At 39.9% G+C, this 72,089-nt stretch overlaps 2 protein-coding genes and 1 non-coding gene across 4 annotated transcripts in view; 1 reads left to right on the top strand and 2 right to left on the bottom strand.

The window, feature by feature from the left end:
* Positions 1-14,934, bottom strand: part of eif4e.L (eukaryotic translation initiation factor 4E L homeolog) — a gene marked incomplete at both ends in the record, with an annotated part of 14,970 nt that extends 36 nt beyond the window's left edge. The window contains 7 exon segments of the mRNA NM_001095743.1: positions 1-581; positions 2,726-2,865; positions 5,358-5,471; positions 5,559-5,622; positions 6,774-6,869; positions 8,602-8,696; positions 14,811-14,934. The exon segment at positions 1-581 is cut by the window's left edge and continues 36 nt beyond it. Coding sequence (NP_001089212.1) covers positions 467-581; positions 2,726-2,865; positions 5,358-5,471; positions 5,559-5,622; positions 6,774-6,869; positions 8,602-8,696; positions 14,811-14,828 — 642 coding nt within the window.
* Positions 4,329-4,459, bottom strand: LOC121396244. Its single transcript, XR_005962903.1, has one exon.
* A 28,702-nt stretch (positions 14,935-43,636) lies between the features above and the next one.
* metap1.L (methionyl aminopeptidase 1 L homeolog) lies at positions 43,637-68,401 on the top strand. Of its 2 annotated transcripts, none has more exons than XM_018252062.2 (11): positions 43,637-43,946; positions 47,083-47,134; positions 49,168-49,277; positions 51,895-51,955; positions 52,103-52,194; positions 61,631-61,714; positions 62,156-62,294; positions 63,339-63,470; positions 63,807-63,950; positions 64,451-64,516; positions 64,845-68,401. In XM_018252062.2, the coding sequence occupies exons 1-11, from the start codon at positions 43,833-43,835 to the stop codon at positions 65,003-65,005; spliced, it is 1,155 nt and encodes a 384-aa protein (XP_018107551.1). In that variant the 5' UTR covers positions 43,637-43,832; the 3' UTR covers positions 65,006-68,401. The 2 variants fall into 2 exon arrangements, with proteins under 2 accessions (XP_018107551.1, XP_018107543.1); XM_018252054.2 differs by having other exon boundaries at positions 43,639-43,946; positions 49,165-49,277.
* Positions 68,402-72,089: the final 3,688 nt, after the last annotated feature.

Raw genomic sequence — 72,089 nt, 5'->3', positions numbered from 1 at the left:
CCATGAATCGCTAGAGAAGTTTGAATGCTTTTTAATCCTCCGCCTTGCAAATCACCAAACTATTGTACTGCATACAATGCAAATGTTGAGCTTCATTTTAACTGTGGGTGATGTAGGTGCACATTGTGGATAAATATTTCTGTAATAGCAGAGAGCTACAATTCTATTACAGAGATAACCTGGGCAACAATTATGGACACTGGAAGGAAGGGCATCTGCGCATTGAAATGTTTTGATTGGATAACTTTACTAAAAAAAAAAAAAAAAAAAAAAGTGGGGGTGGTGAGGAGATTTGAACATAGCACAAGACAAAAAGGCCAAAGACTTTTCACAAATCTTAGCAATATTTAGATGGAATTTTAATTTAAATGCAGTCCAATCTGCTTTTGTAGAGGCTTTGGTACAGCTCCCAAGTCGCGATTGCTTGACGCAGTCTCCAATGAAAGAATACTTTGATGGCGTCGTCTTAAACAACAAACCTATTTTTAGTGGTGGAGCCGCTCTTAGTAGCCGTGTCTGCATGGGACTGAAAACCAATCACTACCTTTGCAGGAAGTCCTAATCTTTCTTTGTAAACTCTCCTGTTAAGTTATAGACAAAATAAACACAATCAGTTATCACGAATATTTCATACAAAAATTGCATTTCTATCAAAATCCTAAACCTTTAATACATGCAGCTTAAATGGGTTGTTCACCTTTAAATTAACTTTAAGATTCACTAACTTCGAGTGAAGGATTCGAAGTTAAAAAACTTCGAATTTTTTGGGCTACTTCGACTACGACTATCGAAGGATTCGAAGTAAAAATCGTTCGACTATTCGATAGTCGAAGTACTGTCTCTTTAAAAAAAACTTCGACCCCCTAGTTCGCCATCTAAAAGCTACCGAAGTCAATGTTAGCCTATGGGGAAGGTCCCATAGGCTTGGCTAACTTTTTTTGATCGAAGGATATTCCTTCGATCGTTGGATTAAAATCGTTCGATTCGAAGTATTTAATTGTTCGATCGAAGGATTGATTGTTCGATCGAAGGATTGATCGTTCGATCGAAGGATTGATCGTTCGATCGAAGGATTGATCGTTCGATCGAACTATCTGCGCTAAATCCTTCGACTTCAATATTCGAAGTTGAAGGATTTTAGTTCCTAGTCGAATATCGAGGGTTAATTAACCCTCATATTCGACCCCTTAGTATGATGTAGAGAGTAATATTCTGAGATAATCTGCATTTGTTTTTAATTTTTTATTATTTGTGGTTTTTGAGTTATTTAGCTTTATATTCAGCAGCTCTCCAGTTTGCAATTTCAGCAACCCAGTTGCTAGGGTCCAAATTACCCTAACAACCATGCACTGATTTGAAAGGGAGACTGGAATATGAATAGGAAAGGGACTGAATAGAAAGAGGAGTACTAAAAATGAGCACTTACAATACGGGGCAGATTTATCAAGGGTCAAATTAAAATTCGAAGTTAAAAATTTGAATTTCGAGCTATTTTTGTGTACTTCGAATAGGGAATAGTCCAAATTCGAAGTTTACCATGTACGGTCTCTTTAAAAATTCAACCAATTGCCATCTATAACCTGCTGAATTGCTGTTTTAACCTATTGAAGTCAATTGGACTTATTTTTTTTTTTTTAAATACTTCGAATCGAATTCAGTCAAATACATTCTTACTTTAATTCGAAAATCGAATACAGCTATTCACCCGCAGGAAAAAAACAAAAACTTACATTTTTTAAATAAATTTCTGTTGGTATTTTATTATTTGAATTTCGAAGTTATGGAACTTAAATAAAAAAAATTCGACCTTTGATAAATCTGCCCCTAAATGTGTAGCCTTACAGAGCATTTGCTTTTAGATGTGGTCAGTGACTCCCATTTGAAAGCTGGAAACAGTCAATAGAAGAAGGTAAATAATTAAAAAACTATATATAAAAAAAATATTGAAAACCAATAGAAAAGTTGCTTAGAATTGGCCATTATATAATATATTGGCCATTGTATAATATATAAAAAATGATCTTGAAGGTGAACCACCCCTTGCTGAATTAGCAAGATTAGCAGAAGTACTATTGAACAGGTCACTGCTTAATATTACCATAGACATTAAAGTGGAAACATAGACGGACTTGCATTCTAACAAACATTAATAGGCCCACTGGATGCAATTGATCTTGGCAACAAACGTCTCCAATAAAAATTCCATACAATAAAATAATTGATAAAAATCTCATAAGCGGGGAAAAAAGCAATTCTTTCCTTGTGAAAAAAGTAATTTTTGATAAATTGTCCTTTTAGCGTATACAAGTAAGGGACCAGTTATCCAGAATGCTCGGGACATGGGGTTTTCTGGATAAGGGTACTTTATACCTCAAGTCTATTAGAAAATCATGTAAACATTAAATAAACCCAATAAGCTGATTTTGCTTCCAATAAGGATTAATTATATCTTAGTTTGGATCAAGTACAAGGTACTGTTTTATTATTACAGAGAAAAAGGACATAATTTGGATTACTTGGATAAAATAGAGTCTATGGTAGACTGCCATCTCATAATTCAGAGCTTTCATTTATAACTGGTTTCTGTATAACGGATTCCATACTTGTACAACTATAATGCACAGCATTTAACCCTTGACCACCTTAGTTATATGTTCCTACTTATAAGTTTCCCAACTTTTTTTCTAACAGTGATATAGATATATGGATAACTATATGGACTTACCCTATATGTGTAATAGCATCCCTGTTGTCACATTCAGTAGTCCAGATTGCTATTTTGTCTCCTTTTGCTCGAATATTTACTACTGCTCCACAGACATCGTCGCTATGTTCATCAAAGGACTCTCCAATAAGGCACATAAGCTGTAAGATGAACACACTTTGTAAGGTAACAGGCTACAGTCAAAATACCGGAGCAGAATGGTCTTGTAGTACACGGAAAAAACAGCCCGGATTTCTTTTTGTGCTCCAATACATCTGTCCTCTTACCAGAAGTGTGAGTCGTCTCTAAAAATTCTACGGATGATACAGTAAAATTAATTTAAAAACAGTACTGCTACCTAATCATTCAAACATAAATTTTGTATTCATTTCTAATTTTCTAATACAGAATTTCTCATCAGGATTCATAAGATGTTAAGCATCAGGAATCTATCTGCAACATAATTGCTACTTACATCAATGTTGCATTTTATTCAGTATTGCAATAAATCCCGCAGTTAGCCCAATTATCCTGCAGGGGTAGAGCAACACACTTTTGTGAAACATGCCTTGTAAATGGTCTCATCATAAGTTTGTAACCCTAGACTAGTAATGGCATATGCACTTATATACAGATGTCACTTACAGTACTCAAATATACACTAAAATCCAAACTTCTGGTTATCCTATATAAATGTAGATCATGTAACCTATTTATAAGTATACAGGTTTGGGACCAGTTACCCAGGATGCTTGGGACCTGGGGTTTTCCAGAAAATAGATCTTTCCATAATTTGGATCTTCATGCCTTAATTCTACTAGAAAATCGCATGCACATTAAATAAACCCAATAAATTGGTTTTGCTTCCAATAAGGATTAAATTATATCTTAGTTGGGATCAAGTACAAGGTACTGCTTTATTAATACAGAGAAGAAGGAAATAGTTTTTACAAATTTGGATTATTTGAGTAAAATGGAGTCTATGGGAGACAGCCTTTCCGCAATTCAAAGCTTTATGGAGAACGGGTTTCCAGATAACAGAACCCATACCTGTACAAACTTTTTTTTTTTTTACAGGAATAAAAAGAATACTAAGACATATCACCACAATCCAAAATTATTTTTGCTTTTGGGAAGTGATTTACAAAGTGTTGAAATGGTTTAATTCCTTAGTTCTGAGGTTCCCGGAAAAGTGTGTACATTACAGACCTGTTACCAGCACATACTGCAAATTTGGACATTAAAATGTCAGAATGATGAGATTAAAGGGATAATAAAAACCCAAAATATATTTACTTTTGCCTATCAAAAGTAAACATTTCCTGACCTGACATAATGGCAACCACCTGTGACAGTTTGTACAAGCAGTTGCCTTTCAGGCCTCACTGGCAGTAAGTGAGCCGCCTTCTCAACAGGAAAAAATTCTGACACCAAATGACGCTTATGTGACATTACTCCAATGTGTAATTTTTGATACTGCTCCATTGCAAATGGAGAATGCAGCATTTCGCACTGAGATTATAACGAACACTTTCATTTCCACTTAAGTAAATACAAACGTTTAAAAAAAATGGTGATGTAGAAGAATGAAAAAAAAAATAAAAAAATATATAGTAGCCTTTAAAAGTGTTGGCAGATTTAGTAGGTCCTGTGTACAAACTTGTAAACAGTCCTGTTCCTCTACCATTTTATGTAGGAGGAGTGTATCAGTAGAATACATAAAACTTTTAAAGATTTACTTTCTTAATCCTCCGTATTTAAAATAATGCAAGGTAGAGAGAGAGAGAGAGAGAGAGAAAGAAATGTTGTATGACAATGTGAGTTGTAAAACGATTATAAGGGCAGAGACACAAGTAGAGATTTGGGTAGATTTAGTCACCTGGCAACAAATCGCCTCTTCTTCGGGCGACTAATCTCCCAGAACTGCCTTCCTGCCGGCTAGAATCTAAATCGCCAGTGGGATGGCACTCGGAGCGATTCATTTTCCGAAGTTGCCTCACTAGTATCTTCAAGTATCAAATGTAAATATTAGACCAGACTGCTCCAATTAGAATAATACGGCTACCACCAGGTTGTAAACGAACAGTATACCATTTTTCGACACAAGTTCAATAAGTAGAGCTTGGACTAAACTAAAATATGTTTTGCCTGTTTTAATCTTTAAAAGAAAATATTAATTATATCTAAGTTGGTATCAAGTACTAGGTACTGTTTTATTATTACACAGAAAAAGGAAAAAAGTTTTAAAAATGTTGGGATTATTTGATTACAATGGAGTCTATGGGAGACAGCCTTTCGGTAATTCGGAGCTATCTGGATAACGGGTTTCTGGATAACAGATCGCATACCTGTAATAGTTTATGTATTTGAGGACTGCATACATTTATAAAGATGGAGATATATTTGCGGTGTAGTTGCTCCATAACCCTCCCAAGGTATAAAATGCTCCACAGTTAACAAGCATTTCCACCTTATATAAACATATTCCTTATATAAATACAACAAAAAAGCTGCAACTGAAACCTACCCACATTAATTGAACTAAACTCTCAGAAGAGATGAAAATCTAAAACATGTAGTAAAACAGAATCATTTTGGAACAGAAAATAGATTGTTTTATTAGGCATTTAAATAGGCCATCAACAAATCTTACCGTCTCTAGCCAAAATCGATCTAAATCATTTCTTCTCTGTTGTTTGTTAAGTGTGATTAGCCATCTACCTCCACGCTTGTTCTTTTCATCTTCCCACATAGGCTCAATCCCATCCTATTAAAAAAAAAATATATAAAATATGCCACTCAAGAGTCAACAAAAATAAGCATTTAATGTTCTGTAGAAGTTGCAAGAGCTTACCTTAAAGAGTGAGTAGTCACATCCTGACATTAAATTACTAGACAATTGGATATGATTGTAAAGCCTGGAGACAAAAAAAAAAAACACATAAATGAACCCCATATAAATTAATAAAAGTACTGTATTGCACACCCCCTTTCTTTGTGTCAGGTATTACATTTCTAAAGGTGTGCCAAGGCAGGCCAGTTAGTGGCAACTAATAATGATAAAGGAATGTGAATGACTAGATATGGGCACAGCTGTGGCTTTAAGCCTTAAAGGAAAACTATACCGCCAAAATGAACACTTAAGCAACATAGAGTTTACATCATATTAAGTGGCAAATTAAAGAATCTTACCAAACTGGAATATATATTTAAGTAAATCTTGCCTTGAACCACCATTTTGTGATGGTCTGTACGGTGCCTCAGAGATCACCTGACATGAAATACTACAACTCTTAACTGTAAAAGGAAGACGTGTTGAAGCAAGACAGAACTGTTTCTGTTAATTGGCTCATGTGACATAAGTATGGTTTGTTGGTATGTTTGTGTGCACAGTGAATCATACGATCCCAGGGGATGGCCCCTACTTTTTAAAATGGCAATTTTCAATTTATGATTACCCAAAGGCACATACTACTAGAAAAGTATATTGTTATGAAATTTATTTACATGAATCAGGTTTTTACATATGAGCTGTTTTATGCAATATCTTTTTATAGAGACCTACATTGTTATAGTTTTCCTTTAAGAATTACAATGCACTGTATGTAAAGCTTATCAGCTTTAAACATAGTGCTTTTGGTTTTGTTTCCATCATTCCTTATTATAGGTTTTAAAAAAATAGGGGGAATATTCAAAGCAAGCTCTATTATGCTCTTGTTAAACAAAGGTGCCTATAGGAGTAGAATGCTCCTTCAACATAAGCCTTTATACCAGTGTACAAAAATAAACATAGTTAAAGTGAATATATCAAAACCCAGGAGTTTGTCTTAACTTAAAAAAAAAAAAAAAAATATTATTTGCTTGCAAACACAAAAAATATCTACAGCGGTAGTCCACAGCAGGTTCATGCAGCTGGTCCTCTCCTGTGGTGTAGTGAACATATAAATATTCATCTATATGCAATCTGGAATGCTGCAGCATTTACTGTAGTTTGTATCAGGTTGCTTCAGTGGAGAGAAAACAGAAAATCTTTGCAACTACTTGCCAAAAAATAAATAAATAAACTTACGCCCAAAAATCTTCAACTGTATCAAATTTTGAAATGAGGCGAAGATTTGCCTGCCAAGTTTTGCTTTTATCGTTTTTGAAGAACCACAGGGCCCATCTAAAATAGCCAAAATTATACATGTTAATATATATGTAAACACTGTGCTTGAAATAAGTTTTGCTTTTTTTGCATTTAGGAAGAAAGCCCACATAGACCAGTTGCCATAAGCCCAACCAATAGCATTTTTATAGCTGACCCAGTTTATGTGCAGTTATCCCCACACAAGTACACAGAGATGCCATAGATATCCAGAATGTTTAATCTAAATGCAATTTTGGGAAAGGCACTTTCAAGAGGCTGTGATCTAATTTGTTAATTTAGGTATCAAGGCTTCAAAAAGGCCATGGTTTGAAGATATTCAATCTAAAAAAAAACCCATGTCAATTATATGCAGTCTTCTGTATTTAAAAAGTATATATATTATTGCTGAAAAATATACATACAATGCCAATATGCTATATCTGACTTTCTATTAAAGGGGACCCGTCACATAAAAATATTCAAAATCCTATTTTATCACATTAGTCAAGCGAAATTAACTTTAATTACACTATATAAATTATTTGACTCGTGTTTCCTTCAGTCTGGGAATTCATAATTATAGCAAGCCGGCAGGAGCCGTTTTGTGGACACTCCTATTAAGGCAAGCCTTGCATCATCTCAGAATCTTATTTGTGCACCAGAATGGGGGACCAGATGTCTATTCCAATGCCCTGGCTACACAATTAAATGGTGAAGAGAACAGGGGGAATGTGAGGAGAGCAGTGACATCTAGGAAGTGCTGAATGGAAAGTGAAAGAAATTGTCTACCCCGCCTCTATGCTTGAGCTTACAACAGCTATGAATTCTTTAATAAAAATTAAAAATTGGATTTCATGTTTAATTTGAAAAGGACTTTTATCATACAGATTTGTGTGTCTGGGTGACAAGTCCATTTTAAGGTATGGAACCATTTTTCAAATATCATTTATATGAGATGTAAACAGCAGACTGTGCACTACCAAAAGAGCAGACTGCATTGTGAAATCATAGAGGATTTCATTATATATATATAAATGGAAGGTGGCATCAGTCAGGTGCAGATACTGAAACCATTCTGGTCTTACTTACACCATTCTAGTTTCTTTCAATTAGAGAACATTGTGGCTGAACAGATGTTCACAACTAATCTGTACTAACAGGACATAGCACTGTGTTACTTTTAGGACGTGTAGTTTGATTAGAAAAGTTTTTATTGAAGAGAACAGGTTACAAAGCAAAGATAGATAAATTGTTGTTTAACATAATTATGCATGAGAACATTAATAACATTTACATTTCTTCTGAAAATTACCGTGTCCCGTTATTAAAGGGGAGGCAAGTAAGCCATCTTTTTAACAGGCTAGGTTAGAGACATACGCAAGTCATAATACATGTATCAGTATTCATGTAATTGCCTGAGTCATGTGCCGTGCTCTGTGACTTAGCACTTCTAAACAAAAATCATCCTGCCTCAATTCTACAGCAACTCCATGGAGATTACAGTTAGTAACTAGAATTTAATTATACAGCATATAAATCAATAATGGGATGTCTTTAAAGTTGCATTTCTCACGTGGTGCACTTTTATGTGTTTCACAACACACCAAGGGGCGGATTCCTCTATCCCATAGGAATAAATAGAAAGTTGTTGAATTTTCCTGTGGTGAGCTCTAACCTCACATTTTGAAGTGTATTTTTCCCTGTGGATTGGGCCCATGGCACAGGTCACCAACAATGTTTGCAAAGTGGAAAACAAGGATTGTTTTACCTGTTCTGTAGTGGATGCTTAATGTACTGATCAGGGCTTACAATCTCCTGACCAGTCTCTTTTTCCTCTTCTGTAGATTGAGGATTGGGGTTTTCCTTAGAAAAAAGAAAAAAAATGGTATATAAAATTGGTATATAAAAGACAGCTAAACATATTACTCTATATGGCACATAAATGTCAGGTATTTATAGTTATGCATGACTATGCATAACTCGCTTCCTTAAAGCGATACCGACACGTTACTTTAAAAATCATATGAACGGGTCAGTATCAAATATGTGTTGCACCCAGAATGGTTTCCCTCAAAACTGCCCCCAGCCCTGCGAACCTGCATTAACCCGACCTTCCGACACTGCTAGGGCAGAACACACGCATGGCTGTCTTACAGGCTATTAAAATTGGTATATAAAAGACAGCTAAACATATTACTCTATATGGCACATAAATGTCAGGTATTTATAGTAATGCATGACTAATTTTTAATAATATTCATGAGTTACCTGGACATACATGATTTGCAGCTTTTCTAAATTTAGTGAAGGGTGTGTGATGCTCAATTTTGCGAGATGCGTCTTAGCCCACAATGCTCTTAAGTGTGTTGCAATTGCATTTTTGATATATAATAATAGTACTTGATAATGTGTCTACTAGGTCCTTTTCTCAGACAATGGAATAAGACAAGATGGTGGTAAAATACAACAGTTATTTGTGTCATCTCCTTTGTGCAATTCAAACAAGTTTTGTGGCAGAAATCTCAAGTGACCATGAGAATTCAAAGTGCACCATCCAACAGAACACGGAGAAAATCTTCCTTAAAGTGGTACCGACACGTTCCTTTAAAATTCATATGAACGGGTCAATATCAAATATGTGTTGTACCCAGAATGGTTTCCCTCAAAGTTGCCCCCAGCCCTGCGAACCTGCATTAACCCGACCCTCCGACACTGCTAGGACAGAAAACACTCATGGCTGTCTTACAGGCTGTTACACAGTCATGTCAGAAAATCATCCCCTGTACCTGAATTTCCTGCAGAATACGCCACTTTTGTACCTAAAATAACTGATTGTCAATGGGACAGCCACATAAACTTTTATGCTTAACTCAAAACGTGTCACTGTTATATGAATCTACCACAAAAAAATACAAGATCGACACTTATGTTGTATCAGAGCACAGAATGTCTACGTCAGGAAGCACTGAGCTGACTATAGGAAAATAGGCCACATTTGTTTTCAGAACTGCAACTTGCAGACTGAGCATCCACCCAGAAACTTCTGCCCACAATAAAGTTGCTGAAAAGCCTGGCAGAAAAACCTTTTCACCAACATCCATGCAGTTAGGCGTTTTATCCTATTTAAAAATAAATGCAAAAATCTACACAATATTCACCGACACGATACAAATTCAATAGAATCAAGGTCTAAAAAAAACTATTAAATGCTTTTTAATCTTCTTAAAATATCACAATTTATATTTGCTTTTTCACGGACACAATTACTAGAGGGAGTGTCACACACATCTTCTAAATTGAATAATTCCCCTCAAGTTAATTTAATGAAGTTGTCCATCAGTGGCATATTATATTAGATTAAGGGCAACAATCCAGGAGATGATTTTGAGCATTTTGTAATGTTGAATGGGGTTCACCTGAAAGCTTCTGGTGTACTATTATGTCTTGAAAAGCCACCTCGTTACACCAGGCGATTCCATTCAAGTAAAAAAGGGGAGATTTCAAGTGTCGGTTCCTTGCCCAACCAGATAACATGCTCAAAAAATTTCACATGCGCTGGCCTTAAAAGTTTTATAAAAGACTACCAAAAGAAGCTTAAATTATACCTGAATGATCTAGACATCAAGTTTCCATCTATGACAATAACTTGTGGAAAAAGTATGTACACCCCTACATTGAATAAACAATGCACTTATGACTAACTCAAATTAAAATCAACTGCAAGCGACTGAACAACATTAGTGAGGGGCAATATTAGGTATTAGAGCCAAGGGTGGACTTTTCCCACATAAGGAAATAGCATTTCTGTTTTGCTGAAAAAATGCTCATTTTTTTTACAATTATAATCTTTGGGGATGCCTAAGAAATTGGCACACCCCAGGGGTTCAGCCTTTGCTACTTTAACATACCGAAGAAGCCGATTAGAATATTTACAATCATGGTTGTGGGCACCACTGATATGTGCTGTTGTGGGAGACCAAAGTTCAGCTATGGGGAGGTTCAATGAAATGTATTTCACTACTACCCTTTTTCATATAAATGGGCTGGATTATACGGAGTTGGCTTAAACAAACTATGATGTGCCATGAAATATTGACGGGTATTGCAAATACCTGCAATAAGTACTGTAAAATGAAAACGCTTACTATACACTTAAAGGGGTTGCGCACCTTTCTTTTAGTATGATGTAGACATATTCTGAGACAATTTGCAGATGGTTTTCATTTTTTATTATTTGCGGTTTGAGATATTTCTCTTTTTATTCAGCAGCTTTTCAGTTATCTGCATGCAAGGGTCCAAAGTCCCCTAGCAACCCTGCATTGATTTGAATTAGGGATGCACCGAATCCAGGATTCGGCCTTTTTCAGCAGGATTCGGATTCGGCCGAATCCCTCTGCCCGGCCGAACCGAATCCTAATTTGCATATGCAAATTAGGGGCAGGGAGGGAAATTGCGTGACTTTTGGTCAGAAAACAAGGAAGTAAAAAATGTTTTCCCCTTCCCACCCCTAATGTGCATATGCAAATTAGGGTTCGGTTCGGTATTCGGCCGAATCCTTCGTGAAGGATTCGGGGGTTCGGCCGAATCCAAAAAAGTGGATTCGGTGCATCCCTAATTTGAATAAAAGACTGAAATATGAATAGGAATCTGAGTCATCAAAAGTAGCAATAATACATTTGTAGCCTTACAGAGTATTTTTTTAGTATGGGGTCGGTGACCCCCTTTTGAAAGCAGGAAAGTGTTAGAAGAAAGTGGCAAATAATTAAAACACTAACAAATAAATAAACTATTACTTTACACTGCGTCGGAGTTGGTGTAATTCATTAGTCAATATTGGCTGAGGAGAAGGATAAATTGAAGAGTAAAAAGTGGTGTTATTTATAAAGGTGTGAATGTGCCAGTTTCTAACACTTTTTTTTTTAAACACAGCTTGATAAATATGCTCTTAAAACACTCCTGTGTGGCTTAATCATAGAAACTGGTGAAGATGGCGTTCCAGAAGAGCGAGCATCGTCACAATATATACCTAGTGAAGGGAGGCAAAGTCTATTACCCACTTGCTTCACTTGATGAATTCGATTAAGTCCCACAGCATTACCAGAGAGTAGAAGAGTATATACACTGACAAAATGGACATTTGCTATTGCCTGGGAAACACTGAAAATGTACTGCACTTGAAAGTCCAATTCTTGACTGCATGTACTGAAGACTAAGATTCATGGCAACTAAGTAAAGTGATTAAAATGGATTTACATGAAAGATCTATACCCCCCCAACAGCATTCACTGCATCCGATATATTTTATATGGGTGACGTAATCATTCACAGCACTCGAAAAAGCTCGTACAAATCAAATTCCACGTGATGAGTTGGACCAATGAATAGTGTGCACCTATGTAAACCTGTGAAAAGCTACTTTTTCATTCTTCTGTGCCCCTATCTAGCAGCTAAATAGATTTTAACAATGAATATAATTAAAAATGAGTTGCAACATTTTAGAATGCCCTTTACTTTATACTAAAACTGACCATAAATGTGCCAATAAGATTGCTTCATGGGGGCCTTCTGTTGGGCTGCTCAACCAATATCTGGCTGAAAATCAGGCAGGTTAGAAAAACCAGTCCAGTATAGACTGCATTGGTGTATTCATGCAGTCCTAATGCGACAGGTTTCCTTAGACCAGTAATGATACAATCATGGGGGGGGGGTTGGTGGGGGATGAACAGATCATTAGGTGTACAGCCAAAGGAATAGTTGTAACAGATACTTAATTTTTTATATTTTACCACACAAACTGAACTCCCAGTCACAGTTAATGATAGGCGTTTCCATTCAGGGCTGAAAGGCCATGAACCGGCACACAATGAGCACAACTGTTGGGATTGTAGAAATATAACCAACGCTATACAACAAAGACAACAGAGCTCTATATCAAGGTTGGCCAACAGGAGGTCAGAGGGATTGATGCTGCTGCCCTCCAAGAACTTTCAACAGCTCAAGGACTCGGCCTTTGCACGACATTATGGTCTTAAAATAATCTGGTACATGTAGTATAACATGGGGTTGGCCGGGCTCAATAAACAAACACACTGCTCTATTTGAAATAGAATTGTGTTAAACCACTTCAACTTATAGAGACAAAACAGCATTCCCATCACCAGCGATTTGATTTATTTATATTTATATATATATAGGGCCTAAGGTGGGCCAAAACGTTGGACACACAGACTTATGGAAATAAACATTATTTGATTCACTTCAAAAAAATGGAGTGCGGCACTAAAAAGGCCCTAAGGTGAGCCGAAGCGTTGGACACACAGACTTATGCGAATAAACATTATTTGATTCACTTGTAAAAAAATGGAGTGCGGCTCTATGTGAAGATTATACAAAATATTTGAACCAGCACCCACGTTTAAGAAATCCGTATCAGAGTATTGGAACACACAACCACAAGTATATAAAGTAACCTGGGTGCCAGTCTGAAAATATATAGAAATAGAAGTCCAAATGACAGCACTCCAAGGAATTGTATCAACGACAAAAGTAAATGCTGAAGGAAATTGAAGGTTTGTTGGCCCTAATAAACCTTCAATTTTCTTCAGCATTTACTTTTGTGGTTGATACAATTCCTTGAAGTGCTGTCATTTGGATTTATAGATATATATATATATAGATAGATGCTGTGTGTATGGTTTATAAAGATGTGAGGAACAGAATGGCCAGCACTTGTTGCTGCCTGTAGCCAGTGTGACAGCTGTTTCAGTAGATTCAATTCATGTGTGCTCCAACAGGCTCTTAGCAGCCCCATGTGCAAGATATAAGGGTGCCAGGGCAAGAATATAGATCAATAAAAACAGCAGCACTCTGGTATTATTGAAAAACTTTACTAAAAGTGCCTTAAGGCAACGTTTCGGGCTACTGTGGCCCTTTGTCAAGCCTTTTGCTGTTTCAGTAGCCATTTCTGCTGTTTCCATTGCTCCAGTTCTGATCAGAACCAGTGCTGTGAAGACAGGGATCCACCTAATCACGTGCAAATCCCTCAGTCACACCAGTAAATACATTTCCATCCCGTGTGACGTTTCAGAGTCATGTCACATATATTCCTTAGATTATGCATCGGATTTCCACATAAATAGAACATACATGTGATTTTTTTACTGGTATAAAGAGGCGTGTGAGCAGCCAAAGACGGACAGCTTCTTTCAATTTCTGGATAGAGTTGTAAGATAAGCGACTTTATGACGCCTTGGTTCCCTGGTGAGCGCTGTGTGAGTGACGAGAGCCGACAAGGCCGGGCACCATGTGAGGGTAAAAGAGACTTACAAGGAAGTGGAGACATATGCATGCGCCTTTTCAATGAGTAAGACAACGTGCACAAGCTAAAGGAGGAGGGGACAGTCTGGCCATATTAACTCATGCAACACGATGGGGCGGGAATGTGAGAAGCAATACGGTATCGATGCAACAGTGATAAACTAGCTGCAGTAACCAAACCCAACATGGACACGGCGCACTTCCACTGGAATGCAGGGGCGCGCCCGTAAATGGCCAGTCCACTCAAATAGTCGCCACCTGGTGTGTGTGCCCGCCACGCGGCCAGCCGGCTCCTAGTCACATGCTGACGCGCACTCACACATGTATGATAATGGAGATGGGACGGGAGCGCGCACGGGTGTCCCATAGACGGTGTGAGGAATAGCGATTCCCCTCGCATTGGACATCAGGTGGAGGCGAAGAAAGCAGCAACCCAATCGATGTCTGTAACTGCAGTGAAAGCAAAGGAGAGCAGTATAGGCAGCCGTCGCCTAGAACACACGAAACGTGTTACTTTGGAGTCCTCCCTCGGCTTTCTAAGCGCCTAGCATAGAGCCGGCCTTCCCTTTGCCTTAATAAGTTTCATTCGCCCCGCAGAACAACATCTATAACCATGTGCTTGTAGCACCTAGCCCGTACACGAGTCACGCATCTACTCACCGGTTCCACAGCCGCCATTTTAGATGGATGTGACTCCACAGCCGCCGCTGGCAGGGAAGAAGACGAGATTGAAAAAAATAAAAAAAAAACTACTTTCAAACCCGGTTGGTTTGGGGCGTATCACGTGACGTCCGTCGGCATCTGAGTCTGCGCAAGTTTCAACCAACAACCTGTAAAGAGGGAGGGGTCGCGAAAGGGGTGGTGGGAGTTGTAGTGTAAATGGTCGCCTGGGAACTACTACTATTACGACTTGGCTGTGTGTCACTTGCGAGGCATTGGTAGGCGGATATCTGATCTTTCATTAACTTTGAAGGGCACGAGGGAAGTGCCTGTGTATAGGTGTAACAATCGCAGAGCTGCTGGTAACGCGTGTCTGAGATGTCCCTGCCTACTGATGTTACCAATACTGGCCACTTGGTTAAACTTTAGATCTTACTCGAGTAAACACTTTCAGGTAAACGTTGGCATTATATTTTGTAAAAATGCTCGCTTTCGTGTCTAAAGCAGTTGGTCTGAATGGTATTTAGGGCAGAGACACGTGGAGATAGGGCTGGAAAAAAATACCTGCCTTCCTATATATTTATCTTTTTTTCCTATTAATAACATAGGGATCAGTCATTATTTTTACCGGCCAGGCCGGTAAAATACCGGGGCGACTAATCTCCCTTAACTGCCTTCCTGCCGGCTACAATCTAAATCGCCGGCGGGATGGCACTCGGAGCGCTTCGTTTTCCTAAGTTTCCTTGAAGTTGACGTGCACCAGCCTTGCAGAACTGAATTATTAAAATTAAACAGGTCCATTTTTAAATAAAAAAAAAAGGCAAACTGAGGAAGGATTCAGACAATCATGAATACAGTAGGTACTTGCTAGTTAGACTACGTTTGATGAATGACCGCTATTCCCACGAATGCCCAAAGCACCATAGAATTATGGGCCCGAATGCTGCTACAGTCTGTAAACACTAGTAATAAAACTGTAGGGCTGCTTGGTTAACCCTAATTTGTGTTTAGGAATGGTGAAGAACAGATAAGTAATGCTGACAACTGTCCATGGGTTACTGAGAGAAAAGCCACTGAAGTAGTACGAGCTGCTAATAAATGTGTTTATTTACAATTTCAGGCTCAAGGCCCTTTTTTCAAATGTATGTAACTATGTATAGTGTAGTGTGATAATGCTGACTATATGGCCACAGGGTTGGAGTGGCCCGGCGGGACACCGGGAAAAAACCCGGTGGGTCCCAACCCTCATGGGCCCCCGCCAGGCCAGACCCCCCTCTCAATTTTAAAATATAAAGTTGCTTATGTGCAGTGCGCCGGGTAGTGGCGTCAGCATGTGTGCGCCCGGCAGGGCTGCAATAGGGGAGGTAAGTGAGATGGGGAGGTGGTGAGGAGGGGAGGGGGCCCTGGACGGCAGGCGGGGGGGGGGCCCTGGGCCCCCCAGTCCGACCCTGTATGGCCATATACATACTGTTTGATGAACATGCACACAGGCACAAAAGGCTTACAGACCTCCCTTCTGTTTCACAGATTTCCAAATTGCATGGCAGGACTCCGTTATTCAGGGGTTGGTGTAACATGAGCCTGCCAGCATGCAGGCACAGTTCTGACAGCAGCAGGTGCAAATATGGGGAGAGCAAGGTGTATTGCTAACAAAACACATGACCTTTAGCACCTTGCTCACCTTTTATAAATGAGAAATGATGTGCTTGTCCTGTCCATTATTGATTAAACAGATTTTTAAGAGAAATTACCTATGAATGGCAATATATATGGGAATATGCTCTTGCCTAAATTTTTTTTTTACAAGACACTGATGTCTGCACAGATATGCCTACAACAATGGCGAAAGAACGTTCAAAAAAATATATGGTTGGTATGCACATCACATGGCAAAATAGGAATTTTAATTTGGTCAAAATGCCTGCTATGCATCACAGATCGATTCCATTGTAACAGGGTTACAGGACTCTGCAAACACTACTGCTAAATAAGATTTTCGTTGCCTCTGCAGAAAAACTCACTGTTGATGTGATATATTTAGAATTTGCTAAAGCAGTGGATACACTTTCACGTCACGGATTGGTTCATATAATTAGGGCACTTGGACTGGGGAAGACGGTTTGTACTTGGGTAGAAAACTGGCTGGGTGACAGAGGCCAGCCAGAGTTATAAATGTAACATATTCAAAGTAAGCCAGAGTTGTTAGTGGGGTTCCAAGGTTTTACAAAATGGGGCTGTCCTCCTTAGAAAATAGGTGCTTTACAGCATGTTTAACATGTAAAATTATATGCAAAGGTAAAATACAAATTAAACAGCATTATTTTCCATAGAGTTCGTGGACATACTCAATAATAATAATCTGAACATCAAATTAACAGTCAATATTTCGGAAACTACTATTTCTTATTTAGATCTATTGATCAAGAAACAAGGAGGTAAACTTCACACTACCAATTACGAAAGAAACTGCTACTAATTCCCTTCTATGTTACTCAAGTTATCACCCTCAACAAGTTATCATTACCTATTGGTGAATTTTTGAGAATGAAGCTCCTCTATGGAACTGTTCAAACAACAAGCTGGACAATTAAAACAAAGGTTACGATGAAGAGGCTACTCAGGAAAACTTATCAAGAAAGCCTACCATAGAACACTCTATACAGATAGATCACAACTATTAAATATCAAGACTAAATCTCAAACCAATGAGGTAGTTAGATTCATTACCACATACAATACCAATAGCAATTCGATTAACAATATCTTTTGGACCATTCTCCTAGAAGATGAAACCCTCAACTCTGTCCTACAGGATAAAGTTTCAGTATGTTACAGACGTAGCCCCAACTTAAAAGACATGCTCTCCAAAAGCCACTACCAAAATCCACGTAAACCCATCAATTTAAAGGGATGTTTCCCCTGTGGAAATTGCAATATGTGTGACAAAATGCTTAAAAACACCACATTTACCGATCGGTTTGACCAAGTTCACTACATCAACAACTATATCAATTGCAAAACCACAGGGGTAATTTATTGTTTGGAATGCCCTTGTAACAAAAGATACGTGGGAATGACGACTCAAATGTTAAAATGCCGAATACAGCAGCATTGTAGCTCAATTCGGAATGCCGATAAAGCTAATAAAACAGAAAAATCATTATCAACAGTAGCATGTCATTTTAAAACTTTTCATAATATGAATCCAACTAATCTAAAATTCTGGGCTATTGAGAAAATCAACCTGGGCATTAGAGGGGGCAATTTGGAGCAGGAATTACTCAAACGTGAAAGTCACTGGATTTTCAAATTAAATACTGTTTCCCCAATAGGAATTAATGAAAATATACTTTTTCATGCCTTCTTATAAATTCACATTTTGTTGGATTCTCCCCCTTTTTACATGTGTATAACATGTTTCCCCACTTAGACATATTCACCTGGAAGTGACTTGGGTGAAGTCTAATATATAGGGTTAATGTGGAGGACATTTTGTGCAATAATACTTTATGTCAATCTAGTGTGGGCGTTGACTGAGATACGGCCCTAAATTTTGATGATGTGCAAATCTCGTGAGAATACAGAATACATGAGAGGCGTCAACACGCATAGACGTCCTAAAACTGCGCGTAATCACGCGAGGTTTCTCAACGCAGGCGAAAACACGCACAGACGTCATAACGCTGGGCGAAATCTAGCGAGATCTCTAAACACGGAAGTCTTTAAAAAATGTGCAAGCATGAGTGGACGCCATTTGCCTTGACAAAGCTTTTTAGCGAAATGTGTTGGCAGAGTCTCTCTTCACAATATTTTTATTTTAATTGTTCAGATCCTAATACTATTTCGATAACCTGGGAAAAACCTTTTTAAAAAAATCTTTTTTAAACTGAATTTGAATACTCATAGCCTGGTCCAGGGAGCCGCATTCAATTCCTTCATTCTCTGTTATTTATATGGCACTGGTGGATTTGTGGTTTTTTAGGTTATTTTAGCTCTTTTAAGAGATAGGTTATGTAATATATGAGACCACAGTCCTCAGTGTACTACTTTCTCCCCGTGTGGGGTCCCAGGGCTTAGAAAATAATAGGCAGCAGTTTCTTTGGGACTTCTCCACCTCTATACTATTTTCCTTTTCCTACTTAATTTTCCTTGAATGACGGTTCTGGTTCCTTTTTCTTAAACTAATTTTGCTAATGAATTACCTTGTGATTTTATAATGCACTAGCACTTGCATTAATGATTTATTTTGAACCACACCCACTTATTGGAATTTTGAATCTATCGCTTATAGACTCAGTATATAAATTAACAAGTTGGCACTGGCCATTTTTAATACACAGAAAAGTTTTATTGTTTTGTTTTTTTATTCAGCAATAGGAGCAGCGTATTAAAGTATTAATAAGGTATTAAAATAAAAAACTTCTTTCTATTTTACAGTATGTTACATTGTTTCGTGCATTGTGCAAATATATGTTATTTTTCCCCTTTAAAGGCAGTGTTAAAGGGGTTGTTAACCTATACATTAACTTTTAGTATGATGTAGAGAGTGACATTCTGAGACAATCTGAAATTGGTTTCCTTTTTTTCATTTGTGGGTTTTGAGTAATTTAGATTTTTATTCAGCAGCTCTCCAGTTTGCAGTTACAGCAATCTGGTGGCTAGGGTTCATTTTAAAGCTGGAAAGTCAGAAAAAGAAATTTGGTACTGTGGAAAAGGCGGATATCATAGTACTGTAAAAAAACTAAAATAGAGGGCAGTAAAAATTGCTACCTACTGCAAGTATCATTAGTTTATGTTCTTATGAATTCTCCCTGTGAAATTATTTTGATGGCCAAACCACACCTAGAAGCAGCTGTTTTTTTTTTTAAATCAATTTTATTCACATCGATTTAACATTTTGCAATGAAACAAGTAAAATATTGACATATTACTGGCATTATGGAACAAAACAAAATGCTCTGGATACAGCTCATATCTTTAAATTTGTTAGTGGCCTTTAGTCTTTAGTCTTGATTTGAGTAGGGCTGTATGCTGAGTCTTTTCTGTTTCTTGTGAACTGAACTTATATCCAGTTTTGCTTAGAAGACATGCACTGTAGTTCTGGTGCTTTTATGTTGATGTTGGCTTTCACAAAAGGGAAGATTCCATAACATTCCCTTATAAATTCTATAGGTCAGATTTGTTCCTCTTATTTGCAGGTTCCTGAATCTTTATAAAGTTTCCTCCGCATTTGCGCTTGTGTGCCTTGGAGCGTGGAGCGGTATTCCTAATTCTTTTTACTAATTCTTCACAGGGCCCATCACATTTCCACCAGTGGCACTTAAGAGCCTCATATTCTTTATGGAAAGGGACGCAAATCTATAAAATAATACAATATAAAATAATACAAAGAAAAACCTGATTAATTTCAATATAAAAATGTTTTTTGTATTTTTTCTGTAATTTTTGAGTGCCAAATATATTTAAGCATGTAATATAGAGTATTATCCCTATATCAGGTCCCAAACAGGTGGTTACCCATGCTGATAGTGGGCCCCAGCATTGATGTAATACCTGCCCTGTCCCAGCCCCTCCCGTAATGTGTTTGCTTTGCCCCACCCATCTGTGACATCACCAAAGGGGGCAGGTGGACCCGCACATCACTAGTGTGCAGCATTTTTAGAGTATTCTGACTTTAATTTTAACCAGAAATAAGGATAATAGTTAATAAAACAAATGAATATATAAAAGTCCTGCATTGCCCAGTCTGAAATCTTATATCTATGGTCTTATGGTTTATTGTTAATACAATGTATAAAAGCACTTACCTTAATATTTGCACGACTTTCACTGTTGATACGTTCCATTTCATTCTGAAAGGCTGTCCCATGATTTATGTCAGGTATATCTTTGATAAACAGGTAGTAGTGTATCATTTCATGTAGGAGTATCTGTATAATACAAAATGAGGCAGGTTTTATTTTCTTATAAAGAACAAAGTACAAATAAAGGAGTTGCACGCAAATTCCCAATGAAAGATTTTACAAAACTAAGAAACTAAATGCTTCAGAAAATTCTTATTTCAACTTAGAAATCACTTGGTATCAGGCACTTGGATCAATATTATACTCTATAGCTGCTGATCCACCCTAGTTTCCCATCAAAAGTGTTTGGGCCAAATTGCTCTTGCAGCAGTGATGGGGCGTTTGGCAACTTTACAAGTAACTTCAAAATTTTACAAGTAAAAAATAAAATTACACTTACTCTCACTGTGTCTTTCCTTGGTCGTAAATCCAGAAGAGGTTTGTTTAAGCGAATTTCATTTTTTCCAGTTCTTTGATGATGTTTAAAATACCCAACATTTCTGGAATAGAACATTTGATAGATTATTTGTATGTATTCTTGTCTAAATTTGCGCTATTGTGGTCTTTTTAACTACCCTTTTGTCTTTTTACAAATACAAGTAAATTTAGTACAGCTGTTATTGCATGAAGGAAATTCAGCATTTACTATCAAGAAAAAATTCCTCAGCAACTGCAAAAAATGCCAACATTGTAAGCACCATTTTTACATTTCCTGCACCAAATTACCAATTATCAGTTGTCTCTTCTACTTTTTAAATCTTGGGACTGATTTATAAAATTTTAAATTGAAATTCAACAGAATGTGTTTGAATTTGAGCAGAGAAATACTATTTTACTCTATGATATTGCATAGGGCTGAAAAATAAACAGCTTAATATGAAATCCTTGGTAAAGGCGATTTCTATACATTTATTCAGTTCTAGAAAAACACTTCCAATTCACTTTAAAGATAAGATGTAATAAAAATGCAGTTAGAAAAAATGAAAACAGCACTTTAGCTGTTGCATGAACACATATCTCAGCATACTTTACCGGCTTAACTGACTTTAAAATGTTTGATTTGAAGCTGTTTAAAAGTTCTCAATAATATTAAGGGCTGTCAGTCTAGAACTGCTAAACAAAATTAAATATTAATCTTAAAGGTGTTGGCTTCTCATTATTTAACAACTTACTTAGAGACCCTGTTGGTCCATTTAAGGTCAATTGGTGGCAAGCATCCATAAAAGAATTTGATGTTAAACTCCTCAAACAGGGTCTGGATATCAGGTTTGGGGTCGACGGCTTCCCAGTATGGATGAGCAACGTGTTTAGGATCTTCCGGTTCACTAAATAATCTAGAAGTTAATGTACCCATTTTCTTTCAAAAATGTAGATGTAGTAGCTTATTAAGATATATATAGTAGCTTATTAAGATAGATGTAGCTTTTTACGATAGATGTAGTAGCTTATTAAGATAGATGTAGCTTATTAAGATAGATGTAGTAGCTTATTAAGATAGATGTAGCTTATTAAGATATATGTAGTAGCTTATTAATATAGATGTCTCTTGCTCTAGAAAAACAAAAGTAACGGCTTTTAGCTGGTTGTTGATGCAGCAGCCTGCTTATTTGTGATGTCATAAAGACATCATTATGATGTCATATCATTGAACATCATTGTTCTTACTTACAGCACACATTGTATCTTAAAGGGAAATGTCACCTAAAAATTTATATTTGGTGTCTATCGACGGAAAGAAATCCAATAAGTTGCTTTTTTTCTGTCTTTTTTTGTTTTGCAGTTACACCTGTCTATTGACATCAATTAGAAATGCAGTTATATTTTACAACTGCCCTTTAAAGGATAATTCACATTTTCATTAAATTCTAGTATAATGTTACTAGATATGATGTGAGCTTCTGAGACAATTTGCAACAGGTTTTAATTTCTTAATTATTTGTAGCTTTTGAGTTAGCTTTTCATCCAGCAGCTTTCCAGTTTGCAGTCCGGTTGCTAGAGCCCAAATTACCCTAGCAACCATACATTGATTTGAATAAGAGAGTGGAATATGATGAGAAAAATGCCTAAATAAAAAGATGAGTAATAAAATGTAGCAATAACAATAAATGTGTAGCCTTACAGGGCATTTGTTTTTTAGATGGGCACAATAACCCCCATGTTACAGCTGGAAAGAGTCGGCAAAAGAAGGCAAATAATGGAAAAATTATAAAAATGAAAAAAATAAAGGCCAACTATAAAGTTGCTTAGTATTAGCCATTCTACAACATAGTAAAAAATAACTTATGTATGGGCTTGCTTGGTGTTAGGCCTGCTTCATTCTTTGTGGTTGCTTTATGCAAAGATCAGACATATAGGTTGCAGTGGAGATTTATTTATTTCATATCTACCTTCATACAGCTTTTTTTCTGCAGTTTTATCACTTTATTTAACTGCCTACTTGCCCATCATGCCTCCCTGTTTTAGAGAAGATATAAAGGGCCAGATTCAATTGAGTGAGAAGATTCAATTCAGTGAGAAAAAGGTTTATTACATGAAAACCTATGGACGAGATTCAATCTGAGATGCAATTCAATTCAGAAAAACTTATCTCAGTTTATCACGTGAAAACTATTGAAGTCTATGGGGAAAAAACTGGATCTGAATTTGGAGTTTTGAAGTTTTTTTTCTGCTTGAATTGAATTTCGTCCATGACTTTTCACATTAGGACATGCCTTCCTAGCCAAAATAAAACCAACACTATGGGGCACATTTACTATTGGTCGAATATATCGAGGGTTAATTAACCCTCGAAGTAAAATCCTTCGACTTCGAATGTCGAAGGATTTACCGCGATTCGTTCGTTCGAACGATCGTAGGAAAAATCGAACGATTCGAAGGATTTTGATTCATCGATCGAACGATTTTCCTCCGATAAAAAAATACTTAGAAAGCTTATGGGGACTTTACCCATAGGCTAACATTGTACCTCGGTAGGTTTTAGGTGGTGAAGTAGGTGGTCGAAGTTTTTTTTAAAGAGACAGTACTTCGACTATCGAATGGTCGAATAGTCGAACGATTTTTAGTTTGAATCGTTCGATTCAAAGTCGAAGTAGCCAATTCGATGTTTGAAGTAGCCAAAAAAAACATTCGAAATTCAAAGTTTTTTTCCTTCTAATCCTTCACTCGAGCTAAGTAAATATGCCCCAATATGTTATTCATTATTGCCTACAATATTAGGGGTTTTTCACTTATCCTAAAGTGTAACTACAACCAAGATATATGCTAGTGGTGCCAACTTATTGTGTCTGTTCACCCACTGTAGTGACTTCTTTTTCTCTAAAGTATCAACTTCTTTCTTGGCAGTTAATTTGAAAACTGTTCAAAAATAAAGTGCTTTATAGATCAATGCTTTACAGATATTATTCATCATTTACATTGTTTGTTGCCTTAGAGAAGCTACAAAAAGCTATCTCAGAGGTTTAAACTGTCAGTTTCAACTGTAAGGAATGTAATCAGGAAATGGAAGGCCGCAGGCACAGTTGCTGTAAAACCCAGGTCTGGCAGGCCAAGAAAAATACAGGAGTGGCATATGCGGAGGATTGTGAGAAATGTTACAGACAACCCAAAGATCACCTCCAAACACCTGCAAGAACATCTTGCTGCAGATGGTGTATCTGTACATCAATCCAGAATTCAGCGCAAGAACATCTGTATGGCAGGGTGAGAAGGGAGCCCTATCTGCACGCACCACACAAACAGAGAGTCGCTTGTTGTATGCAAAAGCTCATTTAGACAAGCCACAGACATTTTGGAGACAAAAATGTAGCTATTTAGTCACAATAAAAGGAGCTTTGCATGGCATAAGACGAACACCGCATTCCAAAAAAACACCTGCTACCTACTGTCAAATTTGGTGGAGGTTCCATCATACTGTGGGCTGTGTGGCTAGTTCAGGGACTGGGACCCTTATTAAAGTCGAGGGTCGGATTAATTCAACCCAATATGAACAAATTCTTCAGGATAATGTTTAAGCATCAGTCACAAAGTTGAAGTTACGCAGAGGTTGGATATTCCAACAAGACAATGACCCTAAATAGACTTGGAAATCTACAAAGGCAATTATGCAGAGGGAGAAGTACAATATTCTGGAATGGCCGTCACAGTCCCCCGACTTGAATATCATGGAAAATCTATGGGATGATTTGAAGCAGGCTGTCCATTCTCGGCAGCCATCAAATTTAACTAAATCGGAGAGATTCTGTATGGATGAATGGTCAAAAATACTGCCATCCAGACACTCATCAAAGGCTATAGGAGGTGTCTAGACGCTGTTACATTTGCAAAGGGAGGCTCAACTAAGTATTGATGTAATATCACTGTTGGGGTGCCCAAATCTATGCACCTGTCTAATTCTGTTATGATGCATAATGCATATTTTCTGTTAATCCAATAAATTTTATGTCAGTGCTGAAATACTACTGTTTCCATAAGGCATGTTATATATTAAAAGGAAGTTGCCAATGATAAACAAAACTCCGAAGAATTAAGAGGGGTTCCCAAACTTTTTTCATATGACTGTAAATTACAGAGAAGTTCTATGACCATTTAACACACAAGGCTGAAGGTCATGGAACTCCAAAGTGACTTCTAAGATATTTGTGACGGTACACAAGTTTCAGTGAGTCATGTGATAGAAATTACATCACTAAGCTCAAATGTATAACCGATGACATCACTAAGCATCATTTCAAAGAATATAATTTACAGGATATTCATGGCTCTTGTGTATAATATAAACGATATTAGTCTTTCTGAAGCAAACACACCAGCTGCACCAATGCAGGTACCAATTATATTATAAAACAGTTGGTGATAATTGTTCCTTTAATCCCAGTGGGAATTGATCTTTAGTGAGGGATGTTTTGACCTCTTCTACAATTTGGTGGATTAGTAACTTTCACTAGTTGACTAGTTCACTGCTTTATATTAGTTATTAGTTTTTTCAAACTTTGTACTAAATTGTGGTAAATCAATGTCTCTGCATTTTGTGGCATTACGTGAGAGAATAACTTTCTTTTTATTATATTTTTATTGAGGTAGAATAGAAAGTATTTTGACAAATTACAGTCAAATTTGAAATGGGCATTGTAATGGAGTCTACTGACCTGCTCCAAGATGGCGTCCAAAATGGCGATTCCTCTTCCCTGCACATGGCTCCGGGTGGTCGCAATCATCCTGCATCATCTCCTTCTTGCCCTGTGATTGGTCGCCGGCGACGGAACGGACGCCGGCGTCAGAATCGGGCGCCGGCGTCAAGGCGTCAGCGTGGGGACGCTGGCGTCTGCGTCTGACGCCAGCGCGTCAATTTTGGCGCCAATAGACTGGACTATAAAGACCCTCATTTCCATCCTGACCTTGCCCAATTATAGGTCTATTTCATATAGTTCCTGGGTGCGATATATTCTGTCTTGCTTTTCCGTGTTTGAACCTTGCCTGTTATCGACTTTGAATCTGTACTGCCTGTCTTGACCATTCTGCCTGTTTTACGACCATTCTTTGATAAACCCTTTTCTGTACCGCGATCTTGGATTGTTGCCTCCTCTTTGGTCCTTACTTCAACTGCGCCTTCGGGCCTTACAGTATAATTGGGCCATGGACCCCTCGGAGGAGGCCCAAGTACCCCTCGATGTCGGAGGGGCCATTCGGGGATTGGCTTCTCGCATGAAATCCTATGAAGCCCAGCAGTCTCAAATTGGCCAGGCAATTGATGTTATCCTGGAGAAATTGACTGCCATGTCTCCAGCGGCTCCTGCGGCTGTGCCTGTTCCTGCCATTCCTGCTCCTCTCCAGGTGTCTGAACCTCGTGTTCCCGCTCCACCTCTTTTCAGCGGAGACCCAGAAGCTTGTCGTGGTTTTATTAACCAATGTGAAATTCAATTCACTCTGCAGCCAGGCCAGTTCGTCTCCGAGCAAGCCAAGGTTGGTTTTGTCATCTCCCGTCTGCAGGGGAAGGCTTTGGAATGGGCGTCTCCCCTTTGGGAGAAGAGAGACCCGCTGATCGACAACGCCGGGGCCTTTCTCCAAGAACTCCGGACGGTGTTTGACGCTCCTGGTCGTACTACTGCAGCCTCGGCTCGACTGTTCCAGCTTCAACAAGGCACTCGCTCAGTTCCCGAGTATGCCATTGAATTTCGTACCCTGGTGGCAGAGACCTCCTGGAATAACGATGGTTACCACGCGGCCTTTTACAACGGCTTGGCTATACGCATTAAGAATGACCTCGTTTCCCGGGAAATTCCTTCTCGGTGGGAGGATCTGGTGGCATTGGCGGTGAAGGTGGATACCCGGCAGAGGGAGTTCCAGCTTGAACTCGACCGAGAGCGTACAAAGAGGTACCCCCGGTTCCAACCTTCTTTGGCCCCCCGCTTCCAGAGACCCCTGCTTCTCAATCCAGTTCCCCCTGTGCTTCCTCCTGCTCCTATGGATTCTGCTTCTTCCTCCTTGCCGGCTGAAGAACCCATGCAGATTGGGCGGGCCCGCCTGTCCGAACAGGAGAAACTCCGGAGAAGGGCTGCCGGCCTGTGCCTTTACTGTGGGGGTAAAGCCCACTTTGCCCAGGAGTGTCCAGTGAAGCCGGGAAACGCCAAAGCCTAGGTAAGCTCGGGGAGACTTACCTGGGTGGGATTTGTCATTCTCCCCATTCCTCTACTCTACGTTTCCTTCTTCCGGTACAGATCCAGTTTGGCTCTTTAAAGTTTTCCTCACAAGCCTTTCTAGATTCCGGTGCTGCAGGAAACTTCATGGATCGATCCTTTGCAAGACGTCATTTCATTCCTCTCCAACCCTTGGCAGTTCCTCTTCGTGTCCTGGCGATTGATGATCGTCCTCTGTCGTCTGCCTTCGTCTCACATTCTACTCAGGAACTTTCTTTTAAGGTGGGCACCATGCATTTGGAGAGACTATCCTTCCTCCTCATTGATTGCCCTTCCACTCCGGTTGTCCTGGGACTGCCATGGTTATGTGTACATAATCCAGTCATTGACTGGTCCACATTGCAAGTTTCCAGATGGAGTCCTTTTTGTTTACAGAACTGCCTACCCACTGTTCCGGTTGTCAAAATTTCCTCTGTGTCCTCTAATTCTTCTCTTCCCTCTGTATACCAAGCATTTGCCGATGTATTTAACAAGTCTTCTGCTGAGATTCTTCCTCCCCATCGGCCTTACGATTGCCCAGTGGAACTTCTATCCGGCTCTATGCCCCCCAGGGGCCGCACCTACCCACTCTCTCCTTCGGAAACTTCTGCTATGAAGTTATACATCCAGGAGAATCTTCAGAGAGGATTCATCCGTCCTTCCACCTCCCCTGCCGGAGCAGGTTTCTTCTTTGTTGAGAAAAAGGATGGTAGTTTGCGGCCCTGCATCGATTACAGAGGACTCAACAAGATCACAGTTAAAAACAGGTACCCTCTTCCTCTTATTTCTGAACTGTTTGATCAGCTTAGGGGTGCCAATATCTTTACAAAGCTGGATCTTCGGGGGGCATACAATCTTATCCGGATCCGTGAAGGGGACGAGTGGAAGACCGCCTTTAATACCCGTGATGGACATTATGAGTATTTGGTCATGCCCTTTGGTCTCTGTAATGCTCCTGCGGTCTTCCAGGAGTTTGTTAATGATATTTTTCGGGATTTGTTGGGTCTATGTGTGGTCGTTTATCTGGATGACATTCTTGTTTTTTCTAAAGATCTTTTGGAACATCGTGCCCAAGTACGTGAAGTCCTCTCCAGACTAAGGAAGAACAATCTCTTTGCTAAATTGGAGAAATGCACTTTTGAAGTCTCGTCTATTCCTTTCCTTGGCTATATCATTTCTCCTCTAGGTTTCAAGATGGATCCTGCCAAGGTGTCTGCAATCCTGGACTGGCCTCTTCCTACCAGTGTCAAAGCCATTCAGAGGTTTGTTGGCTTTGCCAATTATTACAGACAGTTTATAAAAAATTTTTCTTCCAGACTTTCTCCAATTCTGGCCCTGATTCGTAAGGGGGGCAAACCTCAACACTGGTCTCCTCAAGCCCTGGAATCCTTCAAGTCCCTCAAAGAGGCCTTTTCTTCCGCTCCAATTCTTCGGCACCCAGAACCCCTACATCCCTTCTTCATGGAAGTTGACGCCTCTGATGTCGGAGCTGGAGCAGTTTTATCACAGAGATCCATTTCTGACGGTAAACTCCACCCTTGTGCGTTCTTTTCTAAAAAATTTTCTGCCCCAGAACAGAACTATGATGTGGGGAATCGTGAACTACTTGCCATCAAATTAGCCTTGGAGGAATGGAGACACTTACTGGAGGGTTCTTCGGTTCCTGTGACAATTTTTACCGACCATAAGAATCTTGAGTTCATCCAAACCCTCAAACGCCTGAATCCCCGGCAAGCCAGGTGGGCACTTTTCTTTTCCCGTTTTAATTTTGTCATTACCTTTCGTCCTGGCTCCAGAAACAGGAAGGCCGATGCCTTATCCAGAAGCTTTATTCCTGAAGATTCTGTGTCCGAGGAACCTGAACCTGTGGTACCCTCCATCAAGATTATTGCTGCCTTGTTCCCTTCCTGTGCCTCCCAATTGTTGTCCGCTCAAGATTCTGCTCCTGCGGAAACTCCTCTTGGTGTTGCTTTTGTCCCTCCAGAATTTCGTCTTGCTATTTTGTCTCAGTCTCATAGTTCCAAACAGGCCGGACATCCTGGAATTCAGAAGACGACCGAGCTCTTATCTCGTCTAGTATGGTGGCCAACCTTAAGAAAGGACGTTAAAGATTTTGTCTCCTCATGTTCCACGTGTGCTGTGTCTAAATCCGGACATTCTCCTCCCAAGGGTTTTCTTCTTCCACTGCCCATCCCATCTCGACCCTGGACTCACCTCGCCATGGACTTTATTGTCGATTTGCCCATTTCCTCCGGCCACACTGTCATTTGGGTCGTTATCGACAGATTCAGTAAGATGGCTCATTTCACTCCTCTCCGCAAACTGCCTTCTGCTCCTGAACTTTCAGAACTGTTTATTAAACATATTTTTCGCCTCCATGGCTTTCCAGCAGAAATTGTGTCCGATCGTGGTCCTCAATTTGTGTCTAAATTTTGGAGGTCACTGTGTAATGCTTTAAATATCTCTCTTCAATTTTCTTCTTCTTATCATCCTCAGTCCAATGGTGCCGCTGAACGTGTTAACCAGGCCTTGGAGCAATTTCTTCGTTGCCATGTGTCTTTGTGTCAAGATGACTGGTCGGACCTTCTTCCCTGGGCGGAGTTTGCCCATAACAATTCTTTACATTCTTCTTCCCAGAAATCTCCTTTCTTCTGTGTGTATGGCCGGAATCCTTTGGCATTCCCTCAGGATCTCTTACTCACAAATGTTCCTGCTGCTAATGATCAAGCCGCTCATATGCTGGCCATCTGGCAGGCCACCACTGCTAATCTGGAAAAGAGTTCATCCTCTCAAAAGAAGTTTGCCGACAGGAAAAGAATTGCCGCCCCACCCTATGCTCCTGGTGAAAAGGTCTGGTTGTCTACACGGAATATTCGCCTCAAGATTCCCACTCCTAAACTTGGCCCCAAATTCATCGGTCCCTTTCCCATCATCGAGGTCATCAACCCTGTGGCAGTTCGTCTTCTTCTTCCTCCCGAGATGCGGATCCCTAATGCCTTTCATGTGTCTCTCCTTAAACCTGCAGTGTCTTCCCCCTCTTCTTCTTCCACAGCTCCTGTTGTTATCGATGACCATTTAGAATTTGAAGTCAGCAGGATTCTGGACTCTCGTTTTTCCAGGGGCGCTCTCCAGTACCTTGTCGAATGGAAGGGTTTCGGTCCCGAGGAATGCTCTTGGGTGAAGAAGTCTGATGTCCATGCCCCCATCCTTGTTCGCAGGTTTCATAGGCAGTTTCCTTCCCGTCCTGGTCCCGGTGGTCCTGAGGCCCCCCCTAAGGAAGGGGGTACTGTAATGGAGTCTACTGACCTGCTCCAAGATGGCGTCCAAAATGGCGATTCCTCTTCCCTGCACATGGCTCCGGGTGGTCGCAATCATCCTGCATCATCTCCTTCTTGCCCTGTGATTGGTCGCCGGCGACGGAACGGACGCCGGCGTCAGAATCGGGCGCCGGCGTCAAGGCGTCAGCGTGGGGACGCTGGCGTCTGCGTCTGACGCCAGCGCGTCAATTTTGGCGCCAATAGACTGGACTATAAAGACCCTCATTTCCATCCTGACCTTGCCCAATTATAGGTCTATTTCATATAGTTCCTGGGTGCGATATATTCTGTCTTGCTTTTCCGTGTTTGAACCTTGCCTGTTATCGACTTTGAATCTGTACTGCCTGTCTTGACCATTCTGCCTGTTTTACGACCATTCTTTGATAAACCCTTTTCTGTACCGCGATCTTGGATTGTTGCCTCCTCTTTGGTCCTTACTTCAACTGCGCCTTCGGGCCTTACAGGCATGCTTTCACATCTGAAAATATGAGGTAAAGGAGCAGGATGTGATGGGCTTCCTCTGGGGTGCCAGAACTGAGTGTTATTTGAGGAAAGGTATGAAGATACATACATAACTTTTATGGATGCACCAAACCCACTATTTTTGAATTCAGCCTAACCCCGAATCCTTCATGAAAGATTCGCACAGTGTAAAGGTGAGCGTTTTATGGTAAGGCCCCAGGTTTCTCACTAAGACCAGTATTGCCTGGATCCGATTACCAAATGCTTCTAGTTCCTGCCCTGGAGGAAAATTGCTGACTAAGAGAGGTAGGTAGGAGAATCATTCCTAGGTTCATTTCAGTTTGTAGTAGGGAAGCACTGAATCCACTATTTTGGATTTGGCCGAACCCCTAAATCCTTTGCAAAAGATTGGGCCGAATACCGAACCGAAAACATTTTGTACTTCCTTATTTTGTGACAAAAAGTCACGCGATTTCCCTCGCAGCCTCTAAATTACATCAGCCGAATCCTTCTGCCTGGTTGAACTGAATCCTAATTTGTGTATGCAAATTCGGATTCGTTTGGCAGAGCATGAAGGATTCGCCCAAATCCTGCTGAAAAAGGCCGAATCCGGAACTGAATCCTGGATTCGGTGCGTTCCTAGTTTGTAGGCACAGTTCTCTTAAAGGGGTTGTTCACCTTTGGATTAACTTTTAGTATGATGTAGAGAGTGATAGTCTAAGACAATTTGCAATTGGTTTTCAATTTTTATTATTTGTGGCTTTTGAGTTATTTAGATTTTCATTGAGCAGCTCTCCAGTTTGCAATATCAGCAATCTGGTTGCTAATGTTCAAATTAACATAGCAACCATGCCTTGATTCGAATAAGAAACTGGTATATGAATAGGAGAGGCCTGGATAGAATGATGGATACAAAGTGGCAATAACAAATAATTTGTAGCTTTACAGAGCATTTGTTCTTAAGATCGGGTCAGTCACCCCCCCATTTGAAATCTGGAAGAAGAAGTCAGAATAAGAAGGCAAATAACTTAAAAACTATAAAAAAAAAAATACTGAAAACCAATTGAAAAGTTGCTTAGAATTGGCCATTCTATAACATACTAAAAGTTAACTTAAAAGTGAACCACCCCTTTAAGAGAGTAGGGATTATCTTGTGGGAGACACGTAGGTAGGCAATATTCTATGTTACCTTGAGTGTATGTTTTTGAAAAGTGCGGTTCTATGTCAAGCTAGGCTATTGCCAGATGATATGAGGTTACAATTGCCTCTAGTAGCCTGGTAGTAGTGAAGTAAAGCCCCCATGGTTTTAGGCTTAGAAAGGAAAGATGATTTTATTCATGGGCATTTGCCCCCAGATAAAGATGGAGTTACCTATCTGCAGGGATTGTGCAGGTTTTTCAGGAAAGTGAATAGGGGGTAGTAATGTCATTTTCACATATGCTTTACACCTGCCCTATGAAAGCATGTAGGTAAAATCACGTTTTAGATCTGTTATAAGGCTGGTGTAATTTGCTGCATATGTCCATACAAAAGCATTTAAGCATAAATTATAACCAATCCTTGTAGAATAATTTAACAAAAATGGACTAGTGGCCCAGGTGCTCCTGCCCAGGCCCTCAGCTCAAGGGAGTAGACAATCCATGTACAGACAAGCAAAAATAAAAATTGGTTCAGGGCACTCTAGCAAGCCACATATAGATCAGACCAAAAATCAATAAGTAAAAATAGAAAAACCTTTATTTAAACAATAATCTCCATTTTAACGCATTTCATGTCACTATGTAAGGCGGCGCAGCTCCGTGGCGGAGGGTGCGGCCACCTCCCCCTGGCTATTTAAGATGCAGGCGCAGTGATGCTGCGCAGTTATACTTACATCTAGCCGTAAGTACCGGTAACTTCAGCGTCTGCGTGTTCACAGTCATTTTCTTAGGTCCTAATTTTCGGCTTGTCATCGACTCTGGTTTCAGCTCTTCTCCCTGGTACCTTTGCCTGGCTCTACGGATTCTCAGGCTTGACCCGGCTCAAGTTACTCAACCTTCTATTATCTGTTGCCTGGAATTTAAGATTGTTGCAATAGAAAATTGCTGATCTTGGCTTTTCTCACTCCTTGTCTGCACCGTTACCAAGAGGATTTTCCATAGCAACGGCTCAAGTTTCCCTCTTCCTGCCTAATAGTGAGTTACAAGTTACTCAACCTTCTATTATCTGTTGCCTGGAATTTAAGATTGTTGCAATAGAAAATTCTAGTGCTGGTTAACTCTTGCAAGCTCAAAACAAACTTTGCCTATTGTTTATTCTACAAGACTGTGATTACTGTTGCAAAACCTTTTGTCAGCTGTGCCTGCTTGCTTTCTCTGCTAAAGCAACCTATTCCTGCTAAAGACGTTTCCATTAACCCTTGCCTGACTGTGTTGCTTTGCTTGGCTATGTCCTGCATTATTTCATACTGACTGCTTGGCTATCTGTCTACGTGGGGGCTTATATCATCTATCTGCTCCTAAATCCAGGCCTGAATACCTATCCGAGTTTTCACGGATATACTTACCTTTGAAGTATGCCCCCTTACATCTATGCCCCTGCCAGCACTACACCACCCACACCGGGAGTGAGCTCCCGGTGAGAGCAGTCATGTTGTGTCAGTCTCATACGCATAACGTAAAAAAAAAAAAACTACTGTTATCCCCAACTGGAATGTGGGCTCCATTAACCCGCACCTTTGGTTGGAGATAACATTTTTACCCAACAGGTGCCCTTTAAATATAAGCTAATTTGCTGCATAGGCAGTGTCAAACAAGGTGAATGTTCTAGATATTTAATGGATTATTGGGACCAACCAAATAGCTTTATTTCAGGGTCTAAAAAGCGATAATCATGAAAAGACATAGCTGGCCTAGAAGTCAGCAACATAAAAGTCAGAATGCTACATGATTTTTTTCAATTTGATTCAAAGATAGAATGTATTCACTTTCACACTGATGTGAAAAAATTATGCCCAGCTGCGTTATAAGGACACATTAAATGAAACAGGACAAAAATTGCCATGGTTCTCCAAACAACCTTGAAAACATAAAGCACTGCTTATTACAAAACAGGACCTGAATGCTTTTTGTTCATAGCATTCTGACTGGCAGAACATCAAATAATTTCCCTTTGCTTAAAGGAGAACTAAAGCTTAACTAAAGAAGTAGCTAGAAATGTTGTACATTATGTTTTGGGCTTCTGTACCGACTCAAGGCAACCAGAGCCCTTTAGCAGTGAAGATCTGTGTCTCCAAAGATGCCCCAGTAGCTCCCCATCTTCTGCTGATTCACTGCACCTGCTCTGTGCTGCTGTCACTTACTGACCTTAGGGACTCATTCAAAATATAATGTACACTTAGAATAGAAATGGCACACTATAAGGCTGATAAGTAATTGATACAGATAGCATCATAATGTAATAATCAGCCTTGTAGCATCAGCTTATATTACAGTCCAACCTCATTTTCTTCTTGATAATTTGTGACAACTCCTAAGCTTAGCTTTCCAACAGTGGCTCAGAGCCCACTGAGCATGTGAGTGTCGCAGACACTTTCCAAGATGGTGACCCTCTGTGACAAGTTTGACGTCCTGGATCATTGCTGCTATTGAGAAGCTGAAACTTTACATTGGCATAATAAGTTCATTATATAAAATATGGCATTTTTAGCCATATTCATTGTTAGGGTTTAGTTCTCCTTTAAAAGAGCAAACATTATTTAATATTTAATTCTGAAATTTTGCATGGGGCTAGACATGATGTCAGTTTCTCAGGTGCCCCAGTCATGTGACTTGTACTCTGATTTTATCAAAGGGTGAATTTTTACTTTCACCCTTCGATAAATACGCCTTTAAAATCCCATAGAAATGAATGGAGAGAGGCAGTATTTCACTCTAGTGGACTGTGGTGACCTCTAATTTCACTCTTTGATAAATATACCCCCATGTCTACCACCTAGTGCTGAGGCATTTGATATACAGATATGTAGAAGAAGGTCCTTATTTTATCTTGGGAAAAACACATTATTTACAGACACTCATAAGCCCAGAACATAACCTTACACCTCAAATCCAAAGACCAGGGCTGGAGTTCAAGGACCGGGTCTAGCCCCCCTTCCTTCCTTGGTTTGCACCCAGGATACCTTGAGCCCTGGCCTTTGAGACCTTCCTACAAATTTGGGTCAGCATAGGACAGCTACATCTCTGCTGTTTAAAGGGGTTGTTCACCTCTGAGTTTACATTCAGTATAATGTAAAGAGTGACATTAAGAGACAATTTGCAATTGATTTTCATTTAATTTTGAATTATCTAGCTTTTTAGTCAACAGCTCTCTAGCGATCTGGTTGCTAGGGTCCAAATTACCCTAGCAACCATGCATTTTGAATAAAAGACTGGACTATATATAGGAGAGGGCATGAATAGAAAGACAAGTAATAAAAAGTAACAATAACTATACATTAGAAGCCTTACAGAGCATTTGTTTTTTTAGATGCGGTCAGTGACCCCCCATTTCAAAGCTGATAAGAGCCAGAAGAAGTGGAAACATTTAATTAGAATTGGCCATTCTATAACATATAAAAGTTTACTTAAAGGTGAACCACCTCTTTAATAGGCAAAAATATACCATCTATGCATATGTGGATTAAAATCTGGGAAAAGCACCATGCAAAATAGAATGCCAGTTTTTTTTTTTTTAAACTTCTCTTTATTTTTCACGGTATATCTCCATACAAAATAAAGGCATATATCGTACATTACAATCGTATTGTCACATCACATAACGTCGTAAGATATAGCATTATCACATGTACAATCAATACCTGAGAATACAGTACAACTAGTGACTGAAAGTAGAGTGACAACTAAAAGAGTCGGTCAAGGTAGGTCAAACAGACCAATAAGATTAACTAGGTCAACTAGGTCATTTAGAGCAACTAGGTCACCAGGTATGTCCGCCTATTACATATTATGGTCAAATCAACTCAAATTTACTCAACCCTCCAGAGTCATGAGGTAGCCCGTGGGGCCGGGTGTCGGAAAGACTGCCAGACAGACCATATTTTATCGAACTTCGAGTAATTGTGTTCGTTCTTGGCTGCCATCAACTCCATACTAGCTCTGTAATCGACTGCCATCAAAACTTGTTGAAAATCTAGCAGACCAGCAGTTTTCCAGTTATTAGCAATCAAAAGTGTCGTTGCATTAAAAATATGGAACAAAAATTTCTTCTGGAATTTAGTGATCGCATCTGGCAGGTTCAACAATAAGGCAGCATCCGGTGTGTGTGGGACCCCAAATTGTAGATCAACATTTATCAGGGTGAAAACGTCGTTCCATAGGTCAACTACCAAAGGACAGGACCACCACAAGTGCACTAATGTCCCATGATGCCCACAACCCCTCCAGCACAAAGGGGAATACATCTCTGATATTTTGTTTAATTTTACTGGCGTAAGGTGCCATCTATAAAGCAGTTTTTTATAAGCTTCAATATAGTTAGTGCACCTAGTAGCACCAACGAGGGTTAGCTGAATTTCCTGCCATCGATCAGGTGAAAGTTCTACATTGAGTTCTTGTTCCCATTTAATGATGTGGGGTCTGGTGGCAGAGTAAGTAGAAACTTGTAGCAGTCCGAAAGAACTCATTTAGCCTGACCCCCAATTCTACACAGATATTCAACCCTGGACCTCTGACGTAAGGTTTTATATGATGGTGAGGCCCTGCTCAGAAAATGCGTGAGTCTGAGATATTTGTAATAGTCCTTCTGACACAGTTGGTATTTGTTCTGAAGTTCTGTAAATTGTCGGTAGACATTTATCAAGTACAAATCAGAAACTGTCTGTATGCCTTTTTGCACCCAAGCTTGCAAATCTAGATCCTGCACCAAAAATTTCACATTCAGCAAAGGCATATTCAGTGAAGGGAATTTCCCCATATCCCTGTTAGTGTGTAGGGAATCCCACTGAAGAATAATAAATTTGGTGGAGGGCAATAAACTTAAGTTCCTAGGTCTGTGCTTAACTGGCAACCATAACAATTGGGAGACGGTTAAATTAGAAAGGGTACCATTCTCAATGTCCAGCCATCGTTTACAACCAGGGGGACTATGCATTCTCACTGCAGTCTCTAAGAGGGAAGCCCTATAGTATTACAGCAGGTTGGGTAAACCCACACCGCCATTGCTCGAGGGTTGTTGCAAAACTTTGGCTGAGACACGGGGTCTCCTGCCCCCCCATACAAACAAAGTCAATTGCGCCTGTAATGATGTTAGGAACTTCCGAGGAAGTTGAATTTGAATGGTTCTGAAATAGTACAGTATTCTGGGTAAAACATTCATTTTAGTAGCTATAATCCTACCCACCCAAGATGTATAGAGGGTTTTCCATCTCTGATAATCAGCCAGTAATGTTTGCTGTAGAGGGACAAAATTCAACTTGAAAAAGTGGTCAGGATCTTTGGGAAGTTTTATACCTAAATACGTAAGAGAGTTAGGCTTCCATTCAAAGAGAAAGTTACCATGCAGGCATGCTAATTGCCGGTCGGGGATGTTAATTGCTAGCGCCTGTGTTTTGCTCGAGTTAATTTTATACCAAGATGCTTTGTAAAAGGCATCTAATTCCTTCAGTAAATTAGGGATAGCTGTGTGAGTTTGACAGCGACAAAATTATGTCGTCAGCGAAAAGTCTTATCACTTGAGGGCCAATATTTGTGGGGATGCCGGATATGTCCTGATTCAACCTGATTTTGCATGCCAAGGGTTCCACAAGAAGTGCAAAAATCAATGGGGAGATGGGGCACCCCTGCCTAGTGCCATTGCTGATGGGGAAGGCGTCAGACAGGATCCCAGATGCGCAAACTCTAGCAGTAGGGGAGGTGTACAACATTGAAATTGCTTTAAGGAATGTAGGACCTAAGTTGAACTTGCACAATGCGGTGTCCATATAACCCCAATGAAGCCTTCTCCGCATCCAAAGACAGCAAGACTGATGGTATATTATTTTGCTTGATAATGTATAATAGATTGTGAAGTTTCCTGGTATTGTCTGCTGCTTGGCGTCCCTGTATGAAACCCACCTGATCTGTGCTAATGAGGGAGGGTAATATGTTGTTAAGTCGCAGTGCTAGTATCTTGGAATAGAGTTTTAAGTCGGAGTTGAGCAGCGATATAGGCCTATAATTTTGGCAGAAATCCGGCGACTTGCCAGGTTTAGGTATCGTTGAAATGTGTGCCTGTAAGAATTCAGGGTTAATTTGTCCTGTATCAATTATATTCCTGAAAAGCGTCAGTAAATGAGGGGCAAGTAGATCTTTGTATGACCTATAATAAGCGTTCGTGAAGCCATCCGGCCCTGGTGCCTTTCCCATTTTTAGGATCTTAATTGCTTGGAAATTGGGGCATTAAGCTCCTCCTTTTGTTCTAGCGTGGGCTGCGGCAAATTACAAGAGTTTAAGTAACCTTCTATGTGATCCTGTGATGGTTGTACTTCTGCTGAATTTGTGGATAAGTTATAGAGGGAGGTATAATACTGTGCAAAGTGGTCAGATATACCTTTGGGGTCAGTGATTTTAACATTATGGTCCATTATATGGCCTATTCTGGACTGGGCTTGTTTGACTTTAAGTTGGGTAGCCAGGAGTCTAGTCGCTTTGTTACTGTTGGTATAATAAAATTGCTTATGTAATTTCAATCTATATTTAGTTTTATACATTAGTAGACTACTGAGTTCCCTTTTATGGTTTTGGATTTCGGAGTAGAGTGCATTGGTAGGGTTGGAGTGATACGCAATAGTCGCTGACTGTATTTTCTGTTCTAAATCGATTCTCTTAATATCCCTTTGTTTACGTAACCTAGCTGATATCGCAATTAGGTCTCCCCTAAGGGTGGCTTTGTGCGCTAACCATAATGATTGAGGATTAATCTCCGCTGACTGATTGAATTGGAAATACTCCTTAATCTTCGATTCCACCTGTTGTCGTGTATCTGGATTTTGTAATATAGCATCATTAAGTCTCAAGGGTGTTAAGTGGGATTTTTGCCTATAAGCATCAAGATGTATGCCAATTGGTGCGTGATCTGACCAGGATTGGATGCCTATCCAAGCTTTGGAGATCAGGGTCGAAGTCTTTCGATCTGTAAATATTACATCAATTCTTGATGACATGGCGTGTCTGGGGGAATAGTATGTGTACTCCTTATCTAATGGGTGCTTAGCCCGCCACACATCGACAAGTGCCAAGCTATGAAACAATCCCCGTATTTTAGCAGCTATCCTGAGCTGGGATGGTGTAACTCGTGTATACGGTTTAAAGGTATCATGGATGGGGTCTAATACTATGTTAATGTCCCCCGCCACAATACATCTCCCTGCCTTGTGTTCTAACAGGCTTGTGAGTGTTTTCGAAAGAAACTGTAACTGGTTGTCATTGGGAGCATACAGGTTAATAAGAGTGTAAATCTGATTGTTTAAAGAGCAAATAAGCATAATATATCTACCCAGGGGGTCTGCAAATAGCTGAAGTTTTTGGAAGGCCAGTCTGGAACTCAATAGAATAGAGACTCCTTTCGTTTTTGAAGTGGAGTATGCATGAAAATTGTGTGGGTATTTCTTATTGTAAAAATTAGGATGATTGGACCGTTTAAAGTGAGTTTCTTGATAAAATATCACATCTGCTTTAGCTTTGTAAGCTTCATTCAGGGCCAAATTTCGTTTCTGTGGGGTATTCAAGCCCCTGGCATTAAGTGAGTAAAACTTAACCATCGTATTGATCAGCTATTTGCTGAACCCCATAACCATACATATGCATACATTTGACATTGAGAATGAGCATTTGGACAGTGACCTGGTGACCATTTATCTGAAATAGAAAATGAAAGCAAACATTGCTGAACTGTAGCGAAACAAGGTAGGAGGAAAAGTAATAATAGAAACAACATTGTAGATATGCAAGATGGTTACCAATGCCGGACAGAAAAAAGGGTGACATAGTTACCATCCTGTGGCACAGAAAAAGGTGAAATCTTGGCTGTGCCTAAATCTTGTCTGCAGGCGATCAGCTTGTAGACTAGTGGGGGGGGGGGAGAAGATAAGAAAAAAGGAAGAGAAAAAAAAAGGGATAAAGTGAACGCTCCGTTTCTCGAGCCATTGCTTGGAAAAAGAGATAAAGGAAGGACATCCGCCTTAAATGAGGGTAGAGGTATATCTTCCGTTACGGTTCTGCAATCAGGCTGTGTGCCATTCTGTAGGCAGCTTCTTAGTGGAGGATGCTTGCGAGGACATGTTCTTGGGAGATGGCGGTCTAGTCGGGCCTAGGTTCCAACGTTGCGTAGCTTTAATGGCCTCATCCGGCGTGGAGAGAGTGATCGGCGATCCATTCTTGAGGACAATTATCTTTACCGGAAAACCCCAGCGATTGGGGACTTTATTTTCCCTGAGTATGGTAGTCGCTTCATAGAATGCCAGTTTCGCCAGAAAAATAGCTGAATCATAGGTTTGGATATGAAGTAATAGTATCTGGCCAATATGTATCGGCAAAGTACATACATACATCTGTCCAGAATGCATGTGTGAAGCTCCATAAGCAATATTTTAGTGTGGAAATGCACATAATACATATTTGGTGCAACCTTAATTGGAGAATTGCAGCACTTGTATTACTACCAGCACTTGTATTACTACCACCATCTTGTGGTAATATACCTAATTGCACCAGGTATAATATACAAGAAACCCCTGAAATTTATTTTTTTATTATAGTGTAGAGTAGAATTACAGAATCTGAATACTCACTTATATAAATTGTATGAATGGGACAAACGATTTCATAATTTGATATCAATGGTATCCACAATATCCCTGTATCCATCAAATTGCCTTACAACAACTATATTAGGTCTCTAATAACTATATGTGTTGTAATAATCAGAATTATCAGTGTTTTTGTTTAGTTCGAAATAAAAAGTGCCACCTAGATTGTGACCGCTGTGTTAAAAGAGGTTTCCTATGTCCTGGCCATATTTTTCATATATGTTGTACGTATGCTAATTAACTCTACTTATTTTCATATGAAGCAGGGAAAAAGGTTAAGGGTGATTTCATAATCAGTTACTAGATGCTATATGGAAGAATTAGAGGTGCCGACAATGTGAGAGAGATTAATAAGTAAGAGTAAGAGAAAAAAATTACATAATAAAAGGAAAATTAGTCTTTTAAAGAGAAGTGAAAAAGAGAAGGAGCAAAATTAGAAGAACATGGATGAATGCTCCATATACTGTATAATCAAATGGCAGTGCCCCTCACATTGGCCTCCTCTTTACTATAACTATTCCAATCATTCTCACTGAATAGTGGATTCATTCAATTTGTGGCACAATCATAAGGGACCAACTGATCATGGCAAACCCGTTTGAAAATTTGATGTTAGGTGTCACTGAAACTTTCAGCTATACATTATACACAGGTGCTATATAAGGAATATTGCACACCATTGCTTATAATGTATTTCACTTTATTTCCATAGGAAACTCTCATAAAGGCATGACTTCTAAATCGGCAGGGGCATCATCCCAGGGCCCACTGCTTTGGGGGGCCACTGTGCCACTATTTGTTACTCCCATTTTCAAATATCACTGCGTGGTGACATCACAGGGGGATCCCAGAAGCCACGAGCGTGCAACACAAAGGATTTCCCAAAGGATGTTATTTACACGTTGACAGATCTGTTAATGAAGTTCTTATTGGCCATTTTTTTTACCAGTAGTAATTATACTGGCACATCTGGGCTAAATATGCTGATTACTCATTGTCTGTAGTAATTATACTGGCATGTCTAGGGTTAACATGCTCATTGTCCATTTTCTGTAATAATTATTCAGGCTGGGATGTTTTGCTGAAATGGATGTGGTGCACAGGGTCCACCGAGGCCTTCTTTACAAGTATTCCTGTGGTTTTACTCACAGAGGGGGTGCTGCTTTGTGACTGGCTTCTGCCTATTTATGGATATTCTGTAGTGTGTAACCAAGCCCCTCCCCCTTGGCTTTGCATTTGATGAACATACACAAAAAGGAAAAAACATACAGTGTGTGGGATCTGATCAGTCCCTTTGCTCTAAACCCCATTTTGTGAGTAGCAGCTTATGGCGAATTCCATGAAAATGAAAACCTTTAAAGGGCAAAGAAAAGCTAGAATCACTGGGAGGTTGCAATTTGTTTAGGCACCCCCTCACAGAGACTTTAATAACTAGGGATGCACTATTTGGGATTTTGGGCGAATCCCCGAATACTTCATACTTCAGCCAGGCATGAGGAATCATCCGAATCCTGTTGAAAAAGACTGAATCCTGGCCAAACCTGTCTTAGCAGATCATTTGACAAGGTTACCTGCAGTTAGTGTGATAACATTATGGTGCAACGTTTGCCCAGGTGTATTAACCCATTTTGCTCTCGAACAGATGACCACTAAGTACTAGCTGCTAATTGGTTTTCTTGCTGACACACAAAGAATTTTATTGAGGTTCCAGCAGATATTTTGGTGGAGGTCTCCCTTCCTTTCCTACAGCAACATCTCTGGCATTTGTCAGCAGCATATACACACTGCCACTGCATTTTTGTTTTTTAAGAAAGCCAGAGTACACAGGGCCGGAGTTATATAAGCGGTGCCCCGAGACCAGCTCCCAGACGCTTCGCGTGCGCGCCCCTCCAATGGCTGCGTGGTCCCAGCGCCGGCCCCTATGCGAGCGCGCTATTCAGTATCGGAGCACCAAGCGCTCTTTTGGATGCAGCAGGGCAGCATGCCGCCCCTAAAACTTTGCCGCCCTAGGCACAGGCCTATGTGGCCTCAGGGCTGGATTTACATAGTGAGTGCCCCTAGGCCCACTGACATTTGTCGCCCCCAACCCCTCCCCTATATTCGTGCAAATTTTCATAATCTGGACCAGAGCAATAATGGCACATGGGAAATTTAAAAAATGATTGTATCCCCTGCGCATCCCCAGTGTTTCTGAACCAATGTGGGTTTTTGGCAGCATGCTGCCCCCTAAAATCCTGCCGCCCTAGGCCCGGGCAAGTCTTGGCCTGAGGTCAAGCCCGATGGGCTGTAACATCCATCTAGTGAGAAAAAAGTGCCACCAAAAAAAAAGACATACACAAAAAGGTGATGGTGTCCAAGTGCAAAGTGCAATGCCATTATGTGCCTTGGTAAAGCCGTGGCTAGTGTCCTGATTCCGCCAGTCAAAAGGCTGGAGCAAAGAAAGTGCTAAAAAAAAAAAGGTTTAAAGTGCATGATCCCCATGAGTGAATCAGGTTTTCTCATTAGATACTACACTTGCTTTACCTCCTCAGATATATGAGCTCCGCTTTCTGTAGCCCCGCACGTGTATGACTCATGATCCCACCCACCATGTTAGAGCCCCGCCCTACAGCCACTCCTCCCCCAGAAGCCGACTCATGGGAGGGCTTACCCCGAGCCTCATCACAGCCTTACAATATGGAAGCCACTGACGCCCTGCGTGGATCCGCCCTGTCCCAACCCCTTTCTCTGCTTTCGACTCCACCCAAGGATTTCAGAGCCGCCCCATACATCTCCCTTACTCGGGTCTGCCACTTATCTGCCCTATTAGGTTTGTTTTCAGGCATAGGGCCGCCCAGCCTCTTCAGCCATAGGACAGTCGCTCGCCTCATCCCCTCCGTTGTGTAGGTGCAGAAGCCGGGGGAAGCATGGCGGCGGTGGAGAGCCGAGTGTGTGAGACTGAAGGCTGCAGCAGTGAGGCCAAACTGCAGTGTCCGACCTGCATCAAGCTGGGAATCCAAGGCTCCTACTTCTGCTCCCAGGTACCACTGCGCCTATGGAGGGCGGCACCGGCTTCCCATTCAGACAGCGTGTGTCGTGCATGTGCGGCACATCAGTGTGTCTGTCATTACCCGGCCGTCACTACGTTACAGGGAACGTCCATTCTGCGGCCCTCAGCGTTTTGTTCAACTACAACTTCCTCAAGTCCATTGTTGCCGGTGCCAGTTGTAGTTTAACAAAGTCTCAATGGTGGCACGACTCCACTTCGAGCCCTGAATCACGCTGAAAGACAAATGATGTCGGCAAACGCAGTCACTAAAGCTCCATTGCTGCCCAATTGCTTTATAAAAATATTAAAAATATAAAACATACTTGTTAAAAAAAAAAACCTAAAATCTAGTTCTGTAATTCCTGTGTAGCTATGGCAAATGACATCCTAAAACGTGGGTATTATAATAATACATATATGTCTGTGTCCCAAAAAATGTGTGTTTATTTTAAGTTTGGAATTGAATGGCCTTAGTGCCTTTATTTGGGCATGCTGCCCTGGGCCTTGTGTTTGGCCAGTCTCATGCACTACACTAGAGCTTTGGCACTGGTGGGGACAGTTGGAAGGGAAAGCTATGTGAAGCCTAGGGTAGAAGGAGACAACAAAACCACCCCCATTGCATTAGTGCAGATCATTATTAAATACTTAAAGGAGAAGGAAAGGTTAAAACTAAGTAAGCCTCATCAGAAAGGCCCATCTAAATATACCAGTAAACCCCCAAAGTAATGCTGCTCTGAGTCCCCTGTCAAAAGAAACACTGCATTTCTTTCCATCTATTGTGTACTCATGGGCTTCTGTATCAGACTTCCTGCCTTCAGCTTAAACCTCATTGCCCTGGGCAAGAGCATGCTCAGTATACTCCTTTTCCTCCCCCCTCCCTTCTCTGCTGTAATCTGAGCCCAGAGCAGAGAGAGACTCAGGCAGGAAGTGATGTCACACCACATTAATACTGCAGCTCCTATCCTGAACAAACAGAGAGTTTCTAGAGCTTTTTACTAAGGTATGGTAAAACATTCTACAGAATAAATATAGCATTCTAGCTTGCACTATTGCAGCTAATCTATTGGCAATAAAATGCCTCCGTAGCTTTCCTTCTCCTTTAAGCAAATGTTTCGTTTTGGCTGTGTTTCTCATTTAAGCACAAGTCTCGTACAACATTGTGTCCCCTTTTACTCTGACACTTGGTGAAACCACTTGGGCTCATTTATCAACACTGGGCAAATTTGCCCATGGGCAGTTACCTATAGCAACCAGTCAGTGATTAGGTTTTTGAAGCCAGCTGCAAGTAGAACAATGAATGCAGCAATTCAATGGGTTACTGCCAATGGGCAAATTTGCCCAGTGTTGATAAATGACCCCCAGTATGTCTCTATTGATTAAATGTAGGCTACTGTGCTATCTATATTGTGCTAAGCAATTACAATTATGGGTTTTGGCATACAGCAACCCCTCTGACATTTGCCAGAATCCACAGATTGCCTTTTCTATTCAGGTGTGGGGCATCAAAGCCATTCTGTGATGTGTTTGGTGTATAGTTAAAGGAGAACTAAACCCCTTTGGCGCTAAAATGCCTCCCCCTCCCCTGTGTTGCCCTCCCTCCCTCCCCCCCTTGGCCTACCTCCCCCCCCCCCGGGCAAATGCCCCTAAGCTGCTACTCTCCCCCTTGGCGCAGGTCCTGTCCATGGAGTTCACAGGCTCCATCTTCTCCCGTGCGGTCTACTTCCTGGATGGCCCGGCGTTTGGCGGCGCATGCGCAGTAGGAGTATTTGCGGGTACAGCTCTACTGCGCATGCTCCGAAAGTCACAAAGTTTCCGAAAAAAGAAATCGGAAAACTTCATGACTTTCGCTGCATGCACAGTAGAGCTGAACCGTCAAATGCTCCTACTGCGCATACGCTGCTAAACGCCGGGCAATCCAGGAAGAAGACCGCATGGGAGAAGATGGCGCCTGTGAACTCCATGGACAGGACCTGCCCCGAGGGGTAAGTAGCAACTTAGGGCATTTGCCCGGGGGGGGGGTAGGCCAGGAGGGAGGGAGGTAGGCCAGGGGGGAGGGATTTTAGCGCTGAAGGGGTTGACTTCTCCTTTAGGGTATGGATTTACATCTCTTTTAAGACTAAAAAGCTAGAACAATTGCACGCAACTGCAGAGGCAAAATAAACCAGGTTCAGATGCCCCTACATAGGTAATTAATGGCTGTCTTGTCTGTGCTCATGCCTTCCCTTATTTTTTATTATTATTATTAATCTTCCAGGAATGGATCTACATCATTGGTTTGCTCTGCTACCCACTGGCAGAAATGCTGGCTTTCTAGTCGTAATTTGTCTAACGCCTCTTTTATTTGCTTCTAGCATCCTTCAAAGGAGTCAGTGTCAGCTAATTAAACTTGTTAGTAGTACAATTGCACCACATGTTATTTAATAGAGCTGGCCATAGATCTTCAGTGGGAGACTGTCACTAGCTTTGTCTATCGTACGATTGCTGTCAGTGGCAGAACATTGGCTGATCTGTTCTTTAACTACTTTATTTGATCGGAATGGTAAGACTTTGATCTGAATGGTTAGTGGAGGGTCGGGAGATAGGAAAGTCAGATCATACGTTGATTGTACGATCAGATCTTTGCGTCTATGGCCAGCTTTAGATTGCCTTCTGTCCAGTTGAATGGGAAACTTTATGGGTCTTCTGGCTCCGATTGCTAGTCATCAAACACACACACACTGGTGTTTTTTTGAGCATCTTTAGAAAGTTTTGGGACTTTTACTGCAGTTTATGTTTAACTGTATGGTATGTGGTCTGGTTCAAGTTGGACGATGGCACAAGGGAAGATTTGTTGGTTAAATCTTCGCTACCATGAGTGACAGATCTCCCAAAAATCTCATGTCATAGTATAACATTAAGATTGCTGCAAGTAAAGCCTATTACTCATGATGATCAGCTTAATCTGGGAGATTGTCGGCTGCAGTAGGAAAGGTTTAACCACGGACATCAAATCTCACTGTGAGCCATCACCTTAAAGGTGTTTTGATTGCTGTGGCCTTTATCAATTTGGTATATGTCGTGTTTAACACAGACTATTAAATCATTTGTAAGGAATGGAGATTTATGTTATTGCTATTGCTTTTGTACAGGAATGCTTCAAAGGCAGTTGGGCGACCCACAAGCTCCTTCACAAGAAAGCAAGTGAGTGACGGCTGTTTTTTACACTTAAGTACACTGGATACATTATGCTTCATGCTGGGAAAATTATGGTGCCCATATTGCCCAGTGCCGGAAAATTATCTTCATATTGGTAGGAAGGAAGAGGACTTTCTTGTCAAAAGCCATTCAAGTTAAGACAGTCAGGAAGTCTAATAGTCCAAAAAAAAAATCTAGGGAAATTGCTAGTGCTACAACCTGAAATAAAATGGCATGCCCCCCCCCCCCCAAAAAAAAAGTTGCCTAATGAAATAAATTGTCATTCTAATTCTACTTTCTCATATACATTCATTGCAAATGTTTTGTGTCTATCCCTTTCTATTTTTTTTTTTACCTTGTAGTTCTGACGTTTGGAAAAAAATGTAGCAGAGGCAAGCTGGTTAACAGTCCTGTGGCTGACTTCTGCTACATTGTTTCAAAAGACAGAACCAGCAGTGAAGAAAGGGACAAATATTGATTTCAATTGCAATTACATTGACAACTTCAAAGCCAAGAAAGAGGCCATAAGCAAAATATGCGGGAAAAGTTGAGTTTAGAATTACATTTTCTTTCATTAGGCAGCATTTGATTTTTGAGTTTAATGCCCCCTTGAAATGTTTAAATTGTTTTTCATTGAATTGTAACAGTAGATAGCAAAATAAAAAAAGAGAAAATGTGAGAAATTTAAAAAAAGTGCTTTCATTTGTCTCACTGGTACCTAATCTTAGAAAAATACTGTACAGTTCCTTATAAGATACAAAATCTGCATCAACATAGTAAGTTGTATTTCAGCTGAAATGTCCAGCTCAGATTTAGCCTCATTAAAGAGCAGTTAAAACTCAGTTGCCCTAAGCAAGTGATGTCCTAGTCCACCAGGTCACTCTGGCAATGAGAGAGAATTCTCAGTTCTGGTTGAAAAAATGTTAGTGACCAATACTCAAATGCCATTCCAAATACATGCTCAACATGACCTCATGCGCTTCAAGTACAAGGCACTGTTTTATCATTACAGAGAAAAAGGGAATAATTCTTTTTTAAAAAATTAATTATTTAATAAAAGGGATACTGTCATGGGAAAAATGTTTTTGGTTTTTTTTTCAAAATGCATCTGTCAATAGTGCTGCTCCAGCAGAATTCTGCACTGAAATCAGTTTCTCAAAAGCGCAAAAAAATTTTTTTTACATTTCATTTTGAAATCTGACATGGGGCTAGACATATTGTCAGTTTCCCAGCTGCCCCCAGTCATGTGACTTGTGCTCTGATAGACTTTAGTCACTCTTTACTGCTACACTGCAAGTTGGAGTGACATCACCCCCCTCCCTTTCCCCCCAGCAGCCTAACAGCAATGGGATTGTAACCAGATAGCAGCTCCCTAAAACAAGATAACAGCTGCCTGGTAAATCTAAGAACAGCACTCAATAGTAAAATCCAGGTCCCACTGTAATACATTCAGTTACATTGAGTAGAAGAAACAACAGCCTGCCAGAAAGCCGTTCCATCCAAGTGCTGGCTCTTTCTGAAAGCACATGACCAGGCAAAATGACATGAGATGGCTGCCTACACACTAATATTACAACTAAAAAAAAAAAATACAGTTGCTGGTTCAGGAATGAAATGTTATATGGTAGAGTTAATTATTTGCAGTTAAAACAGTGTAATTTAGAAATAAAAACCACATCATAAAAATCATGACAGGATCTCTTTAAAATACAGTCTGTGTGAGATGGCCTTCCTGTAATTAGGAACTTTCTAGATAATGGGTTTCCAGATAATAGATCCAATTCTTTAAAAACAGAAAACTGCCCATCAAATTCGATTCCAAATAACTTTTTGAAACTTCTGCTGATGTGATTGTTGTATGGGATATTTTTTTCATATATATATATATATTTAGTGTACTGTGTTGGGCATGTTATGCCAGCATTTTTTATTTTCAGATTTAGTTTATAATTGTGTGTGGTTTGTTGTGTTGTTTTTGTTTCAAGTAGTGAAACTATTTCTTTCTAATATCAAAATTTGCTCTCTTTGCCAATTAGAAGATGATAAAATCAAACCTGAAGTCTCACCATGGACAATGGATGGTGAAGTAAACACAGATCCTTGGCCAGGTTATAGATATACTGGTAAACTGAGGCCCCATTATCCATTGGTAGGTATTCCAGAGTGAAGGATAACATTATTTATATGAAAGTGAGTGAAATGGCCATGAACAGTGGCCCTTGTTCTACTGTATCAGATGCCTTGTGTTCTTTATGGAATAACCCCTGCTCCTATTGCTAGATATTTCCTGCTACATCTTTATAGAGAATATTCAAAATAAAATCTGTGCATACAATGACTATGAAAATTTTCATTCATCCAGGTTATGGTATATCTAGTATAGGTAAATCTAAAAACAACTGGACTTGCTGAGTAATCATTGAAGACGTTTCACTACTCATCCGAGCAGCTTCTTCAATTCAACTGACTGGTATGGGAAGTTCTCGGCATATAAACTCTTCCACAAATCCAATCACAATGGCACATTGTAACTCTTCAAAGAGGTGACATCTGAAAATTCACAGAGGTGTAGATTCTGTGTAGTTACTGTGATAGGATTATCCAATGTGTCATGCAACTCCTAGAAAGAGGTGTTACTTGTGAGAGTTGCATGAATGGATGTTTGAAGTGTTCTGAACCCGCTGGGGTACAGATGTTAGAATAGCATTGTATGTAGCAGAACGGTGGTGTCGAAGGCCCCCGCCTCTGTTCAGGGATGGTTTCTCCACTTTGACATGAATCGCCTCTTTCACGCCTCATTCAAACCAGCGGTCTTCTTTATCCAATATTTGGACCTTGCTATCTTCAAAGGAGTGTCCCTTGTCTTTTAAGTGTAGAAACACAGCTGAGTTTTGCCCTGTAGAGTTCGCCCTCCTATGCTGAGCCATTCGCTAGGTGAGCAGTTGTTTTGTCTCCCCAATGTATAGATCTGTGCACTCCTCGCTACACTGGACTGTGTATACCACATTGCTTTGTTTTTCTTTAGGGGTTGGATCCTTTGGGTGTACCAGTTTTTGTCTCAGTGTGTTGCTAGGTTTGAAAATCACAAGGACCTGGTGTTTGTTAAAAATCCTCCTGAGTTTCTCAGACACTACAGCTACATATGGGATGACTATGTTTCGCCTACTATGTGTCTCCGGGCGGTTATTTCTATTGGTGTTCCTGTTGGGCTTGGTTGCTGCTGTTTTGACAAAGGCCCAGTCTGGGTAGCCACACGCTTTCAAAGCTCCTCTAAGATGTTTTTGCTCTTTGTCTTTGGACTCTGTATCAGTTGCCACAACTTCTGCCCTGTGGTGCAGAGTTCTAATGACACCCAGTTTGTGTTTGAGCGGATGGTGGGAATCAAACAACAGATATTGATCCGTATGAGTGGGTTTCCTGTATACTTCCGTCTTCAAGTTACCCCCCTCTTGGATGCATATCAAACAGTCCAAAAAGGCAAGTTTGTTCTTGTGGACATCTTGCCTTGTGAACTTGATGTTATTGTCCACTGAGTTAATGTGTTCTGTAAAGGCCGCCACTTCATTGGATCTGATTTTAACCCAAGTGTCATCCACATACCTGAACCAGTGACTCGGTGTAGTTCCCTGCAAAGTAAGTAAGGCCCTCCTTTCCACTTCCTCCATGTACAGGTTTGCTACAATAGGAGAGACTGGAGAACCCATTACACAGCCATGTTTCTGTCTATAAAAAAGGTTCTCGTACATGAAGTATGTGGTGTTAAGACACAAATCTAGCAACAAACACACTTGGTTGGGACTGAGCTTCGTTCTGCTGCTGATGGTGTTATCTTGTTGCAGTCGATTTCTTACAGTCTCAGTTGCCTCTGTAGTAGGTATACATGTGAACAAAAAAGTGACATCATATGATACCATTGTTTCTTCTGCCTCTAGTGTAACGCCGTGAATCTTGGTTACAAACTCTTTGGCATTCTGGATATGATGCACTGTATTGCCTACCAACGGGGCTAAGATGTTAGCATTGGATAATCCTATCACAGTAACTACACAGAATTTACACCTCTGTGAATTTCTTCAGATGTCACTTCTTTGAAGAGTTACAATGTGCCATTGTGATTGGATTAGTGGAAGAGTTTATATGCCGAGAGCTTCCCACACCAGTCAGTTTAACTGAAGAAGCTGTTAGGATGAGTAGTGAAACGTCTTCATTGATTACTCAGCAAGTCCAGTTGTTTTTAGATTTACCTATACTAGATATGTGCATAAAATGTTTATGGGAGGCATTGGACATGACATTCGCGAAAGTAAAAGAAAGAAAATCATTAAAAGTTGTTTGGCTATTATAGATGTGTGTCTGTTGTTTAATTTTTTTGGCATTTTTAGGACTTTTTTTGTGCTTTCTCATTGTGGCTCTAACTTATTAGACCCCACTCTCCCCAGCAACTGTATGTTTGTAGAATCACAGTCCTAAAGTAAAGCATATGACACATAGGGTAATTCTTGATGTGGGCATAATTACCTAAATCACCCTGTGCACCATAGGCTCAATATCCCCCAAAAATAAGTGCAAGTGAAAATATATTTTGAACTGTCTGTATATTCGAGCTTGACTGGAAAATTATTCATTTGTGTGTTCAGGAAATGATACTCAAAGTAGTTCTGATTTCCAGAGCTGCTTGTCTAGACTGAAAATTACACGTTTGAGAGAAAATGGAATGTAGGAAGTAAAGCTACTGATATTAATTAACATGTGTTTCTTCCCTGCAGACTCCAATGAGGCCAGTACCAAGCTACATACAGAGGCCAGATTATGCAGATCACCCTTTAGGTAAATTCATGATTCATGTTTAGAAGAAATCGTAAAAATGAATTTGTTAAAAATATTTTGAAGTTATGCAATTAAAAAATCACAAAGCTGATCACATTTACTGATGTTTGTATGTTACTAATGCTTTTTTTTTTTTAATTTTTATAGGAATGTCTGAATCTGAACAGACTTTGAAGGGTACCTCTCAAATAAAAACCCTTTCTCCAGAAGATATCGAAGGAATGCGGGTTGTCTGCAGAGTGAGCTTGTTTTTTGGTTTCTTTTTCATTGTAGCAATAACCTGATGTTTGACATTGCTGTAGGGAGATAATTGTACAATACCCTCCAAAACTGGACAATATGGGCAAATTTTCGTGTTCCAATAAGCAGCTTCATTTCCTGGCATTGTGTTTTTGTTTAGAGCTGTCTTCACTGAGAAGCATGCATTATTGATTGTACATTGATATAATTTTAATATACTTTCAGGCCAGGGCTCTAACCTTTATAGACTAATAAACGAATGTACTTCTAAGGCTTTAAATGATTTCAGTTAATTTGCGCAAAATAACTAGACTTGTGTTTCCACCTTAGAGGAGAAGGAAAGCTACTGAGGCATTTTATTTCCAATAGATTAGCTGCAATAGTGTAAGCTATAACACTATATTTATTCTTAGAATGCTTTACCATACCCGAGTAAAAAGCTCTAGAAGCTCTCTGTTTGTTTAGGATAGCAGCTACAGTATTAGCTTGGTGTGACATCACAACCTGCCCGAGTCTCTCCCTGCTCACTTGTATATAGCTCTGGCAGAGAAGGGGGGGAGGGAAAGAGGAGCAAACTGAGCATGCTCACGCCCGTGGCAAGGAGGTTTAAGCTAAAGGCAGGAAGTCTGATACAGAAGCCCATGTGTACACAATAGAAGGAAAGAAATGTTTCTTTTGACTCAGATTAGAATTAATTTGAGGGTTTACTGGTATATTTGGGTGGACCTTTCTGATAAGGCTTACTTAGTTTTAACCTTTCCTTCTCCTTTAAAGGACAAGTAACACCATCAATGAATTTTTTTTTTGTTTTTAACATTTTAAGTATGTTACTGTTTATCCAGAAAAAACATTTTAAGTATGTTACTGTTTATCCAAAAAAAAAGTTGTTGTTTTTTAACTTTACAGTTGTGGAAATCCATAAATGGCATTTGACCCCTGTTTATCGCCATAAGAAATCCTTTTGCTGCTGCTGGACATATAAGAACTTAATGATTAAAACCTATTCTTGTTCTTCGTAAAGGGGTTGTTCACATTTAAATAAACTTTTTAGTATGATGCAAAGAGTGTAATTCTTAGACGATTTGCAATTGGTCTTTGTTTTTTTTTTAAATTATTTAGATCTTTGTTCGTCAGCTTTGAATGCGAGACTGGAATGTGAATAGGAGAGGGTTTCTAAAGAAAGATAGTTGAAAGTTGCTAAGAATTGACCATTCTGTAACATACTAAAAGACTGTTATTGGCAGAACATAATTATTGTATCACTGTGTGCATAGCCCTTGTGATTTCAACAGTTGTATTCAGCCCACCATTCCCTCTCTTTTGCTTACCAGTATTTGGTCAGTTTCCTATTAGTTCATTGAAATTAGTTACATAAAAATCTTGCTATGATAGTTACCCTCATCCAGTTACATATAAACAGGCTTCACAGATAAACTATATAATACAACTGTATAGTTATGTATTGTCTGTATAAAGTATCTCAACCTTTTGTTGTGTTGATAATATCAGAAAATACCAGTATCCGCACACACTTCTGATAAATGGTGGGTATTCTCAGACTACTACTTTTCAGGCCTTTGTGTTACTTTGTCAGTATCCTATCCAGGAAAACACATTTTTGTTCTAACTACAGTAGAACCCCCATTTTAAGTTTTTCAGGGGACCAGCAAAATATGGTGTTAAATCCAGAAAAACTTTAAATCAGGGAAATGTATTATTCATAATATATAGGTGGGACCACAAAACAACAATGTAAAATGTGGGAAAACTTAAAATCAGGGGATGTAAAATTGAGGTATCATTGTAAATGCATAAATTAATTACACTCCTCCAGCATATTTCTGCACTGAAATCCATTTTTCTTATACTTAAGTTTGAAATTTGACATGGGACTAGACATGTTTCCCAGGAGCCCCCAGTCATGTGACTTGTGCTTTGATAAACTTCAGTCACACTTTACTCCTGAGCTGCAAGTTGGAGTGATATCAACCCCGTCACTTTCCCCCTACAACCTTTCAACAGAACAATTGGAAGGTAACAAGAAAGTACCTACTTGGCTAAAAATGCTCCCATGCCTCACCTAGTGGTAGATATGAGAATGCATTCAATAGTAAAAATCCAAGTCCGACTCACCCAAGTCAAAAAACTGAACTTAACTGAAAGTTGTTTCATTGTGAAGTGCTGGCTTTTTCTAATTTAGTGATAAAAACTATACTATAAAAATCATGACAGAATCCCCTTATATGATGACTTCCATATATGTAGACTATAAAACTGGGAAATATATTAAACTGTCATGAGAATTCTATAGTTCTAGATAGCACCTCATCATGTGGAAGGGTATTCCACAACATCACTGCCTTCAGTGTGAAGAACCATTTGCATTGCTTCAATGAAAATTCTGTGCCTCTGCTTCTTTATTCTTTCCTATATCAAAAAAGATACTTAACTACCTGTCTATAATGTCCTCTAATGTACTGATGTCTCCTCACAAGTGACTTTTCCTGCAACCTCAACGACAGTGGAAGACAACAGGAAATTGTTTCATACATACCGTAATTTCTGTTTCCTGGTCACTCTCCATGGCAGCATTCACCAATGGGTTAACACTCCCCGTGGGCCAGCGGACAGGAGCCCCCCAACAGTTCAAAGGTTGCAGTTCCCCTTCCTCCATCAGTCTATGTATAAAGCTGTCCCCCAATGAGGGTGGGAAACTCCCCGGTGAATGCTGCCATGGAGAGTGACCAGGAAACAGAAATTACGGTATGTATGAAACAATTTCCTGTTTTCCCCAGTCACCCATGGTCAGCATTCACCAATGGGAAATCCCCAAGCTAAAAAGAAGGAGGGCGGGATCATCATTGCATAACCAAAAAGTGTTTTATTAAACAGCATGTATCACAGACTGCAAAACTTTCCACCCAAATGAAGCTTCTTGGGAGGCCAACACATCTAATTTATAATGTTTAACAAATGTGTTGCTCGAAGTCCATCTAGCCGATCTGCAGATGTTTTCTGGTGACACACTGGCTTCTGTCGCCCAGGAACTAGCCAAAGCCCTGGTAGAGTGTGCCTTCAACCCTTTGGGAACCTTCCTGCCTGCCACATTGTATGACTTGGCGATAGCTGCCACAATCCAAGAACTGACTGTTCTCTTCGTAGGAGCTTGTCCTCTCCTTACTCCATTAGGAATTACGAACAATTTCTCTGTTTTTCTCCAAGACTTTGTTCTTTCTAAATAAATTCTTATGGCTCTAACCAGATCCAAGGTATACTTCTTCTTTCGGAGATTTTGGATGTGGACAAAAAGAAGGTAGAATTATCTCCAGATTAAAATGAAATTTCGAGATAACCTTCGGTAAAAAAACAAATGCAGGTTTTAGCACCACCTTATCTTCAAATACCACAGTATGTGGTTCGGAGGCGGCAAGTGCCGAAATCTCACCTACTCTGCATGCCGAAGTTACTGCCACCAGCAGTACCACCTTTAGCGTCAAATTCCATAAGGAGGTCTTCTCCAAAGGCTCAAATGGTGCTTCCGTCAAAACCTTCAAAACGAAAGGAAGATTCCAAGGAGGGATGAAACTTTTCTTCATTGGTTTCACCCTTATCAGGGCCTCAAAGAACCTCTTCACCAAAGGCTCTTCTGCCCACTTCTTTCCAGTTAGGGCTGAAATAGCCGATACCTGGCCTTTTAAAGTACTAATTTGTAGATTCTTTTCATACCCTGAAAACAAAAATTCTACTAGCACTACCGGAGAAGGAGATAAGGGGTCATCCCCTTTCCCTGTAACAAATTCCGCAAATTTTCCCCATACTTTATAATACTGGGAGGAGGTATTACTTTTCCTTGACCTCATCAATAAATTTACAATTTCATCCTTGAGTGAAAGATCTTTTAATCTTCTCCTCTCAACCGCCAAACCATCAAAGATAAATGGTTGTGCTCCTGGATCTTGATTGCTCCTTGCACCAACCATCCTGGAAAATTCGCAATCTTCAATGGTTCCTCTATTGCCAGTCTCAGGAGGAGCGGAAACCAAGGTCTTCTTGGCCAGAAGGGAATCACTGCGATTGCTTGTGCTTTTTCTTTCTTTATCTTTTTCAGTACCCTCCATATCAACGGAAATGGAGGAAAAATGTAGATTAAGCCTCTCGTCCAACTTTGTCTTAGGCCATCTACTGCGTAGGCTTCCTTGCATGGGAATCTTGAGTAAAACAGATGACATTTCTTGTTCTGTGGGGATGCCATGGCGTCTGTCTGGTTGCCCCCATTTTTCTACAATTTTCCCGAAAATGTCCTTGTGTAAGCTCCATTCCCCTGGATCTACCAGCGTCCTGCTGAGGAAATCTGCTTTTACATTTTCCTTCCCTGGTAGATGAATTGCAGTTAGACCTTCCAGCCAGCCCTCTGCCCACTGAAATAGTGTCTTTACTTCGTCCAGAAGTACTCTGCTCCTGGTGCCCCCTTGTTTTACTATCTATGCGACTGCTGTTGTGTTGTCTGTCGCTACTTTTACCTGTTTGTCTTAACAGGTGTGCAAAAGAAAAAAGAGATTGTTTTATGGCTCTCGGCTCCAGAATATTTGAGGCTATGTTCTCTCCTCTCCAGGTACCTTGAACATATTCTTCGCCTATGTGGGCTCCCCATCCTACGCTTGATGCATCGGTGGTAATTGTTACCCACTCTGGCTCTTCCAAGGGAACTCCTCTCATTAGATTATTTCGCATACACCACCAGGCCAGATCTTTTTTTATTTGCTGAGGTAACCTTACCTCCTTCTTTAAATGTAAGTGAGGATGCCTCACTTTCTTCAGAAGAAAACATTGTAAGGGTCTTGTATGCCATCTTGCCCACTTGACTATTTGACTGGTTGCTGACATTGTGCCCAGTACCCGTAAACATTGCTGTACCGATACGGTTTTCTGAAATTTTTGATAACTTTCCCTTGTTTTTCTCCAGGAAGGCTGATCAGATTTTGATTTGTCTGAAAGATGGCCCCCAGATACTGAAGATCTTGTTTGGGGCAAAAACTGCTTTTTTGCTGGTTCACTACCCAACCATGGGCTAGCAGAAACTCTTGAACTCTGGAAGTATGGTTTTCAGCTTCGGACCTTGACCTTGATACCACCAGAATATCGTCTAAATAATGGAATACCGCCAATCCTTCTTTCCTTAATTCCGCAATGAGAGTCACCAACACCTTTGTAAAAACTCTCGGGGACGGGAATAGACCAAACGGTAGGCACTTGAACTGAGCATGCAAGTCTTCTATCGCAAATCTCATATTTCCTGTGTACCTTTGCCACAGGTATGTGGAAGTAGGCATCCTTCAGATCTATGCTGGTTAACCAATCTCCCACCGAGACCGCCTGCATGATAGAGGCTAGGGATTCCATCTTGAACCTCCTTGCCTGCAGGAACTTGTTTACTCGCCTCATATCCAACACTGGTCTTAGTGTTCCTGATGCCTTTTTTACCAAAAAAAGCTTTGAATAAAGGCCTTTGAATTTTTCTTTTGGAGGCACCAATTATATTGCATTCGTGCCGAACAACTGGTTTACATATTGTTGTACCACCCCCTTGTTCGGATCTGTGTCTCTGAAGACTGATTTTTCAAAAAAATCTTTTCTGGGTACCGTACTGAACTCCAGGAGGAATCCTGATTTTACCACCTTCAGTACCCAATCGTCCTGAATGGTTCTGGCCCAGACATGAGAGAATTCTGTTAGTCTGCCTCCCACCATGACCTGGGCCTTGCCACCTTCATTGTTGACCGGAAGTTGAAGGGGCGGAGGAAAAAACACCAGACCTTCTTGTCGTTCCTCTAGACCCTGGACATCCTGTCTGGAGTACTCTTTTCCCGGCTTATATTGTCTGGATGTTCTAAAACTCTTATCCTTAGCCTTCCCAAAGCTGGGTTCATATCGGGCTCTTTTGGCTTGATTCTCCTGAGGAAGAAAAACACTCTTGACTCCCGACACTCGTTTTATGATAGCATCTAGCTTCTCACCAAACAGCATTTCACCTTCGTGTAGAATCCCAAAGTATGGGAGCGCACTTCCAGGGTCACAGATTGGTCGCTTCAACTTTTCAGTAAAAAATTACTTTTATTTAAACATTGGTTAAAAAAGAATTACATCAGTTTATGGTCTGACGCGTTTCGTATAGACATACTTCATCGGAGTATGTCTATACGAAACGCGTCAGACCATAAACTGATGTAATTCTTTTTTAACCAATGTTTAAATAAAAGTAATTTTTTACTGAAAAGTTGAAGCGACCAATCTGTGACCCTGGAAGTGCGCTCCCATACTTTGGGATTCTACACGGCGGATTGTTTCCTTAGCGACGGACTCGGGGCGGCAGCACCCGGGTCACATTACCGAAAGGGTAAGCCTATCTGTATAACTTTACATGCAAGAAATATTGTGGACATAAGGTCTTTTTCTCCCCTTTTGTTTGGGGCACCAATAAGAGCAGGGTTCGGGGCATATTGCACCCGAACCACTACATTAGAACGGTGAGCTAACTGAAAACACGGGAAATGTGTGATGAACTGAACAGATAGAGCTTATAGAAAAACTTATAGATTCCTCGTATTGGATGCATGGTGTAACATTGTTTGTGAGCATTTCACCTTCGAATGGTAGTTGGCATAGATTGGCCTTGGATGCAGTATCAGCTGCCCAAGCCTTCAACCACAGCACCCTTCTGGCTGCTACAGATAAGGCCATAGACCTGGCTGCCAAATGAACCAGATCTACTGAAGCTTCCGAAATAAACTCCGTAGCCATCTTGCAATCCGACAACAACTCCAATAATTTTGGTCTCTTAACATTAGACGAAATTGCGTCGCCCAGCTCAGACAGCTACACCTTCAATGCCCTGGACACCGACGTCAGTGCCACTGCTGGTTTACAAGTTGCCCCTGCTGCTCCAAAAGCCTTTCGCAGGTTGAACTCCATCTTTTTCTCCATCGGCTCTCTAAATACTGCCCCATCATCCACTGGTAGCTAGCCTGACTATAGCTGCATCCACTTGGGGCGGAGATTCCCAGAACTTTGATTCTTGTTCCTCCAAAGGATATTTTTTATTGAACTTTCCTGCTTTCTGGGCTCTCTTCTCAGTTTTCTTCCACTCTGTCGTAATAATTTCTTTTATGAAGGAATGTATTGGAAAACCTACTGCCTTCTTCTTTGAAGAGGGAAAAAGCTTATCTGCTGAAGATAGTTTTGCTGATTCTGTAGGAAAAGTAAGGGTTTGTCTAACTGCCCTTATCAGAGGATCAATGACAGCTATATCAAAGGCAGAATCTTCCTCGGACTCTATTTCTCCTTCTTCTTATCCTTGTGAAAAAACTTCAGACTCTTCGGATAAATCTCCATCCGACACATCTGATAAGGCTTCTGCTTGTCTTGCATGTCTAGTTCTCTTTTTGGAACTTGAGACTTCCTGAAATCCCTGTATCACTGCCTGTTTAATAACTGAGGCCAAGGATTCAGCAAACAACTGGTTTTCCTGAAAGCTTGAAGTTCCAGGTTCCTGACGTTTTTCTGCAGGTGCTGCAGGTTCCTCAGGAGCCTTGTCTTTCTTTGCATCTGAGGCAGGAAGGCTGGACACAAATAATATCGTTAATACCAGCCTCAAAGCCCCCAAAATGTTTCCACTCCTAAAAACCTCACCTTTTCCCTTTGGGTTGAGAGGCTTTCCTACCTGTAGATAGTGCTCTGGTGCTCCGCATTCAATGCGTGGCAAATGGCACCTGCAGGAAGAACACGCTGCCTTAAATAGCTGAGGTTGAACTATGCATACCTCAAAACTACTAATGTTCCAGACTGCCAGGTTATTAAAATACATGGCTCCGGCGAAAACGCTCCCGTGCATTCTTCATTATTCAAATGACCGCCGGCGCATTTTCGTCGCATACGTCCTCATCCAAGATGGCCGCCGGCGCATTTTCGCTGCGTGCATACTAATCCAAGATGGCCGCCGGCATACTTCCGCCGCAGACGTCCTGTACCAAGATGGCATCTTCCATACTTCCGCCGCCGACGGTAGTACCGCGGTCTTCTCTTGCTGCGCAGGTATTCTCATCCTTTCAGCGAATACTGCTGGGCATGCTGACTTTCTCCTAACCCAAAACCCAGGGAGGAATGAAGCCACCCATCGTATCTTGCCTGCAGAAATCTCCTGACCCGCATGCAGGAGGAGAAATCTACTCTTTTCTTCCTGTGTCGTTCGGTAGTTAATTAGCTTAATCCTAAACTCATATATCCACTGGCCCGGACAGGACAAAAAAGACTGGTGGAGGAAGGGGAAGTGCAACCTTTGAACTGTTGGGGAGGTCCTGTCCGCTGGGCCACGGGGAGTGTTAACCCATTGGTGAATGCTGACCATGGGTGACTGGGGAAATATATATAGTAGAGACACTATATTTGTGGAATTCTTAGAATTTTCTTTTATACATGAGTTTAATGTTATTAATATTATAACTTAGTAAATGCAGTTTTATGCTATGAAGTTGCTGCATACTGATAAAGTAACAAAATGGTCCCATGATAAGTAGAGACCCATCTGGTGAGGTATCTTTCCATAAGGAGTGTTCTTCTTGGTGCTAACAAACATTGGGAGTTTGCTCAGGGGAGCAAATCAATCAGTATAGAAGCAATAAAAGGTATAGGGCACACTGGAAGTCACTTGCAGATCAGACCAAGAATATTAGTTAAAAAGTAAAAAATCTTTATTTAGACAACCATGATAAGCTTTGTCTTTTGTGTCCATCTGACACTTGGTCATAAGCTTATGACTAAGTGTCACATGGACATGAAACGCATAAGCCTTTTATTGCTTCTCGACGAGTTGACTCTGGTTTAGCCATCATCCCAACAGAAAAGCATAATGTTCTATATGAATAAAACTCTACCCTATATTGTTCCTTATTTTGTTTTTCCCCAAGCTGTAAGCTTTGACTTTGGAGCTTAAGTACATTGGTGAAGTATCTTGAAGTCAGTTGGAGATTTGACTATTTAAAATCGAATATGCAGTTAGAAAATAAGCAGTTGATGGTCCATCTGCTTTTGCCTCTTCCTATCCACTGTTCCACAGTGGGATAATAACTCAATAAAAAAACTGACCGAAAACAATGTGTAATGTTCAGATAATGAGGATTGTGTTGGGGATAGTACTGTATTTGAAGCACAACAAAATAAAATCATATTCTTTCAGACAAATAAACCTTTTTTATTATAATGATTCCCTTTCAAGGTACATTATAAGCTGTTTTTTTTTTTAATATATGTCTGTGTAGGATTCTGAACAAATTCCGTAAGGGGAAAAAAACACTTTTTTTTTTTTTTTTTTTTGTAGAATTTGTTTCATTTATGTAATACATGCAAAATGCAGTAAAATACTTTTTTCTTGTTTTGCTACAGCTTGCTAGAGAGGTGTTGGGAGTGGCTGCCATGATGGTAAAATCGGGTATCACAACAGAAGAGATAGACCATGCGGTACATTTGGTAAGATCCTGCTGGTAATGTATAGTATTGAGAGAGAGAGATCACAGAACAGTACTTGTACAAAATGCGAGACACAGAATTCAACAGTATTGTAGTTACATTTCGTTTCTATGTATAAGGGTTAACAGTTTATACGACTTTACACTCCCCTTTGGTAGAGAATATCTAGCCATGTGTCGAGCTTGAACAAAGGTTGGATAGTGAGAGGTAAGTCGTATGACTTTTAGTACTCTTGAAGCGCACCTATCATATTAAAATGGTTTCCCCCACTGTAGGTGTCAATCCTACATCACATGCACCTGTACATTGGTAGCTCCCAGTGCAGGCTCATCGTGTTTGCAAGGTTTTTTTTTGTTTTATTTTTTTTTTTTAGCAAACATACATTCTTTTTACAGGTATACATAGACAATATTGCTAGTAACTGCCTGTCTTGTTTTGTAGGCCTGTATTTCAAGAAACTGTTATCCATCCCCACTGAATTATTATAATTTCCCTAAATCCTGCTGCACCTCAGTAAATGAGGTCATCTGCCATGGGATTCCAGACAGGAGGCCTTTGCAAGATGGTGATATTGTAAATGGTATGATATTTTGTGTTTGGGAATATACTGTATATGATACAGATGAACAGACTTCTGTCTTGACACTGCATGGCATTTTTGTGGGAAAAAGGTGTCAAAGTTTGTTACATGGTGATAGAACAAATGTCTAGATAAAGATTGCACTCTGCATTTTTTCCAGTGCGTGATCATTTCTTCATCAAAAGAAGACTTAAAATTGGATGAAATTAAATGTTTCATTCATTAGAATTTATGAAGCATTCAGAAATACTTGAATAATATAACTGAAAAATGTTTAGATTGCTCTACAATGGTACAATGCAGCTTTTCCATACAGAATACAGAATATGGGTACAGGTTACTATAATTGTTACCTACAAAAGACATTGCATAAGGTGTAACAATAATTCAGCATTTTCCACTCAAATACACAGAAAACTTGACATGCAAATAAGAAGTGGGAGTCATGTGATGGTTAGCAAACTGCATTCTTACAGTTGCTTACTCTAGGACTTTAAAGGGTAAGGAAAGCCTCAGTCAGTGGTGGTGGTTAGTCATACCCCGCACCCCTCCCCTATAATGACTATTAACTTACAACTTATCCTGGGGATGTTTTGTGCATGGCAGACCGTGCCACATTTCTGATCTCACCAGAAATTACCTGTACAAGTCTTGGTGCAAGAGCAGTACAACCCCCCCCCCCGAATATATCTAATCTCTACCATGCAAAACATTTTTCTTTTATCTAGTTTCCATAGATTGTGCCTTTTTCCTATTGTAGCTTACTTTTGATTAATTTCACTGACATAATCTTTTTTATATTATCCTCTTTAAGGTAAAGAGTAACAGTGCATGGGTACATAAATACAATGCGACCAGGGGTTTATACTGGGCATCAGCTTCTCCTCTAGCGAAAGAGTAGTGGGTGACTGGGTCAGCAATTGTTTAGAGTCAAGAATTTCTGTTTCCTTTTGATCCTCTAATTTTTATGCAATACTGCGTAGTGATTTTCCTATTTTGGAGATGTAAAAACATGAAGTAATTCTCGTATTTCTATATTTGCAGTGGATATTACAGTTTATCGAGACGGATATCATGGAGATCTCAATGAGACATTTTATGTCGGGGATGTGGATGAGGGAGCAAAGAGACTTGTTGAGACAACGTACGAGTGCCTGATGCAAGCTATAGATGAAGGTCTGCTTGATTTAGTTATAAAAGCTTAAAGGAATACTGTCATGGAGAAAATTTTTTTTTTTTCAAAATGAATCAGTTAATAGTGCTGCTCCAGCAGAATTCTGCACTGAAATCCGTTTCTCAAAAGAGCAAACAGATGTTTTTTATATTCAATGTTGAAATCTGACATGGGGCTAGACATTTTGTCAATTTCCCAGACTTTTTGTCTACAAATATTAGAGGCTCATGTTTTTGTAGAGCAGTTTATATGTATGTTTTACTTATTGTTCATCTGTGAAGTATCTTGTTACATTTGTATTGTACAGCCTTTTATGGATTATGATTTCTTATGTGCAGTGAAACCAGGTGTCCGATACAGAGAGCTTGGGAACATCATCCAAAAACATGCACAAGCAAATGGATTTTCTATTGTTCGAAGCTACTGCGGACATGGCATCCACAAGCTTTTCCATACTGCTCCAAATGTGCCACATTATGGCAGTAAGTTTGCATATGATTACCTTGTAACTAGATATTATTGTACTTGATTTCTAATGCACTTCTCACTAGTGCTCTGGAAGACCGTAGATATAACAAGCGCAAATGCAGATGTGGTTCTAGGTCCTGCCTATAGTAGCCTTCCTGCCTATAGTGGCCTTCCTCTAGATCTGGGCCTGTAGGTTATTATATCTCCAGAGCAAACAGCAAATTTATTTATATCTAGCTACAAGTAGTAGCCACTAACCTCCCAAGGATGTACTGATGGACAGGTGGGAATTTAGAAATTAGAAATTATTTATAAATGATCAACCTGTTGTTCCAGTTGATTCTACCTACTGGCTTTCTCTAGATTGATTGGTGATCTCTAGATTGATGGGAGTGGGTGTAGATGAAAATAATAAACTTTGCTGCTATTTGAACAGGTCTCCATCAATAATTTTATATATGCATGTCACATTATCTTGTTGTTACTAAGTGTAGTTGTTTCTTGTTTCTTGTAGAAAACAAGGCTGTTGGTGTGATGAAGCCAGGCCATGTCTTTACAATTGAGCCAATGATTTGCGAAGGTAAGTGTTAAGATTGCCGTGTACTAATAGATCTGGTCAGCTGACAATAAGTTTTAAGATTTATAGGGTATGAATGACCAGTGTTTGAAGGGGAAAAATCACTATCCATAATTATCAGGCACATTTAACAAATTAATGTTGATTTCCCCATTGTGACACACAAACTATTAAACAATGTTATTGGTAACAGAATTTTTCGGTGTTTTGGCACAATGTATGTAGGTGTCAACAAGCTTAAAATTCCTTCATGCAGCATAGGTCTTAAAGTTATTTATAGGATTCACTAAACCCACCTTTAAAAATGGTTGTCCTTCCTTATATTTTACAGGAGGATGGCAGGACGAGACTTGGCCCGATGGTTGGACCGCAATAACGAGAGATGGGAAAAGATCAGCACAGTTTGAGCATACCCTTTTAGTCACAGAGACCGGCTGTGAGATTCTAACTTGTAGACTTGAAGAAAATGGACGCCCTTATTTTATCTCTTAGCACCTTGTATAAGCTTAGCAGATCTAAATGGTGTCTCTACCAATCTGTACCATGCATTTTACAGGCAGGATATCTGAAGATGGGGGATTTTATCTCTTGTAACGATACAGACTAAAACACTATTCGGGCTGATCTAGTTATCTATTAAGGAGCTTGATGGTGTTTTCAGACAAGAACGAAACATCTTCAAAAATGTCAATGTTTTTCTCCTTTTAAAAGCAGTTTGTTTCTCATCCACACTTTGTCACATTTAATTTTTAGTTACAAACAGGTCTGCTCATGCCCATTTCTTGCCTTTTCTCTCTACATGGGCACAAAACAAAATTTGCCTTCTTTGATTTTTACTACTTGTCATGTTATGGTATTTTTAACCTTGGTTCCAGCTATGCATTTGTCTGAATCTTAGACAGTGGTCTATCCCTATTCCTTGTCCTCTGTTGAGTGCTTAAAATTTGTAGCTTAATAGACCAGGAAAGCCAACAATACATAAAACATCTCCTGCAGAGAATCCCCCCTCCTAAAACCCACCATCTGCAGTTTCCCGTACTATAATTTTTGCTGGCAGTAGCTGTCAAAAAGCAGGCAAAGCAGTGGGGTTAACAGCAAACAAATCAGGATGCTTGAAATCCTTTACTCCAGCTGTCTGGTGACCAGGAACATTGGAAGTCCTGATATCAATTGCAAGTGTTCCTGGTTGGCAATTACCTCCACCGAGCTGGAGAAAGAATGTCAAGAAACCTGTCATGGTGGCTTCCCAGTACTGTGACATTTGTATGGGCAAATAGTGCAGTATTGGGAATTGCAGATGATGAGCTTCAGTTTGGGGGCGGGGGCAATGGAAGTAATGTGTGTAGATGGCATTCGTTGTCCTTTATTACTTGCTTGTTTTGTTCCTTAGCTGTAGCCCATAATATTCCAAAATATGCAGGCTTTACAATGGATGCTTGTCTTAAAAATAACTTATCATGATGAAGACAGTGATATTCTAAGATATCTTAATTTTTTGGTCTGTGGTTTTATGTATAACTTTTTGTTCTGCAGCTTTCCAGTTTGGTAGATATCAGCCATATACCTGGAATCAGAGACTGGCCAGTCAGTAGGAGAGGACCAGAAAAGTAGATATACTGTATACAGCTATATACAGTAGAACATTTTTTTGTCTGCCAGGGGCTTGAGTCAAACAGGCATAAAATACAGGAGAAAAAAAAGAAATTTGCCGCAAATAAAACAATGTAAATTCCAGGAAAACATAAAATCTAGGTTGTACTGTATTGTTAAAATCTAACAGCAGAAGAACTTGGCTTTCTGGCTGGTGAAGTCACTTACCTCAGGAATCAGCTTACATTCTATAAAGAAGCAAAATAGAAAGGCTAATTTAAAAAAAAAAACTAGGGATGAATATGCAAATTAGGGGTGGGAAGGGGAAAACCTTTTTCACTTCCTTGTTTTTTGTCAAAAAGTCCTGCGATTCTCCTCCCAGCCCCTAATTTGCATTTGCAAATTCGGATTCGGTTGAGCAGAAGGATTCAGCTGAATCCGAATCCTGCTGAAAAAGGCAGAATCCCGAAAAAAAAAACACTACAGAAAATGCAAAAGAAAGGCAGATTTACTTAAAATATGTCTGCATCATATGGTAATTCTGGTACTTTCTCTTTAAAAGGCAACTGTCACATCTACATATGTATCCAAACTGTAATGAATGCTTAATACATTATTTCACAATTATGTTTAGATGATTTTCTAGAAATGGCTTACTAGTGTGCTCCTTCATCCTAACCATTTTCCTTGTCAGTCTTTAGAATTAGCTTTGCCTTTGTTAAATCAGTCTGGTGGAGGAGCCCAAGTAAATCATTTCCTCTAAAAATTCTACCGAAAAAAAAAAGCCAATAACCAGCCGTTTCAGTTTTAATCCTAAGAACAGTTATATTCCTCACCTGGTCTATTCACTCTAAAATATCTTTTGAAGGTACAAGCCAGGATGCCCAGAAAAATGTTCAAAAATAATTGAAAAATGTACCTGTTGAGTTTGTTGGTCAGAGGGAAGAGCTGGCCAGATTTGGCTTGGGCTGGATCCAGCTATGGCATCCAAGGAACTTAACTACTAAAAAACATGGCAGTGCATTCAGACTGGCAGCAGGCACATGAGCATGAACAGACACATAGTTTCTAACCTGATGGGATCTCTAGCACTTCAGTGAATGCTTAGGATGCACTTTTATTGCATCTTCCCTTCCTGTCATGGTATAATATTTAAGTAAAGCCTAGTGTGTAAAGCGTATAAAATATATTTCTGCAGGAAAAGAACAAATGTATTGCCGTTAGGGATGCACCGAATCCAGGATCCGTCTTTTTTTAGCAGGATTCGAATTCTGCCGAATCCTTCTGGCCGAACCGAATCCTAGGGACGGGGAAAAAAATCACATGACAAAATGTTTCCCCCCCTTCCCATCCCTAATTTGCATATGCAAATTAGGATTTGGGTTTGGTATTCGGGCGCCTCTCTCGTGAAGGATTCAGGGGTCCGGGCCGAATCCAAAATAGTGTATTCGGTGCATAGTTTCCACTTTGTTGTATTCAAGGGATAGGATGGCTGCTGCCCATGGTGCTGATCTACTCGCATAATCCTCTCTGCAAACTTAGCAACAGTTTGAACACCTCCTGCCCTGTGCTGTAAAACAAGTTATGTTCGCTCTTTATAGCTAAAGCTACTGTGGAATATCTGGCTTTATATTTTTTGGTTATTTATTTTCTTTTTGTGCACTCAATTTGGCCTTGGTGCCTTCAACTGTATAATACAGATTTCATATCATAACTTACACATGCTTCAACCATACCTCACAGTTGTCCCTATTTAAGTGGGACAAGCTTGATGTTGCGATCAGAGGATGTCTGCTCATAACTAGGCAGGACCTAAATGATTCCAAGTAAGGCTTCAACAATGGTGAGCTGAAGTGACTATAAATAAGTGACTTTTAATAGAAACTGGAAGTAGTATTTTTGTTTTTTTCTTTGTATGCCCCCTTCGAATCTCAGATCTCTTGCTGTGGGGTATTCAAACAGCATGACATGGTGTATTAGCCAATGACCTTAAATATTTATGCTTGTATATAATCAAATATGAATGTTGTAACAATTTGAAGTTGGAATGTTTTGTTGCGAAAAAAAAAGCCCCGAATGGACTATTCTGTAAGGATTTTGAATTGAATTAATATTCAGTTCTTCTATATATTTGAGTGTGTGCAACTAGGCAAAGGTCCCTTGAAATAATCACATAAATAGTTCAACATGTATTTCCTGACTTAAAAGGAAGCTATTTTTCTGTAGTGCCTCAAGATATACATCACTGCCGAGTAAACTTGTGGTATGCCATTCATTAAAGTGACCTGAAAGCAGAAACTCAGCCATTTCTTGACTTTGAGAATTTTTTTTTTTAATGAATTCAGTTGGGTAGTGATTGCTGTTGTATATTTCTGCATATTTTACATGGTTCTATAAAAGGTATTTTCGGTGACAGATCAAATGCGTAATATTTATCTTGGTACCTATGCTACTGGAAGTGATTTAGACTTTTTTTAAAATTACTCAAAATCCAGTAGACACTAACGTTGTTTGTGAGAGGTAATGGGAATTGGAGTCCGTGGACAGAGATCCAGATTATTCTTCTTCATTTTCGCCCATCCTATATACCTTGCATACTGGGTTCAGCTTTCGTAAATGTGAAACCTTTATTGTGGGATAGTACAGGCAGGTTAATCAGCACATTATGTAGAAGCTCATGTAAAGTGCTAAGGAATATGCTCCATATAACTATACCCACTATAATGTATCCTATATAAACCATAAAACTTAAAGGAGAACTAAAGCTTAACTAAAGAAGTAGGCTAGAAATGTTGTACATGATGTTGTGGGCTTCTGTACCCGCCTAAGGCAACCACACTCCTTTAGCAGTGTAGATCTGTGTCTCCAAAGATGCCCCAGTAGCTCCCCATCTCCTTTTCTGCTGATTCACTGCACATGCTCTGTGCTAATGTCACATGCTGAGCTTAGGGACCAACACAGACTATATAGATATGTCACTTAAAATAACTAATTAGTAATTAATACAGATAATGATTACATGGCACCACAGAAACCAGTGCAACTAGCACAATAATTTAATAATCAGCCCTGTAGCATCAGTTTATATTACAGGCCAACCTCATTTTCTGGTTCATAATTTGCGATGACCCCTAAAGTGAGTTTCTCAACAGCTGCTCAGAGCCCACTGAGCATGTGAGTGTCACAGACACTTTCCAAGATGGTGACCCCCCTGTGACAAGGTTGAAGTCCTGGATCATTGCTGCTATTGAGAAGCTGAAACTTTAGGCTGGTGCAATAAGTTCAGTATGTAAAATAAGGCATTTTTAGCCACATTTATTTTTATGGTTTAGTTCTCCTTTAAGTCGACTAATTTAAGATTAACAAAATTATTTCCTAGATTTGTCCGTGTGAAACCGTGTAAGGGGGTACTTTTTTTTTATTCTAAAAGACATCGCACAGAGCTATCTGGATGTCTACCATTTCTGGGACAATCTTGATTAAATGTTGCTTTTAACAAGGTAGTACATTCAGTAACATATTCATCTGTACTCGAGGAGGATAGCAGCAGAGTACCTAAAGTTACAATTTTTTTTTTATAATACATTCTCTATAAGTAAAAAGTGTAATGGAACCCTACGCGTTGTTTCATAGTATCCCGCCACTTTTTCAAAAGTGCCACATTAGGGGTTGTAAATGACACGTGTAACATAGAAGGATTCTGGTGGTGCTCTCCCTGGAGAAACTCTGTGATAACTATGAAAACAGGCCAAAATGACTTAATTCCTTCATTGAACAGCCATGAATGTTTATTTGCTCATTTTACAACAGGATCAGCCATTATTTTCTCATAACCAGGGATGTGCAATGTTTACATGAACTTTAAGCTTTGCCTCTTCAAGATGAATTTAGCACCTGGGAGGCAGAGTGTAGAATTCCTGTAATCATAGTTCCAATGCCAATGCAGCCTTATAACTGCTGGGCCAGGCTCAGCACAGTGAACAGATCATTTCCCAATGCTCAGCGATATTCTGTATGTAGAAAACTACTTACAGTATATATGCAGTGCTTTATCATTTTACAATACGGTCAAAATACAAAGTAGGACAAACACTGCAACAAATGAATATACCGTACAGTGTTAGAAAGATCAAGTGCTATAAGCAAAGAGGAAGACCTTACCTCTTAGTTGGTGAGTAAAATAAAGGAACAAACTGGAGCTTATATGTGAAGCTATTCTGCTGCTGATCTATTTTAAAGCCTTATTACACTTGAATGAGACAGTAAGACATTAAAACTGTCAAGACTGGATCTTTATATTAATAATGACATGGCGTTAATGGTTTCTGCTAACTGACCGATCAACCTGCAGGCCAAATAGACAGATACTGTACAAGTGGCTACACACATATATAAATGGCTGCATCCTACTGTCCCCAAACCATTGCAATTGCAGGGGAGCTGCAGTTTCCTCACCAGCTAATGAACCACGTACCCACTAACATAGGGCATCAGCAGATGACATTTTGAAACATGTTTGTTTGCTCCTACAGGAAGAGAGGTCAAAATACATATCTAGAACGCCAGACAGTAATATAAAAATCAGTTAACTTTACCCAACCAAATCTGGGCCCTTAAAGAACTAAACCCTAATGGCTACAAATGCCATATTTTATATACTGAACATAACATTTCTAACCTACTTCTTTAGTTAAGCTTTAGTTCTCCATTAAGGCCATCTTAAGTTGACATCTGCCTTCTTTAGTATTTAAATAGTTTCATAAATGAGTGTATTAAAGGAGAACTAAAGCATTGTTTTTGGCTTCTGTACCAGCCCAAGGCAACCACAGCCCTTTAGCAGGGAAGATCTGTGTCTCCAAAGATGCCCTGATAGCTCCCCATCTTCTTTTCTGCTGATTCACTGCACATGCTCTGTGCTGCTCATTTCCTGAGATTAGGGACCCACTCACAATATACAGAATAGAACTGTCACAATATAGTATCAGAATTTAATAATCAGCCTTGTAGCATCAGCTTTTATTACAGACCAACCTCGTTTTCTGCTTGATAATTTGCAACAACCCCTAAGCTTTGCTTCTCAACAGCTGCTCAGAGCCCACTGAGCATGTGAGTGTCACAGACACTTTCCAAGATGGTGACCCCCTGTGACAAGTTCAAAGTCCTGGATCATTGCTGTTATTGAGAAGCTGGTGCAATAAGATCGGTGTATAATGTATGGCATTTGTAGCCATTCATTTTTAGGGTTTAATTCGCTTTTAAAAAAGACCCACACGTGAAGCAATATTGATCGTTACATTTAATTCCTTACAACATTTTTACAGTATCCCAATAGATTGACTTCCCACCAATTCAAAAATATCCTGTTACCACTCCGTTTATTAAACTGCAATGTGCTATGTAAATGAGCGATCAAATATTATTTCACTTAAATAACTTATTAGTATGGGGCTTCAACTATTTAAGACGGTGACCCTGAATGGCAGACTTAGTGCTGCTTTGGTATTTAATGGCAGAACGTCTCTAGTGTCAATCATGAAGACTGTTTAAATGAATGAATAGGAATAATGAATGATTATATTATTAACAAGAATGAAAAAAGGACTGTCCCCCCCACATCATTTATACATTTGATGACTTGCACAGCACTAGTATCCACCTCTTGCATGCATTCAGTTTTGTTCTTGTACTGTGATGATCTGAGAAAGATGACAATGGATACATTTTAAGAGGGATGTTAACCCAGTGTGTGCCAGGACTGGACTGCATGAGCACTTGTAGTTCAATGCTGGCAGCCTGGCGTGCAATATCATTGGAGAAGTGTTCAGTGTTACCAACTGCTACTGTGACACCAACAATATACTTAGCACAGTGCACTTGCTTAAAGGGATTATGTCATGATTTTTAGGATGTGTCTTTTTATTTCTAAATTACACGGTTTACACCGCAAATTCACTGAACCAACAAGTGTATTTTTTTAGTTGTAATA

The sequence above is a fragment of the Xenopus laevis genome, chromosome 1L (genome assembly GCF_017654675.1).
Source record: "Xenopus laevis strain J_2021 chromosome 1L, Xenopus_laevis_v10.1, whole genome shotgun sequence".
NCBI lineage: Eukaryota > Metazoa > Chordata > Amphibia > Anura > Pipidae > Xenopus > Xenopus laevis.
Note: the sequence above shows the minus strand (reverse complement) of the source record. Positions and strands in the feature narration are given on the sequence as shown.

Excerpts from the sequence above, each read along its gene's own strand:
- metap1.L (XM_018252054.2), top strand. The coding sequence starts at position 43,833 with ATGGCGGCGGTGGAGAGCCGAGTGTGTGAGACTGAAGGCTGCAGCAGT. Across the intron at positions 63,471-63,806 it reads GATGCAAGCTATAGATGAAG|TGAAACCAGGTGTCCGATAC; the intron begins GTCTGCTTGATT and ends TCTTATGTGCAG. Across the intron at positions 64,517-64,844 it reads TGAGCCAATGATTTGCGAAG|GAGGATGGCAGGACGAGACT; the intron begins GTAAGTGTTAAG and ends TATATTTTACAG.